General features: G+C 31.3%; 1 protein-coding gene and 1 long non-coding RNA gene across 2 annotated transcripts in view; one reads left to right on the top strand and one right to left on the bottom strand.

Moving 5' to 3' along the window:
* Positions 1 to 16,700: 16,700 nt before the first annotated feature.
* Positions 16,701 to 47,819, bottom strand: LOC134681346 (uncharacterized). Its single transcript, XM_063540929.1, has 9 exons — positions 47,180 to 47,819; positions 43,196 to 43,582; positions 39,212 to 39,598; positions 38,734 to 38,778; positions 30,994 to 31,085; positions 20,552 to 20,632; positions 19,097 to 19,177; positions 18,318 to 18,798; positions 16,701 to 17,783 (listed from the first exon to the last, which is right to left on the bottom strand). The coding sequence occupies exons 1-9, from the start codon at positions 47,550 to 47,552 to the stop codon at positions 17,731 to 17,733; spliced, it is 1,980 nt and encodes a 659-aa protein (XP_063396999.1). The 5' UTR covers positions 47,553 to 47,819; the 3' UTR covers positions 16,701 to 17,730.
* A 13,491-nt stretch (positions 47,820 to 61,310) lies between these two features.
* LOC134682096 (uncharacterized) overlaps positions 61,311 to 72,089 on the top strand; it is an 11,263-nt gene continuing 484 nt past the window's right edge. The window contains exons 1-2 of the long non-coding RNA XR_010100779.1: positions 61,311 to 61,377; positions 61,906 to 61,971. This is a non-coding gene — a long non-coding RNA (uncharacterized LOC134682096). The remainder of the gene's footprint in view (positions 61,378 to 61,905; positions 61,972 to 72,089) is intronic.

The raw sequence follows: 72,089 nt of genomic DNA, 5'->3' as shown, positions 1-72,089 counted from the left end.
CGGCATACCTGCAGGCTAAAAATGTTTTTTTTTGCAAAGCCAATACATTAAGCTAACTTTTTTGACCGGTCGTAGACATTGCATGCGGTGCAGTTTTTTATAAAATGGAAAGAAAAAGACATTTGGATTTTTTTTCAGACTTCAAGATGGAAATTTTTTTTTTGAATTTTGTTACTTTGTTTTTGTCTTTTGACATATGATTTTGCGTTTTTTAGTTGAATTGTTTATTCATAGTGTAAAACTAGAATTCCTTATTCTTATTCCTTCAAATTAAGTTGAAAATGAAGTGTCACAGTTATTATATTATGAATTTCTTGATTAGTAACAATTCAGATATTTTTTGGAGACTTTTTATAACCTCTTGTGAAATAAATTGACAATAGTGAAAAACTCAATCACTAACCTTTGACCTTATTTAAAAACAAAATGCCCATATTTCAATTCTACGACCAGACAAAAATTAAAGAATAAATATTTCTCTTTCCAAAAAGTCATAATTCAGCTTGCAGGTAGGGTGGTCCATTAAAGTTGAAAAATGTTTGGCTTGGTCATCCCACAATCAGTATTTGTCCGTGAAAAATATTTCAAATACTACGTACCAATAAAACAGTTGAAGAATGTTGTATTTAACATTCTTTAACTGTTTTATTGGTAGGTACTCTTTAGAATAGCCGATGTTGACAGGACGTTGATATTAAAATATGCTTCCCATCAACATTTTGATATAAAAATTATACGCCAAAAAAGTTAAACTTAAAAACGCTAATATTAAAAAAAGGAAACGCTAAATATAAGTATCTTTAGATATTTCGGCGAAGAAATTAATTGTATTACAACATAGACTGCGGTGCGATAAACTCCAATTTTCTCTTTATATATTCCTTTAACATAACAGGTTAGGTCAAGCTTATTAATTATTGTCCTAAAAATCCTTACGATTTAAATTGTCGTTTAATAAAACGTTCAACATGTTTTACTAACACCAGAATTACTTTAAGTGAAATTAAATTCTTCCCCAATTATAAATTCATGAATACGGTCAAACAATTTTGTCGTCCCGTTTGTCAGATCGCAGTGTTTAGGTTTGCTTCAAAAAATTGTTAAACTGGTGTTTGGATTTTTTTTCAATTATCAATGTAATGGCTTGATGATTCTGAAAAATGAAAAAAAAACTTTTAAATTTTCCATTTGATGGCAATATTTAGGTTATCATACACGTTGTTGGCTTTCTGTCTTAAATCTGTTTAAGTCATATTACAAAGTGTAAACCACTTGTTGGTACAAAATTTAATACGGAATTCAGTATCATTCAACATCTTTCACAAAAGCATGTTCGTCCTTTTATGCTATGTAATGATGACAATATTGTCAAGATTGATTATTGAAATCCAAAATATATTTATCAATTTTATTTAGATATAAAGAGACAATCAGCTAAATATACTTAAGCATTATAAGCATTAAAAAAAGGACTGTAATATGAATAAGATGGCATTTAATACATCATTTATTCTGGTATCATCTAAGTTGAACAAAGGTGTACAGAAAAACATATTAATTAACATTACATTGCATTGTACTGCATTGTACATTTGTTGAGGAAGCATTAAATGTTTTATTACAACGGTATGATCAGTATAGCCGACAGGTTAACATCAGAGAGAATCCAGTTTAACGAAGTTTATTTTCATACAACATCATACTCGAACGCGTTATCATTAATATTGACAACTAAAAGTTTTTTGTTCGATTGGTCGTATTCAACAACTGTTGGATACGAAAGTCCATCGTTCTGTGATAATAGTTGTCTATTTCTTCGACCATCTGTAGAGATTATGACCACATTGTGAGACAACGCTCCAGCAACTTACACATTCCCATCATTGTCGACGGATATACCGAATGGACATAATAGCGTATTTCTTTCGCTGAATGTCCACAGAATGTTACCTTGGAAATCACAACATGTGACATTGTGATTTTTTTTGTTTGTAAAGAAAAACTTGTCACCATGGTTGCTACGTAAGCCTCACTTGACATTTTACTGGTGGTGATGCTGGTGATAGATTCATCACTGAGGCTTATCATCTTCAGTCCATTCTCTCCCGCACTGTAAATCAACTTTCCATCTCTGAATGTTAGTTCCTAGTTGTCAGAACTGACATTCGATGTTTTCTTCACTTTTCTGTTTTGAACATCGATAATATTAATTTTTCCTCCAGAGGGTGTGACACCTGATGTTACAGCTACATAATTATCTCCTATATATACCACGTCACAAACAGATCCTTTCAGATCGGAATCTACTGATCCGTCTGGATTGAACACTTTCATCTGATTACCTCGCCACGAGATTACCATTTTACCATCAGGGAGGAAGGTACAGCGTTTGGCGGGTGACACCTTTGTTTTTATTGTTTGTTTTAATTTGAGACTAACATTATCAAACTTATTTGTTTGCGGAGGTACAATTATCTGAGCTTGAATGTTTCCTTTGTTCTAAATGGATATAGCACATGCACTAGAACTCACATTAACTTTTCAAAACACCTTCATGGTAGCGGTTAATTCCTGCAATGCCCTATCTATGGTAAACGATATATTGATTTGATGCAATTGTTCGCTTTTGCTGATCGATTGAATACAACTCTCTTCTTTAGTAATATCTTTTTCAAAGTGTTTAATTGCAAGAAATGATTGCATGTCAGAGGCATACTGCTTTGTATTTACAACGCTGTCTTTGCATTCCAAAATCTCCTTTTCTCTTTGTCTTAATGACGTCACAAGTTGTCAAATTTTGCTGCTTTCTTTTTCTACCACCATTTTTATTTCCTTTAATATCTTATCTTGAAGTTTATCCAGATGTTCATTTATTTTGTTTCGAAATTGCTGAACTTCCAATCTAACAATCTTTATATTCTCTGCAAGTGATGCTAGGTTTTCCTTACGATTTATACGGACTCTTTTCATGGTCTCGGCGGTTTCTGACAAGGTGCGTTCGATTTCCTGGAAGGCAGTTGAAGATTTAACATTGCTGATCATGTTCCTTATATCAGTTAAATCTTTAAATACGTTGTGATCTACTAGTACACATTTTCTAAAGCATGGACAGTCGTGTTTTCTGCAGAAGAGTTGATATTTCTCGTTATGTTTGTTGCAAAACTGAGCTATTTGCAAAATCTTTGCAGGTAGCTTCAAATATTCCTTAATGGGAACAATTTCGTGATTTTACGTTGCCTTGGAAAAACTGTGATGTTCCTTACAATCTTTGCATAGTCCTTCTTCACATTCTGAACACCAGACTACTGATGGTTTGGTAAAATGACGATGTTCACAAACGCCACACGACCTTTCATTACTGGCCATGCTTCTGTAATGTAAAATGAAGCAAAAATAAAACTTTAATTATAATATTCTCATCATTTTGGTTTCGTCGGACTTCCTGGGTGTATTCCGAATCTTTATGTTTAATTGTGACATAGACGTGAACCCATGTGTATATGTGTACAATTGTTAGAAATCAATTCATCTTGATACTTAAACCAACAATTTTTAATGAAACAGGAATGTGTCCCCAGTTCACAGATGCCCAACTCGCACTTTCATTTTCTATGTTCAGTGGACGGTGAAATTGTGGTAAAAACTCGAATTTGGCATCAAAATGAGAAAGATCATATCATAAGAAACATGTGTACTAAGTTTCAAGTTGATTGGGCTTCAACTTCATAAAAAACTACCTTGACCAAAAACTGTAACCTGAAGCGGCACGGACGGACGGACGAACGGACGCACAGACTATCGTAGGTGTGGCATAAAAAAAAACATTTTCAGCAATGTCATTATATACACCATTGCAAAGATAGATCAACGGTATAGTTTTAAAATTCTAAATAACGTTTAAGACATAGAGCTATTCCCAAAGCTTTTTTTTTTTTTTAGGTTTTTGTTGATACAAACAGAAGTTATTACGGAACTAGAGTTAAAATTCCAATGGAAAATTTTACCTTGATGAATTTGGTTATTTACTAACTCTACACCTAATGCAGATTCATTTATATGCCGTTTTGAATCGTCATATACAGCAAAGCTGATCAATGAAGAAACAACCCAACACATGCAATTTGCTAGTACAATGTATTATTTGGATATTTTGTGGTTAGATAGGAACAAGAATACTTATTTTTTTATCACGAAAACATACAGACTGATTTTTATAAACCTTGAAATTTCATAAACACATTTGTCTTTGTTCTTAACGAAAACATATTTTGCAATCTTTATGACAACTGGGTGTTTTGCATTACAATTGAGAGTTGAAACCGGAAACAACCCGTCATGGAATAGAATACAGTCTAAGACTGGTTCTTCAACATAGTGAGATAATCCTTTACCGGGAATTAAATGTTAGCTTGCCCTTAAAAGCCTGTATACTAGTTCAGCGAAAATAGACGTTATTCTAAACTCCGGAACATGTTGAATAAAATATACGAGTAAATGCAAACATATTATACGTTCAAGTATTTCACTTCCAATCTTTTATAGCAATATTCTAGACAAAGTACAAAAATGTCGGCATTAACATCAAAAGCTAACCAAACCTTTAAACAGAATTATCCAGCAGGGATATAGTTACGATACTGTCGTCTTGTTATTAATGATGGCATATATTGGTATTCATATTGACTCACGGGGTATTTGCTTCGGGAATAAACATATTTGTTCTAAAACCAGCTGCTGACGTGCTATGTTCACGATGGTAAATGTATGATACTAACCTCTAAAAGGAGGGATTGTGCTTGAATTTCATATAATGAAAACATTATCTTTAACGGTTTTACTGAGGCCTGGATCTAGCATGTCAGTCACTGCTAGTAGTCCTTTGTTAAGTTATGAAATCAATTTATCATTGTCATTTTGCTACGTTCTGTTGTTATCTTTTCTGACATCGGACTCAAGACTTCTTTCAACTAAGTTTTACTGTATGTATTGCTGTTATTTATTCTACATTGGCTCGGGGTATATTAAGAGGGTTGTTAATCTTGAATGTTGTTTTGTAAATTTTAGTTCATAATATGTTTTGGATTTTAGTGTGACGTCTATTTTCACTGAGCTAGTATACATTTTTGATGAAAGGCCAGCTGAAGGCCGCCTCTGGTGCAGGATTTGCTCGCCGTGTTGAAGACCCATTTGTGGCCGTCGGCTGTTTTCTGCTTTGATCGGGTCTTGTATGCACATAATTCCTAAACTGTTAAGACCATAACACCCAAAATCAATCCCAACCTTCCTTATGTGGTTATTACCCTTCTTTTTAAGTATCATAGATTTCTATTTACAAATGTACTTATACTAAATTTATTGTCCGGTAACCTAAATGTCTTCGGACGACGCTGACGACGACAACGACGACGTGTTAACTTATCGCAAATTTTTTGGCCGTCGTATAAAAAATAAAATATCTTGCTTCACTACTGTTGATATTTCGAATATGTACGTGACGTCAAAGTCAATTCGACTGCAAAAGACAATAACAAAAGGATATTCAGTCTAATAAATTAAATGACACATAGCTTAAAGGATGAGAGAGCAGATAGGTACCCCTCGAAAAAGCATTCCAAACCTTGACTTCGCCTCGGTTGACAATGTTTTCTCGGGGAAACAGTCTGCTCTATCACTCTCTCAGTTACTGTGAAAGTATTTTTATTCGTGGGGTACCAATTTTCGTGGTTTTCGTGGATTACTTTATCCACGAAGTTAAGTGTCCAACGAAATAAAACAACCATTGTCCAAATTAAGACATGGAAAGTATGTTTGACTACTGATATGATCTAGAGAATATATTGAATAGGTCATTTCTGGAATCATGTCTTTCACCAGAAAAGATCGTCAATTTCGCACGCCTTAATGACGTCATTTACCAGATTGCAGGCTCGCCTGTATCCCTGCTCTATTAAAAGATTCCAGCACTTTCATAATCGTCATTCTGTAGGGTAGTATATAAATAATTAATGTTCCGTAAGTACATAACCGTGATTGCCATATGACTGAGGGTGGTAACCATCCCTTTGGATTTTAATTTCCCTAATATTTTGTGCAGTATAAGTAAAAACATTTCACCCGTTTGCTCAACATGTGTTGGACATTTCTATGCATACATTTACACGTGCTGATAAAAGTCACATGACTGATTCGTCTGAAAACCGTATCCCGGAACTGGCCTATAACGCCAAATCTGAGAATACTTTAATAGCAGTCACAGAACTACAACCGCATGCAGGATTAACTTTTGATCTTTTAATTCTCATAAAACAATATTTTTGATCGATGAAAGTCAGATTTCCGGTATTGATATGATAGTATGATAAAGTGTTAATTTTATATCCTCATAGTTCTCGTACTTATGGGCTTGATTTTGATAAGAATTATTTGACAATTCAAGATAAGTTGATAGTATTTGTTTATGTAACTGTTTTCTTTAGGTGACATGTTTATGGCCTTATTAGAGATTTCCAATAAAATGACATACGTACCTAACTCGACGTACGCACGTAACGGGACCAGTTATTGCTAACCTATTAATTTTGTTAAATGCGTAACTCAAGTTTTAACTAAGTATTCCTAAACTATGAAACCCATTCATAAACATTTTATCGATATGAAATATTTCTAAGATGATAAAAAACGATATTAATCATGATTTTTATATATTACGTGATTATTGAGATTCCCGCCTAAACTTCACTGTCATAAGACCACGTATATATACGTATCTTTACCTATCATACGATTCATCTGTGTTGTCTTTCATAGTTTTGACCATGTCTTTCTTTTTCCGATATACTTTGCAAAATTTAATGAACCTTTTATTATTTGATATTTTATTGCTTTTGTTTTTCGTTATCAGATATATGTCCCTTCTTCTTTTCGTTTTTAATGTTTTATAATATTTAATTTCCGTGGGTATTTTTTATTAGATAGATTTTTTTTTTCTTCATGTCTTTCTTTTTCCGATATACTTTGCAAAATTTAATGAACCTTTTATTATTTGATATTTTATTGCTTTTGTTTGTCGTTATCAGATATATGTCCCTTCTTCTTTTCGTTTTTAATGTTTTATAATATTTAATTTCCGTGGGTATTTTTTATTAGATAGATTTTTTTTTCTTCATGTCTTTCTTTTTCCGATATACTTTGCAAAATTTAATGAACCTTTTATTATTTGATATTTTATTGCTTTTGTTTGTCGTTATCAGATATATGTCCCTTCTTCTTTTCGTTTTTAATGTTTTATAATATTTAATTTCCGTGGGTATTTTTTATTAGATAGATTTTTTTTTCTTCATGTCTTTCTTTTTCCGATATACTTTGCAAAATTTAATGAACCTTTTATTATTTGATATTTTATTGCTTTTGTTTGTCGTTATCAGATAAATGTCCCTTCTTCTTTTCGTTTTTAATGTTTTATAATATTCAATTTCCTTGGATATTTATTATTAGATAGATTTTTTTTCCATGTCTTTCTTTTTCCGATATACTTTGCAAAATTTAATGAACCTTTTATTATTTGATATTTTATTGCTTTTGTTTGTCGTTATCAGATATATGTCCCTTCTTCTTTTCGTTTTTAATGTTTTATAATTTTTAATTTCCGTGGGTATGTATTAGATAGATTTGTTTAGCCATTTTAGAAAAAAATGAGCTCAAAGTGTTAATCAGAATGTGTCTCTGTTAAAGTTGGTTACTGGGATTGCATCATACTTTATTAAGCATAATTTAAAACGTTCTCTTCTTCTGCAGTTAATCTCCTTAATTACTATCTCCGATTTTTTCCAACAGGGAAAACGTACGTCAACGGGAAGTGTATATTTAAAAAAAAATAATACAGGTCTTGTACTTCTTTTAATTTTGATAGTTGACATACTCTTTTCTTTCCAATGAAAGTCAACGAACATTAAAAAAAAGAATATAATTGTAATTGATGACCAGGTGCTCAGCAGGGCGCAGCTTTATTCGACCCCAGTGGTTGAACCCTGAACAGTTGGGGCAAATTTGGTCACAATATTCAAGCTTGATTCTGTCTGAATTTGGATTATGATCAAATTTCAAAAAATCTAAATCCCCGCCCCCCTCCCCAACTCTTTGAAACCCCCTTGGAGCAATAACCCTTAAACTCAATCCCATGCTTTTCATTGCAGGATTGAACCTTGTAGTACAATTTCAGAGAGATCCATACACTTAAACACAAGTTATTGTCAAGATTGTTTGGGAACTAGAAACATGCTTCTTATTGGCCCTTTGTTGGCCCCTAATTCCAACATATTTTGGGCAATTAATCCAAAACTTAATCCCATCCTCCCCTTTGTTATATGGTACATTGTGGTACAATTTCAGAGAGATCCATACACTTACACATAAGTTATTGTCTTGAAACTAGAAAAATGCTTGTTTTGACCTTTTTTTGGCCCTTAATTCCTAAACTTTGGCCCCCTAACCCGTGAAATGAATCCAAACCTTCTACTTGTGGTTTTATGATTTCAGAGCAAATGAAATACTTCTACACAAGTTATTATCCTGAAACTAGAAAAAATGCTTGTTTTGGGCCCCTTTTGGGCCCCTAATTCCTAATCGGTTGGAACCATCATCCCCAAAATCAATCCCAACCTTCCTTTTGTGGTATTGAACCTTCTGAAAAAATTTCATGAAGATCTATTCACTTAAACTAAAGTTATTATCCGGAAACCAATGTGTCTTCGGACGACGACGGCGCAGACGACGACATCATACCATTATAAGATCCCAAAAATTTTTTGGGGTCGTATAATAATGTATGCAAAAAAATGTTTACACCAATTCGTTATTTAGATTGTAATTTCGAAGGTGTACTTGATTAACAACTGATGAGTAATAATCTGCATAAAAAACATTGACCATTGTGGATAGTAAACTATCAACTTATAGTACATAGTAATTGGCTAAAAATATCCTGTCACCAAGATTTCTGATTAAAAGTGGATGAGAATGCCAATTTACAAAGTTGTTACATTTTTGAGACAACTATAATGTCACTTCAGTCTTTAAGGGAATTTTCTTTTACTCTTACGTATCCAATTAGAAGTAGATTCTAAAGCTATCACATAATTATATTGATTTAGTTGGCGAACATTTTAGTTTCAATTTTTGTCTCGCTTTGGAGTATTTATATACACATGGAAAAAAGTATTGCAACACCTTGATTTTTTAAAACTTGAAAAATCATCCTTTTATTTTGGATGGAATATGATAAAATATTTGTAAAATAATATTGAAACATAGTTTATGATTACATTGGCATTTTAACGAACAAAAAATGTTTGAAAAAAAAAGATTTATCTAACCACAATTTTAAAAACAAAATGAAATTTTTTAGCAAATTAATTTGGCTGTTAGTTTTCTCGTTTTAGTTGTTTTACATTTGTCATTTTGTGGCCTCTTATAGCTGACTATGCTGTATTGGCTTTGATCAATGTTGAAAGCCGTACGGTGGCATATAGTTAAAATTTCTGTCATTTGGTCTCTTGTGAAGAGTTGTCTCATTGGCAAACATATACTACACCTTGTTTTTTGTACAAATTAAGTGTAACAAATTCATAGACAGTCTAGAAAAGCAAGACCTTTTGTCATGTCGAAAGCAGAGAGAGAGAGAGAGAGAGAGAGTATATGTAGGACAATAAGTGGTCACAACTCTATTGCAGATAATAGGTAGTTTCCATGTGTCCATTAGATTACACGTCAGTATCACATTTCTGTGTTCAGCGAGCTACTAAATAACGGGAGAAAAAACTCAGTATGTAGTCTTAAACTTTTAAATTTCATTGGAAATGCCTTATGTTTAGACATTGTTGTTTTTAAAAAGTATTTATCAAAGTCAAACGACAATCATTTAAGGTTTTTTTCGTACAAAACAATTTGTGATTATGGCCGTATCCAAGATATTTCAAAGAGGGTGTTGTTCCCGAAAATTGAATTTATACTGACGATCGGAGCGATGCAAAAAAAATATTTGGACTATTATAGTTTTAAACACTACAAATTTGTATAGGCATTGTGGAAAACATGAGATTTTCAAATCATTAAGCGATCGAAAGGGGGGAGTACGCCCTCTACCCCTGTATCATCGAATGCACGTTAATGTATACAAGGACAAAAACACCGTCCCATACATTAGTATAGGTAAAGACGACAAAATACTATTTGATGTATATATCAATGATATGAATTTCTGCCCACATCAAATAATCTTCAATTAAATTATAGAATTCTTTTTTTAAATAGTCGAGTACACCCTTTACATTCGGGTGTGTAGGAAATTACTTTAAGGTTCATCATAACAAATGGACAAATATGGCCGTATTTTTACCTCAAAAACTACACTGTGTACAGACTTACCTGTGCTGTTTGAAAAGTTTTAATGCCTAGCATCCACTAGATATATAAAAGTTTAATGCATTTTGTGTTTAAGAAAGATAAAATCTTTCTTGGTTTTTGCTGGGCATTTTTTTTCCTTCATGCAAAAGGTGTGAAAACTGACTAAGTTATGGAACAGCTATGAGATGCTCCCTCAGGTAAAAAACCGGTTTGTATTGTTTTCATTGTCCTTAATTGACATGGACAACAGGTATCTTCACAACTATAGGTGAGTTAAAGAGTTTATCTGAGTCAGTGAGTGGACAGTATCAAAGTAATGCAGGTGTTTGTTTATTTTTGAACCTTATGAAGAAAGGAAAAAAAATGCCCAGCAAAAACCAAGAAAGATTTTATCTTTCTTAAACACAAAATGCATTTAACTTTTATATATCTAGTGGATGCTAGGCATTAAAACTTTTCCAACTTTACAGGTAAGTCTGTACTCAGAGTAATTTTTGGCATGTAAATACAGCCATATTTGTTCGTTTGTTATGATGAACCTTAAACGTTAAAACTTGTAAAAACAATATAAAAAAAAGCAACGTTCTCGCTTCGGAATTCATTATTTTAATATTTTCATGCAAATTTTGTCTTGGTAGTTTTTAAAATGCATAATTTTAGAAAAACAAAAATATGGGTCAAGTAAAATGACCAGAAATGATGGGTGTATTTGATTACAAGTTGCTAACTTACTTATTCCATTATAATATTGTGTCAATAAACTCATTCAAAGTTTAATGACAAAATATTTGAAGATTAAAAAATAAGATGGGGTTGATTTTTACTTAAAGTATATTACAGAAAACAATGCGTGTTCAAAGAGCAAAACATGCATGCAGTGTATTCTTCCCTCCATCATGCTTCAATGCAATAAGACGAAAAACGTTGAGTTGGGTCGGTTATGTCGAGTAAAGTCATTTTATTGGAAATCTCTATTAACACCTTTGGTTGTCTTTAATCTGTTGATCACTTTATCATGGTTTATTTAGTGTTATCACTACGATTTACACGGGTCAATGTTTATTTTGCAATTTCCATCAATCCTGACTATTTGTAACCTTCGTTTCTAAAGGCTTTAATTTTTCAATTTTTTTTTTTAGAAAACTTAAATCAACGAATTTAAAAACCCACGAACATGTAAATATTGCTCAAACCACGAAAATTGATACCCACGAATTAAAGTATTTTCACAGTATGTGTTATTTAAATAATATTCTCCAACTCTTTGTTTTCAAACTCAAAACATTTAGATCATATCAAAGTATTTATACGTGACCTAGAATTTGACAAAATCAATAACACTGCAAGATAAAATAACAATCCAAACAAAATTGCCTTTTAATTTACATATTAACTGATTTACTGATGTAGACAAAACACGCATTTTGTGCCGAATGATACAGTTGGTATTTTTTTTTATGACAATTGCTGTTCTTATAATTAACAAACTCGGCCAATTACTTTAATAGGCTCATTAGGATACCTAGTGTCCTATTTCAGGTCCCATGTACAAAACACAAGACAAACTACATAGAAAAGATATCAAAATGACAATTCAGACCAGATTTTGCAAAAAAGGAAAATTGAAACATTATCAAACTCAAACACAAACTTTAACACGAACGTTACATCGATTTTTTTTTTCGACATTCAGAATGAAGAATATACAGAAACGACATAGATTTTACCTGTGTAAGCGATGTCAAAGTAAAGCAGACCAGCAGATACATTCAACTCATAAACAAAAAAGTGAATTAGGCAAGGTATAACCAAAATTGAAGGGAAAATAAAGGTAAATGAATACTTATTACGTATGTAAAAAAGCAATACACATTGTGCTGCAGAGTTAAAGTGAAATTGACAATTAAAAGCAATATAACTTCAGGATTACCTCGTGTTATCATCAAAACCAAAAAGATCAAAAAGGAATTTGATTAGTCATGTGATCATAATCATATATTTATAGTATCTATAATGGCTACAAACAAAACAAGTCATAATTCAAATATTGGTTGCAAAGATGTATTTACACAAAGAGTTCGTCTTAGAAATTTATAATTTCTTCTTTGATTTCTTGATATCAATCAATTATTCAAACATATCAAACATGCATTTGTTAACACATAACACAAACATTTAGATTTAATAAAGCTTCAATACATTTACCTTCTACCTAGGTAAACACACACAATTTATAATTGATTTAAATAGTTTGGCCTAATTATGGTTTCAGATTTCACGGTTATGGTGTTCTGTGGTTGAATTTTCTGTTAAATGTATTATTGAGACAGAATAATAGAAAAAAGGGTATATCTTTTACAATTTATATATAGATTTTATTATAAAGAATGAAAGCTTGACTGCAAATAATTTTTTTTAATGGAAGTATAATATATAGCATTGTACGTTTACTTATAAAAAAATGTTGCAATCTCATAGGAATAAAATGACATATACCTGTACCCAACCACTATTACATAATTTGTATACCATAAACAAAGTATTAAATCTTGACAAAGACCTGTATCATGGCTATGGTTTTAATCGCATCTTAAAAACAGACTGATATCTGATAAATTCAGTAGTATATTGAATAGAACTTTCTTTTCCTTATGATTTGTTCAGATGCTTTGAAAAGCTGCTAATTATTTAAGTGGCGCATTTTTATCATTCAGTAAACTTCGAAATTTATTTGGCCTTTTTAACATTTGTTGATTTGAGAGCCACTGTTGAGTGTTTCGTAGGCGAAACGTGCATCTGACGCAAAAACAAAATTTAAATCTTGGTATCTATGACGACTTTATTGAATGCAGGCGAAATTAAAAAAACAACGTTTTAAACTCCCCGATGTTTAAAGCCGATCTAATTATTAGTAACAACTGATAAATAACAACGAAAGTAAGATTCCAACATCGCCTTTAATTTTAATAGACTCGACTGAAAACAAGTAAGCAAATTTACAAGCTTCCGGATAATGTGAATAAATCAATTCTTACCAGAGAGAAAAGTCAATTTTACTTTAATTCTACTAATTATCTGACTAGTATGTCCATCCATCAGGATTTTAAAAACGTCAGCAATGAATAAATTCTATTTGGCTGAAAGAAATTAAATAGAAAGCTGTGTTATATCTTGGCGAGCAAAGTACAATCGTAAAAAGTGTACGAGGAAAGTTGATCACACAACATCATCTTATTTGTATATGGAAAGAAAACCCGTGATTCACTTTAACTCAGAACATTTCATTTTCTAGCAGAGAAGTAGAAGAGAAAACACAGATATAAACCACCAATTTGTATAGACAATACATAGCATTACATGTAAATACTAGTGTTGTCAATTCGTACACTTTTGCCTAACCGGTTACTCGGATAATCGTTCGACCGATTAACCGGTTCACCGGTAGTTTTAAGTTGTCGTTCGAAAGCCTTTTCAATAGTACCATACATGTACACATAGTTATAAAATATGGTATAAGTGTCAATATGACAACCTTTCATCCAAGTCATAATACTACGATTAAAGAATTGAAGTTTGTCCTTTGGCATTATAAGGCTTTATCTTACATTGATCTTTTGATGTAGTCCCTTAGTTTGCATTTCACAATTTTTAAGGTAGCATTTCGTTTAAAGAAAGACTAAACCTTGCACTACTGAGGTCACACATTTAGATGTTTACACAATATTAGATCAAAAACGAAATAATGAACTAATTAGTAAAATTTGCTCGCATCTCTGATTTAAAGTTATTGTTTAAAAAAACATGTTTACCAATTATGTTTCTTTAAGCTCCTGCCCCGATCTCTAATTAATTTCATGTATTTAGGATCAACAATAGCAATCAATATACTGGGCAATTGATCTGTCAAATAAATAACCACGACGACAATTTAAAAAAAAACCACAACTATTTAATGATTTCCATGCAAATTTATATCAAAACTATCAAAATGAAAAAAAGTCCGGTTAACCGGTTAGCGATTTTGGTATTCGGTATTCGGTCGTTCGACCGGTTAACCGGTTAACCGGTTAACCGTTGACAACACTAGTAAATACATAATCATTGAACACAATATAATTGTACAAGGGTTATCAGACCACAGACCCACACGTGAACTCTTAAATATCATTCTCATTACGGAGGATCAAATGCCTACGATCAGGACAAAATTCGAAAATCACGGCCCAGGTCATGTATAAATTTCCAACCAATCAACGACTCCCATGAATTATTTATTGATCAAGGGTACAAGGCTTATAATCTAATACGTCAGACGCGTGTTACGTCTACATTAGACTCATCAGTGACGCTCAGATCAAAGTAGTTATGAAGCCAAACAATTTTGCCGAATTAAATCACAACAAAACATTTAATATAATTTAATATAAGGCGCTACTGATACATAAAATTCAGAAATCTGTTCAATATTCCCAAATTTTATATTGATCAGGATATTCGCCTGTCTTGTATTTCTGACAACTGACTACATCTCGTACTAGAGTTCATCTGTATAGTGTGCGGGTTTGATAATTGTGATTTCTGATTGGTCCATAGAACATGACAATCATATATTGTCAGATAAAGTTGAATTCTGATTGATCCCCAAAATATGATTACCATGTATTATCTGATAATGGTGATTTCTGATAGGTCCTTACAATATGATTACCATAAATTGTCTGATAATGATGATTTCTGATTCGTCTCTAAATATGCTTACCATATAGTCTGAAAATGGTGATTTTCGATTCGTCCTTAGAATATGGCAACCATATATTGTCTGATAATGGTGATTTATGATAGGTCCCTTAAACATGATTACCATATGGAGTCTGAAAATGTTGACTGATTTTTTCCTGCTACATGTAACAACATGGACCAATATTCGAAAAATTAACACAATTCATCATATCTTGATATGTTAAAGAGGTTCAATTGATTACCAATATATCAAAGTTCTTCTGAAATATAGGTTATCATGAATATTCACCCTTTAAAAACGTTTAAAATGAATATATTTCCCAAATACGACTGTTATACCAAGTTTGAATTTGTATTACTATATGACGTGTCTCAGTATTTTGTACATGCTACATTCATGTATTCATTTTTGTTGTTTCTGTTATGGTATCAGTTTAATAATCTGTTATGTCTTATCGTTTATAGTCCTAATAATTATAAAATTGCCTTCCATACCACCATCGTCATGAAAATTATTTGGAAGAGTATTGTGAAAATAATTGTATAAAGATCGAGTTTGCAAATTAGCTATTCATGTTATGTAAGTGCATCACTGTTTTTTTAATGTCCTATGGTGTTTGTTGTTCATCGAATGTGTTTGTTGTTGATCGAATATCTTCGTTGCTGTGCTGCAGTTTATATGTTGTGTTGACTATAATATCACTTGTTTGTGCATTTCTCTGTGATTAATGTTCTTGCGTGTGCTGAGATCTCATAAACATGTTTAACCTCGCCGCATTTATGTGCCTGTCCCAAGTCAGGAGCCTCTGGCCTTTGTTAGCCTTGTATTATTTAAATTTTAGTTTCTTGTGTACAATTTGGAAATTAGTATGGCGTTCATTATCACTGAACTAGTATATATTTGTTTAGGGGTCAGCCGAGGGATGCCTTCGGGTGCGGGAATTTCTCGCTACATTGAAGACCTGTTGGTGACTGTCTGCTGTTGTTTTTTCTATGATCGGATTGTTGTCTCTTTGACACATTCCCCATTTCCATTTTCAATTTTATTGTTATAATATATGCTGTACAGTCAGAAATACGGCAGTTGTTATCTAAAATTTCGTTTCTATGAATGTTGGCGTTTGTTTTTCATTGCACTTCAGTGTTCCTATTGTTCCTCTCTTATATTTGATGTATTTCCCTCGGTTTAAATTTGTAACATGGATTTATTTCTCTCAGTTGATTTATGACATTTGAACACCAGTATACTACTGTTGCCTTTATTTAAATAGATTTGTCTCTTTCTGGTTTATTGTTTTTTTTTTAAAAAGCAAAATAATACAACCAGTCAAATATTTCAAACACAACCTGGAAATTTAAGATTATATATTATTCCCTATTAATTTTGTTAAGGTAGATTCATGGTATACCACAACTTGGATTGTACAATCCCAGTACAAAATCGGTCTAGTTATTTGCCCAAATTTGTAATTTATTGGTAAGACAGCTTTTAGTAAAATATTTATGCTGGACAGATATGGATTTTTTTTTTTTTACATGTTGCAAGAAAACAAGTTCAGTGACACCATTTTATCATTTTATTTTCTTAAAACATATTATAAAACCTATTTTCTCACAATTTATTTCAAAATAATATCTCCTGGAACAAATGTGTTTTTTCATAAACAATCTAACAAAATATAAGCAATTTTCAACGATTCCTACATGTAGCTTGGAAAATAGCACAGTGACCTATACTTTTTTTTATATTTTTGAAAAAAGCATAGTATAATCTTCATTTAGGCAAAGTATAAGAACATTCTATTTGAAGAAATATATACCTATGATCTAACTTAATTGACTTTTATGAATTAAACAAGATAGTTGATATACAGCAATTAAACAGCATCCCACCGAAATTTGAAGGTCAAAATACAGATTTTTCCACAACTGACTGTACTGAAAACAATTTTCTACCTATCATTATTACACATAAATATATATATGCTTAAACAAGTATTCGCTGTATGTACATAATTAATTAGCATTATAAATATTACAGTATTTGCTGCATGCATGTGATAACATTTAAAAAATAATACTGAAACAGTTTAATAATAGTCCATTCTTTAACTTTAGTTTAATCATTCCACTTTTATTTACTTTTTTTTTATCCTGCCAATTATTTTCTGCAACTCTATTTCAGCTATATATATTTATTCAAGGTAAAAGGCATGATTTTAACAGAATACAGATACATTAAATTACAATGACACAGATATATCACTAGACAAAGACACTAAAATGATTTACATGTCGATTACTATAAATTATAATTTAAAAAAAAATAAAGTTATGAAAATTGTCATGATATTTTGATAATATGAGTAGACTAGATTAAAAAATGAGTGAAATTTAAATAAACTAGATTTTCACTGTAGCCTAATACCTTAGGATGACCCACAAAAGTTGTTAAAACTTATTTCCAGTGGGGTCCTTGTGCTATTAAAGATGATTGATTCTATACATGTAGGATTGGTCTACTGCAAATCTGTTGCTGTGGTAGTATGTATACATATATATGTTAGTTGTGAAGATGAACTTATTTCTCTATTGTGTTGGAACATTGATTTGGTGTTCTATTTCAACTTCAATAGCCATTCCTGAAACAAATTAAAATATTTCACTGCACAGATAAAATGAGTTACTGTGTTCAGTTTTGCTAACATAATACAAAGTTTTACAAATATAACCATTTAGACAACTATAAAAAGAAACTACATTGATTATCAGACAGATAATTATAATTATGGTCATAGTCAACCAGAATAATCAAGCGGTTTAATTACCTCTCTGTATAGAAATAAGAAGAATAGGAATGAGCGGCAATGAGATTGAGACAACACTCCATCCAAGTCACAATGCATATGTGTAAAAAGTAAACCATTATAGGTCAAAGTATGATAATTCACCACCGAGCCTTGTCTTACATTGAACTGCAAGATAGACCAACGGTGTAATTTATATAAATATTCTTTATGCCTAACCATGGAAAGTATATATATATATATATATATAATCTAGACTACAGTCATATTTTAGTACAAACCAGTCTCAATAAATCATAATGAACTTCGTAAACAAAACGTAAGGAATTAAAAATTGTTCAGAAATCCAACTGTTTAAAGCATATTTACCTGATATTTCATTTTCAATTGATTTCACTTCCTCTGCCGAAACAGTTTTTGCCAAAATTTCATTTAGTTGATCTGTATAGAGCCTTGTTGGTTTGTTATAGTGATCAAAGCGTTTCAAAAGTTCGCTTAATATGTGACATAATTCATTGAAACGTGTATCATTAATTTGAAATATATCAGAGTGTTGTAATTCGTTTCTTGTCAGTCTTATGCGCTCAATATCATCTCCAATGGCTATGTCAGTATTCTGAATATCTGGCCATTTCCCTCCCCATGGTCCATGAGGATATTGTCGGTGGTTTGAATTACTTGGAACATGTTTATTAAGTTTCCTGTGCTCACTGTATAAGTATGATATATCACAACCACACCTTGGACGTAGATATGGTTTATCTGGTTTTAATAGATCATATAAAACATCAGCAAGAATATTTAGAGCAATCATTCCCATCTTTGTAAAGTTGATTTCCTCTTTTGTGAACTAAAATACAGATAAAAGAAGACAATTATGACGTTACAGGCAAAAAACAAGGCTCAAAAGATTTGTTGGATAAATCTATTGTCAGTTAAAACAGTCAGGTGGTGTGAGAGTTAAAATAAAAAATGGAAAAAAAAGTGAAAAAAATAATAATCAGCATAAACATGATAAAACCAATCAGCTATCAATAAATAACTCCCAATATTTTTGTTCCCAACCGAAATCTGTAAATTTTGTCTAAGATAGTCACTTTTAGAAAATGAGAAAACACTAGATGTGTGATATAACATGTATAACATACCCCTGTCAAACTGGCTGCTGCTGTTGACTCATCATGGATATTTGAAATGTCTCTCTTTCTAGCTTTAACACGGACATACACCTGCAATTAACATATAAAACAGCCTTAAGAGAGCAAGCTTACTTACAACACCCTTCCCTCCCCCATGCAATAAGCTAAAGCTTTTAATGTCCTTAAGGCATAGTTTTTCTGTTTACTTTGAGAAATGATCCTTTTTAGTGAAAATTTTTGGCAGCACTATTTTTTCAAAATATCTATTCGTTAGTAGCTTTGCTAATGATGATGCTAGATGGCAGACCACTTAATGTCAATCATGAAACTTATATGCATCTTCCACTACCTCAGGTGAGAGTAAAGGTTGGCGCCTGTTAAAACGTCTAAAACTGCTGCATTTGTTTGCACCTTAAGTGTTTCTCCCTTTTTTTTATATATACTAATAGATTAGAACATTGGTTTTCCTGTTTCAATGGTTTCTCACTAGTTATGGGGCACTGTATATCTTGCTGTTCGGTGTGAGCCAGGGCTTCATGTTGAAGGCTGTATTTTGATCATTATAATGGCTTACTTTTTTCTAATTGTGACTTTGAAAGAGAGTTGTCTCATTGGCACTTTCTTTGCTCTTTTTCTTAAAGCCACATACTAAGCAAAGCAGCAAATTCTAATTTTAAAGTCTTTGGTTTAATATATTAAACTGGTCAGGATTTGAGGTGAAGATGCTATCATGAGATCACTCTAGGAATTTTGACGTTGACCTTACACCTAGTGACTTAAACATACAATTTGGATTTTCCTCTTTTTATATATGATCATCTATCCAAGTAAAGTTGCAATCCAAAATGTAGTATTTTTTCACCATCTGGAAGCCCCCTTTTTTGCAGGAAGTTTGGATTATATTGAGTAACAAAAATCTTGACCTTTGATTTGGTGACGTCAAAATCAATATTGATCTTCCTCTTATATGTATTAAATGAGGCCATAAATTCACGACGAGTGCCACATGTGGAGCAGGATCTGCTTACCCTTCCTGAGCATCTGAGATCACCCCTAGTTTTTGGTGGGGTTCATGTTGCTTATTCTTTAGTTTACTATGTTGTGTTATGTGTACTATTGTTTGTATGTCTGTCTTTTTCATTTTTAGCCATGGCGTTGTCAGTTTATTTTCGATTTGTGAGTTTGACTGTCCCTCTGGTATCTTTTGTCCCTCTTTCAGGATATATTTTGTATTGGCATCTGGAAACGAAAATGACTGAAATATATAACCGTTTGTAAATATAAAATACCTAGTACATGGTTATGAACAGTTGCTCTCAATAGAACTATTATTTCTCTCAATATTGATTGATTGATTAATACAACTTTCAGTACTATTGGCTTTATAATAATCTATTTTTAATGTTTTATCATGTTTATCGTTGGACGATGCAGGAGTAATAATTTGCAACATTTGCTTGTTACCTTAGACGATGTTGTTTGGACTTCACTGCTGCTTTTTATGTTAGGATTCAATCCTGATTTAATCTCACAACTCTGGGAAGGCTGAAATAATTAACAAAATGATATTTAAGGAATAACAGTACTGAAGTTGAAGAGTTGCCACTGCCAATTGCCTATTTGACGGCAGCAAATGCAGTTTTACTGGCAATGCATAGCGAAGACAGTCAAACAGAAATTTGCGATAGTCAAATCAAAGTTGACAACGACAACTCTTCAACTGCAGTACAGGTATGTTTTACAAATTCAAATGTGACGTCATTTTTTTGTCATTTTTTACAATTTAAGATATGACGTCACTTGGCGTTGAGAGTTTAACTTATTCGGATGTGTCTATTTTTTGTGATGCATTTTGTCGGATTATGTAATGTATTTCGATTGTTTCCTGTAATTTGTTTATACTGCAGTTTTATCATATATCTTTTGCATAGTCATTTTATAAAATTTACTGTTTGCAAAAGTATAAAATATTCTAAATAATAGGGATGTTCTGGTACCTAACAGAAAACCCTGGCCGTTTTTGGCACAACTTTTTTGAACTTTTGGTCCTCAATGCTATTCAACTTTGTACTTGTTCAGCTTTAAAACTTTTGTATCTGGGCGTCACTTGTAAGTCTTGTGTGGACAAAATGCACTTCTGGCGTATTGAAATTTTAAACTTGTTGCCTTTTGTTAGCTATGATTCGTGTGTTTCTTTGTTAATTGTGTTCTCCTATTTATTTATATTGTAGTCCTGTAATGTTGTGTTGTCATTTTAATGTTATATTTCACATGGCCATAAAAGAGGGAGGTTTGGCATGCCACAAAACCAGGTTCAACCCACCATTTTTTCCTTTAAAAATGTCCTGTACCAAGTAGATAACTTATAATAAAGGGAATTAACTCAAGAACTGTAAAAGTAATGCTTCCAAAATTTCAACTTAACTGAGTTAAGTGGTACATGTAATTAGCATTACATATAAGTTACAGTAAATAGGTGAAATTAGGAATTACATGTAATTACTAAACATTTCATTAAATTTATTTGAGACAAATTTAAGTTAGAGAACCAAAACAAAATATCATATAAGGTTATAAAGGGACAAAACTAAAGAACATTAATCAAAGTGCTTGTAAGCACCAATGGGTGAAGATTGTTTACATTTTTTCAGTGAACATTGTATTGTAGAAAGCATTGGTTGTGGTTGATGTAATTGTTCAAATATTTTTTTAAAATTGGAATTATCTTCCTTTGTCCATAATTGTGGTTGATTCAACTACAATTATAGACAAAGGAAGATAACTCCAATTTTAACCAGATGCTCTGCAGATCACAGCTTTATACGACCGCAGAGGTCGAAACCCTGAACGGTTGGGGCTAGTATGGACCACATGTGGTATGGACACAACATTCAAACTGGATACAGCTCTGAATTTGGATTGTGATTAAATAGTTGACACAGCATAGGTTTCTGACACAGAATGAATGTGGTCTAATGAACTTAAAATATTTTTTTGGCTTTTGAGCAATTCACTATGCTTTTGAATATTAATCCTTTGATATTTGAAGAATTTTTTTTTTTCATTTCTGAAATCTGAAATATTGAACCCCACCAATTTTTTTCACCTCCCCTTTCCCTTTTCCAAAAATGATCTCAATTCAAATTTCTAATGGAGTTTTCAACAATAACTACTCATTTAAATACATCATATTATATAAACTGTCATACAGTCAAGATTTAAGTTGATTTAACTACTATTCTGGACAAAGAAAGATAACTCCAATGCAACATTTTATATTGGCAAATTTCCAATGAAGTTCATTAAACTAAAGTTTTTGGCAAATTCCCAATGGAATTTTTTAATAATAAAGTTTTTGGCAAATTTCCAATATACATAATTTAAGAGCTGTTTAGGTGAGATTTTAAAATGAGTTTCAATTACCAATCTTTCACTGCTTTTAAATTATGTTTTGTTTTTAAGTAATTGTCCATTAACCTGGAAACCCTTCCCCACCCCCCTTTTTTTGCACCTAATCCCTTAACGGTTTGAGCCATAACTCCCAAAGACAATTCTTACCATCCCTTTGTGGTATTCCAATATCCGAAATCTAAATACATGGTTAGATTCATCATATCAAAGAAACCCAAGAATTCAATTTTTGATGATATCAAACAAAGTTTAAATTTGGACCCTTTAGACCTCAATGTGGACCAAATTGATAACAGGTCCTAAATATTAAATCAAAGCTCTGTAAGCGCTGAAGGCAGTTAACCAAAAACCAAGGCAACCATAATTATGAAAACTGTGGCAATGTTGCCTCAACATTAAACATTCATATATAGTACATTCATGTTTATCTAATGATATATTTATTAAGGCAAATAATTTATATGTTATCAAGGTTTCAAAAGCAATGCATATATCAATGCATTTTCATCCCAGAAAATCAAATGGTTGCTGCCTAAGGATCTTGACCATTTCCAAGTTCTCAAACAGGAGGGTGAACAGTGACCTCAGGGACTCTCCCTATCTTTCATCTGATTTGTTATATTGTCCCATACATGAATATATGGTTTAGGGATGGGGATCTCGACCATTTTTAAATTCTAAAACAGGAGGGGTGGGGTGACCCCTAGCGACTCTTCCTATATTTCATTTGATTCTTCATATTGTCACAAACATGAATATATATATATGGTTAAGGGGTGTGGATCTCGACCGTTTCCAAGTTCTCAAACAGGAGGAGGTGGGGTAACTCCAGGGACTCCCCCTATATTTCATTTTTTATTTATTATATTGTCCTATACTTGAATATATGCAGGGGCGGATTCAGACGGGGGAGGGTTGTGGGCTTGCAAAGCATGGGTTGTTCTCAGCTTAATAAAGAAAATTCCGATAATTTTACCTCAATTTTTTTTTAGCCTCGCTCTGCTCGGCGAAAATTTAAGTTTGCGCCCCTCCTAACCTAAAATCCTGGATCTGCACCTCATATGGTTTAGGGGTGGGGAGCTCGACCGTTTCTAAGTTATCAAACAGGAGGGGGTAGAGTGGCCCAAAGAATGCCACCTATATATCATATGATTTACTTACATTAAGGTATATATAATAAAGTTGCATTATTTGTGAAAATAAAGAATGAAACTTTCAGCCACTTTAATTGACCCTTCAAAATTGAGAAAAAACAAATAATCCCTCGAAATTGCAGTAATATGTTTACACTTTAAAAGCATCTCACATGCATTATCATCATTTATCATTTATAAAGAAAATTTAGACTGTGACCATGAACATGTATATTGTTAGATATACTGTTCCCAGCTGTCATGTTGTATTGGATTTTTAAATTAAAATCTATCAAAAAGTAATTTTTAGTTTCTGAATAAAATATTTTTCTGCTTTTTCTTTCTTTTACATATATCTTTTGGTTTACAATATTAGTGTTTATATTCATTTACCATGCATAGATGTATTTTTTCACCTGCTTGGATTTTTTTGAAAATGATCGTCAAACCCGGAATTACCCTTATCCGCTTCCGGAATCGGATCCGATTTTGTAAAATTTTGTCTTCACGGCCGCCATTTTTATGTGTTTACAATGTTGTTTTTGTCAATCAGATACGATTTTACTCGAATTTATACAATATTTGTCGGCGATTTTCTGTATAAAGCTAGCGGTTGAACAAAATGAACATCGCCGTCATGAATAATAATGATAAAAATAAGTTTTAGCTCGTTTAATTGGAGACTGGTGAACATGGTGAAAAGGTTTGCAAAGTAATTTCTTATTTTCTTTCAAATGTAAGGCGACTACGTCAGGCGTAGCTAGAAACCAACTATCCTAGTAGGAATTCCGCTTGCAAAAGTGGAAGGTCTCGGACCTCGGACCACCGCTAATTTGCACACCTGCCTCCAAATTGAAAAGCTACGAAAATTTCTTTTTCTAATTTGAAATTGCCGCCAACAGCATGAACAGTTGAATTATATAATAGACTACTGACGTAGTTGTACTACGTATTGATGACAAACAATATTCCTACGACTTTTGTCATTTGGGAAATCTAAACTGCTTGTCTTAAGAGATTTTCGGCGATTAAATATTTCATACAATTGTTCTTTGACATCTTGGCTAAAAGCACAAGTCATAATGAACTACACAAGGATTTTTAATAAGCACTACTTCCTATGTGTAACTTTAAAACTTTTGGATAAATCGACGATCATTTAAGGTTTTTCTGGTAATTTTTTTTGTAATCCAGAATAAAAAGTATTAAAAAAGTGTTCAATTAGTTATATATAACATAGTAACAATCTAGATAATAACAATGGCAAGTATTTCAGGATTTATTGGGTAGAACACAAATCGAGGGTGCTCGCATAATGCAGCTTAACTGCATAAAAATTAAATACATGGTTAGATTCAGCATATTGAAGATCCCCATATATTGAATTTTTGTTGAAAACAAACAAAGTTTAAATTGGACCCGATTTAGACCAACTTGAAAACTGGGCCCATAATATAACCAGATGCTCCGCAGGGCGTAGCTTTATACGACCGCAGAGGTTGAACCCTGAACGGTTGGGGCAAGTATGGACACAACATTCAAGCTGGATTCAGCTCTAAATTTGGATTGTGATTAAATAGTTGACACAGCATAGGTTTCTGACACAGAATGAATGTGTTCTAATGAACTTAAAATTTTTGTTTTCTCTTAGAGCAATTCACTATGCTGTTGAATATTAATCCTCTCAAAACAAGAATGTGTCCTCAGTACACGAATGCCCCACTCGCACTATCATTTTCCATGTTCAGTGGACCGTGAAATTGGGGTAAAAACTCTAATTTGGCATTAAAATTAGAAAGATCATATCATAGGGGACATGTGTACTAAGTTTGAAGTCGATTGGACTTAAACTTCATCAAAAACTACCTTGACCAAAAACTTTAACCTGAAGCGGGACAGACGGACGAACGGACGGACAAACGAACGGACAGACGGACGGACAGACGGACGCACAGACCAGAAAACATAATGCCCCTCTACTATCGTAGGTGGGGCATAAAAATGTTTGAAGAAATTTTCTTTTTTATTTATGAAATTTCAAATGAGAGAAATTGAACCCAATTTTTTTAATTACATCCCCCTTTCCCTTATTCCAAAACTAATCTCAATTAAAATTTCTAATGGAGTTTGCAACAATAACTACTCATTTAAATACATCATAAAATATTAAGATGTAAAAAAAACTGCTTGTTATCACTGAATGTTATTTATTATAATTTATCAGTTGGTAGTAAAAAGTGAATATACATTGTATATTGTATATAACAAAGATTTAAGTTGATTCTGGACAAAGAAAGATAACTCCAATTAAAAAAAAATCTTTTTGCTATTGCACAATATTTTGCAATTAGATATTTCTTGCTTACTATTCTGGACAAAGAAAGATAACTCTAATTAAAAAAAAATTTGCTATTTCACAATATTGTGCAATTAGATATTTCTTGCCATTGCGCAATACTGTGCAATTGAAAAGACTTGCTATTGCACAACACTTAATATAATAATTTTAGATCCTGATTTGGACCAACTTGAAAACTGGGCCCATAATAAAAAATCTAAGTACATTTTTGGATTCAGCATATCAAAGAACCCCAAGATTTCAATTTTTGTTGAAATCAGACTAAGTTTAATTTTGGACCCTTTGGACTTTAGTGTAGACCAATTTGAAAACAGGACCAAAAATGAAGAATCTACATACACAGTTAGATTTGGTATATCAAAGAACCCCATTTATTCAATTTTTGATGAAATCAAACAAAGTTTAATTTTGGACCCCGATTTGGACCAACTTGAAAACTGGGCCAATAATCAAGAATCTAAGTACATTTTTAGATTCAGCATATCAAAGAACCTAACTGATTCATTTTTTGTCAAAATCAAACTAAGTTTAATTTTGGACCCTTTGGACCTTAATGTAGACCAATTTGAAAACGGGACCAAAAGTTAAGAATCTACATACACAGTCATGACAGTTAGATTCGGCATATCAAAGAACCCCAATTATTCAATTTTGATGAAATCAAACAAAGTTTAATTTTGGACCCTTTGGGCCCCTTATTCTGTTGGGACCAAAACTCCAAAAATCAATACCAACCTTCCTTTTATGGTCATAAACCTTGTGTTTAAATTTCATAGATTTCTATTTACTTATACTAACGTTATGGTGCGAAAACCAAGAAAAATGCTTATTTGGGTCCCTTTTTGGCCCCTCATTCCTTAACTGTTGGGACCTAAACTCCCAAAATCAATACCAACCTTCCTTTTGTAGTCATTAACATTGTGTTTAAATTTCATTGATTTCTATTTACTTAAACTAAAGTTATTGTGCGAAAACCAAGAATAATGCTTATTTGGGCCCTTTTTTGGCCCCTAATTCCTAAACTGTTGAAACCTAAACTCCCAAAATCAATCCCAACCGTTCTTTTGTGGTCATAAACCTTGTGTCAAAATTTCATAGATTTCTATTAACTTAAACTAAAGTTATAGTGCGAAAACCAAGAAAATGCTTATTTGGGCCCTTTTTGGCCCCTAATTCCTAAAATGTTGGGACCAAAACTCCCAAAATCAATACCAACCTTCCTTTTGTGGTCATAAACCTTGTGTTAAAATTTCATAGATTTCCATTCACTTTTACTAAAGTTAGAGTGCGAAAACTAAAAGTATTCGGACGCCGGACGACGACGCCAACGTGATAGCAATATACGACGAAAATTTTTTCAAATTTTGCGGTCGTATAAAAAACTAAGTACATGTTTAGATTCAGAATATCAAAGAACCCCAAGAATTCAATTTTTGTTAAAATCAAACTAAGTTTAATTTTGGACCCTTTGGACCTTAATGTAGACCAATTTGAAAACAGGACCAAAAATTAAGAATCTAAATACACGGTTCGATTCGGTATAACAAAGAACCCCAATAGTTCAATTTTTTTATGAAATCAAACAAAGTTTAATTTTGAACCCTTTTGGCCCCTACTTCCTTGGGACCAAAACTCCAAAAAATCAATCCTAACCTTCCTCTTGTGGTCATAAACCTTGTGTTAAAATTTCATAGATTTCTATTAACTTATACTAAAGTTATTGTGCAAAAACCAAGAAAAATGCTTATTTTGGGACCTGTTTTTGGCCCCTTTTTCCTAAACCATTAGGACTTAAACTCCCAAAATCAATCCCAACCTTTCTTTTGTGGTCATAGACCTTATGTTAAAATTTCATAGATTTCTGTTTACTTATACTAAAGTTATTGTGCGAAAAACCAAGAAACATGCTTATTTGGGCCTTTTTTGGCCCCTTATTCATTCCTAAACTGTTGGGACCAAAACACCCAAAAACAATCCCAACCTTCCTTTTATGGTCTTAAACCTTGTGTTTAAAGTTCATAGATTTCTTTTTACTTTTACTAAAGTTAGAGTGCGAAAAACCAAATGTCTTCGGACGACGACGCCAACGTCATACCAATATACGACCAAAGTTTTTTCAATTTTTGCAGTCGTATAAAAAAAACACACAGATATTTGTGGTAACTTCTATATTTTCAGTATAACATATTTGTTGCCATTTAAATTTCCACTCTTTACAAATATGAAAATTGAAAACCCAGTGCATAAAATACTCTTGCCTTCAGTAATATAAAATTTTTGATATATTTGCATTTTGCATTATTTAGCCCTAAATTCAATGATTTATCTCTTTCAGATATTAACAAACTTTATGACATGTTCAAATAAACAAGAAGCTCTCAAGAGCCTGAATCGCTCACCTGAATTTTTTTGGTTTAATCTCTCATCCATGATTATTTTGGCTTTTCAATTTATTTAAATGTTCCATTAAATCGTCCTATTCTCTTCAAAAGCCAAAAAAAAAATCCTTTTCTCCTATAGATGTTCTATTTTAGCCATAGGAGCTATGTTTCTTGACATACAAGGAAATGAAATATAAAATTTATACTAGATACGCTGAAACTCTGAAACTCATTTAGCCTAAGTTTGGCTGAAATTGATACAGCAGTTTCAAAGGAGAAGATTTTTTAAAGTAAGTCAACATGATGAACAAATTGTGAAAAAAGTCTTTAAAGGGCAATAATTCCTTAAGAGGTCAATTGACAATTTTGGTCAAATTGACTTATTTGTAGATCTTACTTTGCTGATCATTTTTGCTGTTTACAGTTTATCTTTATCTATAATAATATTCAAGATAATGACCAAAAACTGCAAAATTTCCTTAAAATTACCAATTAAGGGGCAGCAACCCAACAATGGTTTGTTTGATTCATCTGAAAATTTCAGGGCTGATAGATCTTGAACTAATGAAAATTTTTACACCATGTCAGATTTGCTTTAAATGCTTTCGTTTTTGAGATATAAGCCAAAAACTGCATTTGACCCCTATGTTCTATTTTAAGTAACGGCAGCCATGTTTTTTGACGGATCAAAAATCTAAGCACACATTTTGTGCAGGATAACCTAAGGAACAATCATGCTAAGTTTTATCCAAATCCATTCAGTAGTTTCAGAGAAGAAGATTTTTTAAAGTTAGCAAATATGATGAACAAATTGTGAAAAATTGCCATTAAAGGACAATAACCCCTTAAGGGGTCAATTGACAATTTTGGTCATATTAACTTATTTGTAGATCTTACTTTGCTGATCATTTTTGCTGTTTACAGTTTATCTTTATCTATAATAATATTCAAGATAATGACCAAAAACTGCAAAATTGCCTTAAAATTACCAATTAAGTGGCAGCAACCCAACAATGGTTTGTTTGATTCATCTGAAAATTTCAGGGCTGGTAGATCTTGACCTAATGAACATTTTAACCCCATGTCAGATTTGCTCTAAATGCTTTTGTTTTTGAGATATAAGCCAAAAACTGCATTTGACCCCTATGTTCTATTTTAAGTAACGGCGGCCATGCTTTTTGACGGATCAAAAATCGAAGCGCACACTTAGTGCAGGATACTCTAAGGAACAATCATGCTAAGTTTCATTCAAATCCATTCAGTAGTTTCAGAGGAGAAGATGTTTGAAAAATTGTTAACGACGACAGACGACGTCGACGACGTCGACGACGACGGACGCCAAGTGATAAGAAAAGCTCACATGGCCTTTTAGGCCAGGTGAGCTAAAAATGAAATTTTAATGAACAATCATGGCAAGTTGTTATGTTGCAAAAGGACTGACGTTTAACATGTCCTAAGAGAATTTGTAACTTTGTTTTCATCTGAAAAGATTTTTTTTCAGACCAACACTCTCCAAGATTGAGAACAAGTCACCTAATTTTTTTCTGAGCTCTTATACAACTATTTGTATGATGCATTTTAATGTCACCTGATGACAGGCTGGGTAACGTATTACATATAGATTCTTACACTGCAACAAGTGTATTACGATATTTCTCCACTAGAGACAGTTAAAGGAGTAGGTCCGGTAAGGATCGATTTTGGCCTCAAATTTCAGGTTCATCTGACGAAAGATGTTGACCACTTTTTAAACACTAAAATGTCTATTTTATTTGATTCAATTAATATATGTGAAAGATTTTAACTAATTTAGTCATTAAAAACGCTCCGATTCAAGCTCAAATATGAAAAATCTACCAAATATGCCGAAAAATGTCACTTTTCAGATGGTTTTTGTCAAAAATGAAAGTGGCCGCATCCGTGTTCATCCTCAACCTTTATATATGTTATGTATTATCATTAAATACAACTTACATTTAAATATTTTGGATGAACACGAATGCGGCCACTTTCGTTTTACACGGAAACTGTCCAAAATTTAACCAAAATGCTAGAATTGTGAAGATTTCAGTAATTTAGCATGACTTAATGGTGCTAGTACAAATGTACTCGAAATATGTTCATCGTATTGTCAAAAACAGCCCATACTTATGTAGCAGAAGCATTCTACTGTCCAATAAATAACTAAAAGTATACATTTTAACAATTTTGTAAATCTGCCATATTTTGGGGCCAAAAAGGGGTCTTACCGGACCTACTCCTTTTATTATTTAAACGTGAAGCTAGCCGAAATAATTAAAATTTAACTGTCGAAAGTGAAGAAATATCGAAATACACAAGTTATGGTGTCGTAATCTGTTTCCCTAACGATTTTTATCCTTTGTTTTCAAAGATTTTCAGAAACTTGTGTTCTTCATTTGCGATGTCATCAAGCATGGTCGCCTTTTTTCCCCGACTTCACAATAGGAAAATTCTGAAGAGAACAAAACATTTTGACGTCATAATCAAATTTGGACTTATCATTTGCCTAGAACAGATATTTCACCAATCGAGAAATGTAAAATAGCAAACAAATATGAGAAAGTAATTCCCCTGACTGGTAATAGAGGCGGTAAAACATACCTGTACATAATTATACTCCGATGAATTGTTTTGTGATACATGTTCTGCTGGTGGACTAGAATCTCTCGGTTCTGTACTCACCAGTTCTTCGTCTGAAAAAATAAGCACATAAAGCAATTCAAGCTAGCTGAAGTGATGGTTGTGGGATTTATTTCAAGTAAAATAAACATATAATAATGGTTACATATTACAACACCAGATGCTCTGCAGGGCGCAGCTTTATACCACTGCAGAGGTCGAACCCTGAACAGTTGGGGCAAGTATGGACACAACATTTAAGCTTGATACAGCTCTGAATTTGGATTGTGATTAAATAGTTGACACAACATAGGTTTCTGACACAGAATGAATGTGGTCTAAGAACTTAAACTTGGACATTTACCTATTATGGTCCAATATTCAAAATCTAAATACATGGTTAGATTCAGCATATCATAGAACCCCAAAAATTCAATTTTTGATGAAATCAAATAATGTTCAATTTTTGACCCTTTAGACCTCATTGTGGACCAATTTTGTAACCTGGCCCAAATATTAAAAATCTAAATACATGTTTAGATTCAACATGTCAAAGAACCACAAGAATTCAATTTTTGTTAAAATCAAACTAAGTTTTAATTTTGGACCCTTTAGACCTTAATGTAGACCAATTTGAAAACAGGACAAACCAGATACTCCGTAGGGTGCAGCTTTTTACAACCGCAGAGGTCGAACCCTGAACGGTTGGATCTAGTATGGACACAACATTCAAACTGGATACAGCTCTGAATTTGGATTGTGATTAAATAGTTGACACAGCATAGGTTTCTGACACAGAATGAATGTGGTCTAATGAACTTAAAATGGTTTTTTTTTGCTTTTTAGCAATTCAGTATGCTGTTGAATATTAATCCTTTGATATTTGAAGAAATTTTCTTTTTCATTTCTGAAATTTGAAATAAGAAAAACTGAATCCCACCAATTTTTTTCACCTCCCCCTTTCCCTTCTTCCAAAAATGATCTCAATTCAAATTTCTTATGGAGTTTTCAACAATAACTACTCATTTAAATACATAATAAAATATAAAATGTCATACAGTCATGATTTAAGTTAATTTAACTACTATTCTGGACAAAGAAAGATAACTCCAATGCAACATTTTATATTGGCAAATTTCCAATGAAGTTCATTAACCTAAAGTTTTTGGCAAATTTCCAATGGAATTTTTTAATAATAAAGTTTTTGGCAAATTTCCAATATACATAATTTAAGAGCAGTTTAAGTGAGATATTAAAATGAGTTTCAATTACCAACCTTACCATGCTTACACTGCTTTTAAATTATGTTTTGTACTAAGTAATTGTCCATTAACCTGGAAACCCTTTTCCCCTCTTTTTTGCACCTTATTCCTTAACAGTTTGAGCCATAACTCCCAAAGACAATTCTTACCCTTTGTGGTATTCCAATATCCGAAATCTAAATACATGGCTAGATTCATCATATCAAAGAACCCCAAGAATTCAATTTTTGATGAAAGCAAATAAAGTTCAATTTTGGACTCTTTAGACCTCAATGTGAACCAATTTTATAACCGGTCCTAAATATTAATTTAAAAATCTAAATGCATGGTTACATTCAGCATATCGAAGAACCCCATATATTGAATTTTTGTTGAAATCAAACAAAGTTTAATTTTGGACCCCGATTTGGACCAACTTGAAAACTGGGCCAATAATAAAAAATCGAAGTACATGTTTAGATTCAGCATATCAAAGAACCCCAAGAATTCAATTTTTGTTAAAATCAAACTAAGTTTAATTTTGGACCCTTTTGACCTTAATGTAGACCAATTTGAAAATGGGACCCAAAATTAAGAATCTACATACACAGTTAGATTTGGCATATATCAAAGAACACCAATTATTCAATTTTTGATGAAATCAAACAAAGTTTAATTTTGGACCCTTCCTAAACAGATGGGACCACAATCCCAACCTTCCTTTTATCATGGAAGTAATATTTAGAAGGAATAACAACGTCGTCACTTCAAAGGTTTCATCTGCGTTACCGCCCATCTTTCAATAACTCGTTAATTGGTTCAATATCTGGCATGGAAGTTTATTCTCCGCATGTGATCGATCAAATCACTGACACTTATCGGTCATTTTCGTGTTCACGGAGAACTACGAACAGACAAGTTTTTGTCGAATATACATACGAAGTAACCCGAATAGTCCATTCGTTACATTCCGTTGATGTACACTGCCGAAAAGAGTCATTCGTTCAATTTTTATTTTAGTCCAATTTTTCCCTATTTTTGGTTAGTTTGAACTTAATAGTTAACACCGACAGCTATCACATACGAAATTGGAGAACACAGTTTTGTCATTTCAATTTTAAAATTTACAGACAATTAAAAAACCATTTCCGTATAAAGTTAAGAAGATGACTGTACAAAAAATACGTTTGGACACCCTTTATTAAATACGAAAAATCTATATCTCTCGTTTATTTATAGTCAATTAAATTATTAACAATTCTAAACGGTTCTATCCTTCAATTTAAGTTCTTGATACATAAACTAATTTGTGTAAAAATGAATTTACCGTAAGACAGATAGATGCAAGCCCATTTCGTCGGTTTGTTATATTTTTTGCTGTATAGCTTATTATATTAATACAAGCATTCCACAATAAACACTTTTTAAATATATATTTACGAAAATATTATCCCCGTTTTAGTTGTCCAGTTTCAATAATGCAATCAATGACATTTATGACATATACATAAATTTAGAATACTTGAAAGTAAATATTATTTCATTCAATCTCGATAAACTTTGCACATTTCAACAGTAAAAAAATCTATGCCTACATTTGCCTACATTATTTTGTTAAACATCATGTGAAACCTGATCGATTCATCGGTATTTAACTGTTTAACTCATTATCCGCTTTTAACCGGAAAATACTTTTAGAACAGTTTAAAACAAACGGTAAAAAGCAAAAATATGCTAAATTAAATACAATTTTCCATGTTAAACTGCTGTAGTTTGAACAATTCTCGTCCGTTTTTCAAGTTTTTTTCACCATTCGATTTCTTTCTAAAGGTAGATATTCTATGTGATACAGCGCTACCTTGTTATTAATAAACTAGGGATTTCCTACAGGTGCGCTATAATTACGGGACTCGATAAAACCACGTGACTGATAAGAAATTCCAGATGCCTTTTACAACCGCGGTAACGCAGATAGTAACCAAAGGCGTCTTACCGCTGAGACTATAATTGGATGAAATCGTATGACTTTAGTACAGAGCTCAGCATGCTATAAATACATGCTAATTAGTCGTTGTTATTCCTTCTAAATATTACTTCCATGCTTTTATGGTCATTAACCTTGTGTTTAAATTTCATAGATTTCTCAGGCCTCTACAATAACTTTTTTTTCAACTTGCCCAGTAGGACAAGTACATACCAAAATTTACTTGTCCGAATGAAATTGTTACTTGTCCAAAAATTTCCATTAAAAATAACCTTTTTACATGTTTAGTTGATTAAAGGAGCAAAACGAATTTAAACAAAATTTGATGTTTTTTTTTAAAATACTTTTCAAAAATATGAGTCAAGTACAACTGCGAAACTAGTCATATCACAGGAATTAGGTTCTAGTTTCCATCAATGCTAGTCTCACCAGACTCTAATCATGAGGCACCATCTGATAGGCCTGTACACTCATTGGATTTGTATTCTGTTTGGGTTTTTTTTAAGTTAAAAAAAGTTTATTCAAATGCAATCAATAAAAAGAAGAAGATAAGCCATCATAAGGTCTGATTGCCAATGAGACAACTCTCTGCAAAAGACCAAATGACACAGAAATTAACAGTTATAGGTAACCATATTGCAAGTATTGTTTTTTTTTCTACTTATGATCAAATATGATTTAGTGAATTTTATGGTAAATAAAAAAAAATATTTTTGTGAAAAAATTACTGGTATGGTATTTATTATAAGGAACAGAATAAGGTAGCAAAATGAGGTACTGATTTGTCTTGGTCCGGAAATGTCTCCTGCCTTGTCAAACTGTATCAATCATGTCTACTAAATATGTCTCCTACGGTGCCAAACTGTCTCTTAAACAATTGGAGCTGAATCTTTCGAGGTGACAAACTGTCCTGTAATGTTACCTTATCTACAAAGCGCATCCTTGATTCGGATCAGTAAGACTGGTTTCGAGAATAGTATACCTTTTACCTGTTAAAAAGTACCTGACAAAGAACCAGTTAAAATTATCGATTGCGAGTAAACATGTTGAAGAAAAAGGTTTTGCATTTGAATAAACATAATACAGAAACATGTCAAATTAATATTTGTTTTCTTGTTTTTTGTTTATAATAAATTACTTTGTTCATCAAAGTTGGATTAAATTTTATTTTCTGTGAATAATTGTACTTGTCCTGACGGACAAGCTTGATACAGCTTTTACTTGTCCGACCTTTTTTCCCTCTGGTACCGGACAATCGGACAAGCGTTATTGTCGAGGCCTGTTTCTATTTACTTATACTAAAGTTATGGGGCAAAAACCAAGAAAAATGCTTATTTGGGCCCCATTTTGGCCCCTAATTCCTAACCTGTTGGGACCTCAACTCCCAAAATCAATCCCAACCTTCCTTTTGTGGTCATAAACCTTGTGTTTAAATTTAATTGATTTCTATTTACTTATATGAAAACCAAGAATAATGCTTATTTTGGCCCTTTTTTGGCCCCTAATTCCTAAACTGTTGGAACCAAAACTCCCAAAATCAATCCCAACCTTCCTTTTGTGGTCATAAACCTTTTGTCAAAATTTCATAGATTTCTATTTACTTAAACTAAAGTTATAGTGCGAAAACCAAGAAAATGCTTATTTGGGCCCTTTTTGGCCCCTAATTCCTAAACTGTTTGGACCAAAACTCCCAAAATCAATCCCCATCTTCCCTTTGTGGTCATAAACCTTGTGTTTAAATTTCATAGATTTCTTTTGACTTAAAACTTAAGTTAGAGTGTGAAAACTAAAAGTGTTCGGATGACGACGACAACGACGACGATGAAGCCAACGTGATACCAATATACTACCAAAAAATTTTCAATTTTTGAGGTCGTATAATAATAGCCTGGCAAGAAATTCTTATTATTTGGACGAGACAATTACAAGGTTTGTTATGGGGATAATTTTATGACGAATAACAGTATAAATAAAACTGTTGAACGACGTATAATGGTAATTTTTGGTGCATGACGATAAAATGTACACTTTCTTCACAACAATAAAATAATCAACTGATTTTGACGAATCATAGATTCTTTTCAAAATTATAATTACGGTGCAGTCCAGTGTATCTGCACACCTAAGACTTATTACTTCACTTCATTCAACAGATAAAACCAATAATTGAATAATATTCTGTGAACACATTCATACGGTCCTACTAAAAAGCGCATGGGAGCGACCGGGTGGAGAAAAAGCACCCGGTGAAAAGAAAAAGCCCCCAGGGAAGAAAAAACAGAGCCCGGGGAAAAGAAAAGGCGCCCAGGAGAATATATAATAATATGTTATAACAATAAATGTTTTCCTGAATAAAAAAAAATAATCATTGCTTGTTTTGTCCTTAATATAAATGGGGATATGTACAATGCTAAGATCTGAAATTGGCAGACTTTGAGATGTTCCTCACAGACAAAAATGTGAATTATTCATGCAAAGGGTGTTTTTCACATAACCAGTCAGATGAATACACATACAAATGTACACATCAGCTTTATTACGATTGACAGAGATGAGATTTGTGATATATTATATGAATAATAGAGAAAATAATTAAAACTTTTTGTTCAGACAATGCAAAAGGTACGCTTATGGAATTTTAGTATTTCATTATTCTACATCCGTTTTCATTTTAAACAATCGTTAACTGTACACACTGTTGTTTTTTCATTTTTCATTTTTATATCGTTTTTGAAAAAAATGTCTTTTGATGTCTTACATTTTATATGTATATATCTTTAGCATAAACTGTGATCGATCCATTGTTATCTGTATTTTTAAATAGATTTCATTTATTAGTGTTAAAATTGAAACATTCATACTTGTTTTTGTGCTTTATTACAAATGTCTATTATCTGAATTTGCAAAATACTTGTCTGAAATTAAAAAAATTTTATCTATGTGCATAACTTATTTCATCAACACAAAGTTGTCTCATGCCAATACAATATCTATGAAATTTCCCTGGGTGCCTTTTCTTTCCCCGGGCGCTGTTTATTCTTCCCCGGGGGTTTTTCTTTCCCCGGGCGCTTTTTTTTTCTTACCCGGGCGCTTTTTCTTTTCCCTGGGCGCTCCCTGGGTGCTTTTTAGTAGGACCCCATTCATAACATACTTTTATTTCATAATATCTTCTGTTAATATGGTTTCACCCTCAAGATTTTGTGTAATGTGTGTCCAAAATTAGGTAAATTGTACAACCCCTGTTCTGAGAGTTCCTCCATTGTCCTGTGATTTTGCGCATGCCTTCCAAAAAAAGCTTATTTTGAACATGTTGAATAAAAGATTACATGATTAAAATTAATACTCAGAGTGACAATCTTGTTGCATTTGTAAAATGGATTGGAAACCTTGGTGGTATATTGGTAATTACGCCTATTTTTTCTATAGGAGAATGGGGTTCGATTCCCTGCTAGGGTCAATCCATTTTATCATAAATATGAAACAATTTTGTCATTTCAGTACAACAGTTATAATTAACCTATACTTTATTTTATATTTGATCGTCAGATCATATGTTTCAATGAAATTTTATGTACATGCCTTTTAACAGGATAGATGAAACGTGTTTTTCAGAGGGAGGGGTTTTGAAGTTAGAACAGTCAACATGAACGTTGTCTTGGTCAAATATGTCAATTTCGAATTGTAACACATTGTTGTCATTGTAAAAGTATTCGTAACAAACTGTGTATCATTTTAATGTTTGAGAGTGTCCTAAGTTAATGAAATACATTAAATGCGTATACCGATTTGATAAAATTCATTTTTCTGCCGTAGTCAATATATGCATTTGTAAACTAATTTTATTGGATAATAAAGTATGGTTTCTTTACAAAGCTAAAGAAGCATGTCATATTAGAATACACCTTATCACTATTTGTCCGCCATTACTGGATATCACACAGGTTCCCGTAAAAATTTGACGTCACAAAACAAAATATCTGACGCCACAATGGAAAAGTGATTGTTGTATGCGTGAAAAGTTCAAGCGGCCGGGTCAGCCGGGATTAGCGATAAGGTGTATTATAGTTATACTGCTTAAAATGTACTACTTAAATAGGTGATTATTAGAGAAAGACAACTCTTACTTCCAACCTTTATGGAAATAATGTTACTTGAATCAGTGATTTAGAAAATCACTCATTTAAGTAAGTCCCCTGACTGTTTATAATTGTATGCTGTAACACTTATTTAAGCAGTATAACACTATAAACAATCTTGTTATCGGGATATATATCAGTTTGTTTTGGGGATATTGCATTGTTCTTGTATTTCTCGGGAAATCGTAGTACCCGGGACTATATTCTATATAATCAACCAATTTTTTTTGGGGGGGGGGATGTCCGGGCCCCCTGAAAAACCCTCTAAATCCGCCTCTGAATTAAACATTAAACATGTTAAACGTTGTGTCTAGCCTCCCCTTATAGCAACAAATGGCATGATTTCTTTTGTTTAATATACCTTCATTTTTTCTTTTGCCGACATTCAAACTTGTCAATGTTGACGCTGAAAAAGAACCAAATGAAGCAGTATGTACAAAACATATCTTTAAAATTCGTTACTTACAGATACGAACAAAGCAAATGTTGATATATTGATGATATATATATAAGTCATTAAATTACATCGGAACTAAAGATAACCAAATGTAGAGAGAATTCAGAAAATTTTAGGTTTTTATCCCAAAAAATGTCAATAGTTTTTAACCAGACATAGGATGATGCATGTAAACAAACGAAAATTATTCTTAATTATAAGAAAATTATATCATATGTTCACTCTATCAAATGATAAATATATATTTGTCTAAAAAAAAAGGAAAAAAAAGAAGAATATTATGGTGGCCTTCGGCTGTTATCTGCTCTTTGGTTGGGTTTTTGTCTCTTTGACATGTTCCCCATTTCCATTCTCAATTTTATATGAACACACAATGACATACCTTGATTATTATAATATGTACTTCCTGACGCTGTTCTTCTGCCGGAAGCAGAACCCGTTCCTTGTCCTCTTGACAATATTCTCTGAATTTTCCGTTCAGTTGGTTCAATCAAATCAGCCACAACACGACCGTCATACTCGTTGATAACATTTTTCAAGTATTGGTAGTTTCCCGGACCAAAGGTACCATTTCTTTCCAAGGCCTCTAAAATGTCCATTATATGCTTGGCTTCCTTTCTTACCTTCGGACTCAATTTTGCTTTTAGTCTATTGACAAGCTGTTCATATCTATCGGCTTCAAACAGACCAAACTGCTCGTTTAGATCTGATGTTAATTTAGCATGTAATTCTTTCGCCTCCTCTTTTGCGTCCATTTCTACTCGAGTAGCTAGTTACAGGTTACAAGGAAGTAAATATGTAAATTTTTGATTAAAAATGATTAATTAATGAGGAATCAGAAAAATTATTTAGTGAATTGGTAAATGGACAATTGGTCCCACTTCATTTAACAGTGAGCACATCTCTGGTCAAGGTTTAGTCGCTCTGCTTTCTAAATTAATTTAAACACGTTTTTTATTGGTCAAGCAGTACAGTAATTTATATTGGATAAAAATTTCAATTTAAAAGTAGAACTCACTATTGATTTTCACTTTTCAGAAACACCAGAAAACAGGTAGTCAACATTTTAATAATTTAGAATTTTTATGTTTAAATATGTCTTAGTTTGTCGTTGAAACTTCTATCAGTGTAGCTAATTTGTTAAAGAACATTGTGTTTCGTCGTTTGTTCTTTTTTCAAAACCCTCCCTCCCATTCCCTTATGGTGGAATATGTTTGTATGAGGCGGGTATGAAATTTATATTTCATTTGTATTTCATAGAATTTTTAATTTGTTATGCTTCATTCTTTAAATTTATTAAGATACTACTTAGTAGTTCTTTAATTCAGAGTTTATTTGTCAGTTATGGTGACATCCCATTAGTCCGACAACCATTATTCCGACAGCCCATTACTCCGACAGCCCATTATTCCGACAGCCCAATACTCCGACAGCCCGCTATTCCGACAGCCCAATACTCCGACAGCCCACTATTCCGACAACCCATTACTCCGAAAGTCCAATACTCCGACAATGCATCTGTATTGCGTGTATGGGTAAATTTTCTTTAAACAGACCAACTCTGTTCTCTTTGATCATGTTGATATTTGGGGTTGTCTGTTTTGATTCCTATTTTTTTTCCATGCGGGAATATATATTGGACTTGATTCACATACTTATTGCAACTGCTCCTTACTTTGAAGCTTCGATCCTCTTTCGTTTTACGTGTCTGGGTATTTTATTTGTTTATATTTCGTCGTTTGTGTGTCAACTGTCAATCTGTGCTGTTAAAGTTCGCTTGTTTTTTTTATGAATACGGTACAGTATCATGTTCGGGAATATGAATCCACGAAATACGGAGATAACTACAAGGCACTTCCAAAAGTGATAGATCAGACATATTCTGAGAGATGACACTCAATATATTTGTAGACTAGGGATACTAATTTTATATCCCGAGCTTATTTTAAAATCAAGAAAAATATGCCGCTTTTATAATGGTTGGGGGAGGTGCAGGACTTATGATATATAACAAAACAGTAAACTTAGTACGAAAAACAAATATGACGGACATGAACATTTCGGCAACTTCTATTTAAATATGCAATAGGAAAAGTGATATCGGGGCTCAGTGACTGTATATGACAAAGAAAAAAACAGTCAATGCAATTTGACTGCTTACATATAACGAGTGCAGTATAAAAGCCAATAACAACAAGTAAAATATCTTAGACAATGTGTGAAATTCTTGTCTTTGTCAAATTATCTAATTGTAAAAAAACTTAGTACAATAAGTGTTTTGTGGCATACTTGACACTTATTTTTTCATTTAAGGTGGTATCTAACACTACAGGGGGATAACTTTATAAAATCAGCTAAACGTTTTAATTACGTTGTGTTGTTATGCGAATATTAAGCTTCTCAATGATCCAAATAAGTGTTTGTCAAACTGCAATATAACCAGTGTATTTTTTTCTGAAAAACGGTTGGTTAAATTTATTTATTCTTTTTAAATTTTTCTCAAAGGGTCAAAGTAAATATACTTTGTCAAAATTTGATGAAAATTAAACGAGCCAAATTAATTTTTGTGAAGGTGTTGGGTACCACCTTAATGATTGTTTCAAGGAAAAACATATTTAGATATCATTGATTTTAAGAAAGGTAGTTCATATGTTGATTAAGAATCAGTGCTCACCCATTACATTAGGAATTGAAAATGCCAGATACTCAAAAAATCGTATTGTACAGCTGATAAAGTTGAGGATGAGCGTCATTTTGAAATTGAACATTCCCTTCATAATAATTTGAGGGATGAACTCTTTCAGCACTTGTCCGAACTTTTAAAAGTTAGATGAGCATGATCAATCTTCGATGTTAACACAAGAAAACTTAACTACTATGGGAAAATGATGATTGTATTGTTAGTTCATTTGAATTATGTAGTACAGGTCTTGATACTGACTGTTGTTTGATATCAATGTGTTACTTCTTTTTTTGCCTATTTTGTTTTGGCTCCGATTGTAACTGAGGCTTATGGTGAAATAAAGATAACTTACTAGTATATATTAGTATTGTAATGTCTTAATGTTGACCCAATCATTATACCGCCGCTTCGAAAAAGTAGGGAGTATACTGTTTTACCTCTGTCTCTGTCTATAAATTCGTCCATCCGCCCCGTGAATATTTTCGTTGCATCTTTTTCATCAACAACATTACAACTATTTCTGAAATTTGGTTTCATTCACGGTTTATTGAAGTCGGGTTTATCGTGTGATGCATTTCAGATTCTTTACTCAAAAACTTCTGTTTACAGAACACGTTTTACATGAAATCTAAGTTGAACATTTTCGTCATATTTTTCTCAGAAACTACAATGCAATCATTTCTGAAATTTGGTTTCAAGGTTTGTATAGTCAGTTATACTGTGTGATGCTTTTTTAGATAAACATCGCAACAATTTTCTGTTCACCGAAATATTTGGGCAGGGTATCATCAGAAGCTAGCACCATCACTGGCTGGTCTTGATTTAAATGCTCTTTATAGACCCTGTTTTTTTTTAAAAATGAAATATTCTTTTCTGTTCTATTCTATATACAGAATTCGAACTGAGTATATAGAAAGTATTTGAACTACCTTAGTCTTATGTAATATAAACGGAGTTATTTCTTAAAAACGTAATAATATATCATAATACAGACAGACACAAAATTATTTTACCCTGATACCCTGATATTTGACTTGAGAATTGTCGGACTTACAGGTTGTCGGAGTATCGGGTTGTCGGAGCAATGGGTTGTCGGACTATTGGGTTGTCGGAATAATGGGTTGTCGGACCAATGGGCTGTCGGACTAATGGGCTGTCGGAATAATGGCGTGTAACGGTCAGTTATAATCTATGATCACTTTGTATTTCATTTGTATTATATTCTTGACATATGTATATATAATTATGACTACCTGCAAAGCCAAATGAAGCAGTATGTACAAAACATATCTTTAAAATTCGTTACTTACAGATACGAACAAAGCAAATGTTGATATATTGATGATATATATATAAGTCATTAAATTACATCGGAACTAAAGATAACCAAATGTAGAGAGAATTCAGAAAATTTTAGGTTTTTATCCCAAAAAATGTCAATAGCTTTTAACCAGACATAGGATGATGCATGTAAACAAACGAAAATTATTCTTAATTATAAGAAAATTATATCATATGTTCACTCTATCAAATGATAAATATATATTTGTCTAAAAAAAAAGGAAAAAAAAGAAGAATATTATGGTGGCCTTCGGCTGTTATCTGCTCTTTGGTTGGGTTTTTGTCTCTTTGACATGTTCCCCATTTCCATTCTCAATTTTATATGAACACACAATGACATACCTTGATTATTATAATATGTACTTCCTGACGCTGTTCTTCTGCCGGAAGCAGAACCCGTTCCTTGTCCTCTTGACAATATTCTCTGAATTTCCCGTTCAGTTGGTTCAATCAAATCAGCCACAACACGACCGTCATACTCGTTGATAACATTTTTCAAGTATTGGTAGTTTCCCGGACCAAAGGTACCATTTCTTTCCAAGGCCTCTAAAATGTCCATTATATGCTTGGCTTCCTTTCTTACCTTCGGACTCAATTTTGCTTTTAGTCTGTTGACAAGCTGTTCATATCTATCGGCTTCAAACAGACCAAACTGCTCGTTTAGATCTGATGTTAATTTAGCATGTAATTCTTTCGCCTCCTCTTTTGCGTCCATTTCTACTCGAGTAGCTAGTTACAGGTTACAAGGAAGTAAATATGTAAATTTTTGATTAAAAATGATTAATTAATGAGGAATCAGAAAAATTATTTAGTGAATTGGTAAATGGACAATTGGTCCCACTTCATTTAACAGTGAGCACATCTCTGGTCAAGGTTTAGTCGCTCTGCTTTCTAAATTAATTTAAACACGTTTTTTATTGGTCAAGCAGTACAGTAATTTATATTGGATAAAAATTTCAATTTAAAAGTAGAACTCACTATTGATTTTCACTTTTCAGAAACACCAGAAAACAGGTAGTCAACATTTTAATAATTTAGAATTTTTATGTTTAAATATGTCTTAGTTTGTCGTTGAAACTTCTATCAGTGTAGCTAATTTGTTAAAGAACATTGTGTTTCGTCGTTTGTTCTTTTTTCAAAACCCTCCCTCCCATTCCCTTATGGTGGAATATGTTTGTATGAGGCGGGTATGAAATTTATATTTCATTTGTATTTCATAGAATTTTTAATTTGTTATGCTTCATTCTTTAAATTTATTAAGATACTACTTAGTAGTTCTTTAATTCAGAGTTTATTTGTCAGTTATGGTGACATCCCATTAGTCCGACAACCATTATTCCGACAGCCCATTACTCCGACAGCCCATTATTCCGACAGCCCAATACTCCGACAGCCCGCTATTCCGACAGCCCAATACTCCGACAGCCCACTATTCCGACAACCCATTACTCCGAAAGTCCAATACTCCGACAATGCATCTGTATTGCGTGTATGGGTAAATTTTCTTTAAACAGACCAACTCTGTTCTCTTTGATCATGTTGATATTTGGGGTTGTCTGTTTTGATTCCTATTTTTTTTCCATGCGGGAATATATATTGGACTTGATTCACATACTTATTGCAACTGCTCCTTACTTTGAAGCTTCGATCCTCTTTCGTTTTACGTGTCTGGGTATTTTATTTGTTTATATTTCGTCGTTTGTGTGTCAACTGTCAATCTGTGCTGTTAAAGTTCGCTTGTTTTTTTTATGAATACGGTACAGTATCATGTTCGGGAATATGAATCCACGAAATACGGAGATAACTACAAGGCACTTCCAAAAGTGATAGATCAGACATATTCTGAGAGATGACACTCAATATATTTGTAGACTAGGGATACTAATTTTATATCCCGAGCTTATTTTAAAATCAAGAAAAATATGCCGCTTTTATAATGGTTGGGGGAGGTGCAGGACTTATGATATATAACAAAACAGTAAACTTAGTACGAAAAACAAATATGACGGACATGAACATTTCGGCAACTTCTATTTAAATATGCAATAGGAAAAGTGATATCGGGGCTCAGTGACTGTATATGACAAAGAAAAAAACAGTCAATGCAATTTGACTGCTTACATATAACGAGTGCAGTATAAAAGCCAATAACAACAAGTAAAATATCTTAGACAATGTGTGAAATTCTTGTCTTTGTCAAATTATCTAATTGTAAAAAAACTTAGTACAATAAGTGTTTTGTGGCATACTTGACACTTATTTTTTCATTTAAGGTGGTATCTAACACTACAGGGGGATAACTTTATAAAATCAGCTAAACGTTTTAATTACGTTGTGTTGTTATGCGAATATTAAGCTTCTCAATGATCCAAATAAGTGTTTGTCAAACTGCAATATAACCAGTGTATTTTTTTCTGAAAAACGGTTGGTTAAATTTATTTATTCTTTTTAAATTTTTCTCAAAGGGTCAAAGTAAATATACTTTGTCAAAATTTGATGAAAATTAAACGAGCCAAATTAATTTTTGTGAAGGTGTTGGGTACCACCTTAATGATTGTTTCAAGGAAAAACATATTTAGATATCATTGATTTTAAGAAAGGTAGTTCATATGTTGATTAAGAATCAGTGCTCACCCATTACATTAGGAATTGAAAATGCCAGATACTCAAAAAATCGTATTGTACAGCTGATAAAGTTGAGGATGAGCGTCATTTTGAAATTGAACATTCCCTTCATAATAATTTGAGGGATGAACTCTTTCAGCACTTGTCCGAACTTTTAAAAGTTAGATGAGCATGATCAATCTTCGATGTTAACACAAGAAAACTTAACTACTATGGGAAAATGATGATTGTATTGTTAGTTCATTTGAATTATGTAGTACAGGTCTTGATACTGACTGTTGTTTGATATCAATGTGTTACTTCTTTTTTTGCCTATTTTGTTTTGGCTCCGATTGTAACTGAGGCTTATGGTGAAATAAAGATAACTTACTAGTATATATTAGTATTGTAATGTCTTAATGTTGACCCAATCATTATACCGCCGCTTCGAAAAAGTAGGGAGTATACTGTTTTACCTCTGTCTCTGTCTATAAATTCGTCCATCCGCCCCGTGAATATTTTCGTTGCATCTTTTTCATCAACAACATTACAACTATTTCTGAAATTTGGTTTCATTCACGGTTTATTGAAGTCGGGTTTATCGTGTGATGCATTTCAGATTCTTTACTCAAAAACTTCTGTTTACAGAACACGTTTTACATGAAATCTAAGTTGAACATTTTCGTCATATTTTTCTCAGAAACTACAATGCAATCATTTCTGAAATTTGGTTTCAAGGTTTGTATAGTCAGTTATACTGTGTGATGCTTTTTTAGATAAACATCGCAACAATTTTCTGTTCACCGAAATATTTGGGCAGGGTATCATCAGAAGCTAGCACCATCACTGGCTGGTCTTGATTTAAATGCTCTTTATAGACCCTGTTTTTTTTTAAAAATGAAATATTCTTTTCTGTTCTATTCTATATACAGAATTCGAACTGAGTATATAGAAAGTATTTGAACTACCTTAGTCTTATGTAATATAAACGGAGTTATTTCTTAAAAACGTAATAATATATCATAATACAGACAGACACAAAATTATTTTACCCTGATACCCTGATATTTGACTTGAGAATTGTCGGACTTACAGGTTGTCGGAGTATCGGGTTGTCGGAGCAATGGGTTGTCGGACTATTGGGTTGTCGGAATAATGGGTTGTCGGACCAATGGGCTGTCGGACTAATGGGCTGTCGGAATAATGGCGTGTAACGGTCAGTTATAATCTATGATCACTTTGTATTTCATTTGTATTATATTCTTGACATATGTATATATAATTATGACTACCTGCAAAGCCAAATGAAGCAGTATGTACAAAACATATCTTTAAAATTCGTTACTTACAGATACGAACAAAGCAAATGTTGATATATTGATGATATATATATAAGTCATTAAATTACATCGGAACTAAAGATAACCAAATGTAGAGAGAATTCAGAAAATTTTAGGTTTTTATCCCAAAAAATGTCAATAGCTTTTAACCAGACATAGGATGATGCATGTAAACAAACGAAAATTATTCTTAATTATAAGAAAATTATATCATATGTTCACTCTATCAAATGATAAATATATATTTGTCTAAAAAAAAAGGAAAAAAAAGAAGAATATTATGGTGGCCTTCGGCTGTTATCTGCTCTTTGGTTGGGTTTTTGTCTCTTTGACATGTTCCCCATTTCCATTCTCAATTTTATATGAACACACAATGACATACCTTGATTATTATAATATGTACTTCCTGACGCTGTTCTTCTGCCGGAAGCAGAACCCGTTCCTTGTCCTCTTGACAATATTCTCTGAATTTCCCGTTCAGTTGGTTCAATCAAATCAGCCACAACACGACCGTCATACTCGTTGATAACATTTTTCAAGTATTGGTAGTTTCCCGGACCAAAGGTACCATTTCTTTCCAAGGCCTCTAAAATGTCCATTATATGCTTGGCTTCCTTTCTTACCTTCGGACTCAATTTTGCTTTTAGTCTGTTGACAAGCTGTTCATATCTATCGGCTTCAAACAGACCAAACTGCTCGTTTAGATCTGATGTTAATTTAGCATGTAATTCTTTCGCCTCCTCTTTTGCGTCCATTTCTACTCGAGTAGCTAGTTACAGGTTACAAGGAAGTAAATACAGTTCTGTGCGCCACCTGGTTTTTACATATAAGGCACAAAATGTGCACCATAATTCAGTTATCTTGTTTTGTAACCCCCATTGACATAATGGTTACATTGGTTACATTGGTTACACTCATACAAACTATCATAAATCATCATATTCAGAAATTCTCAAATCCTGGTACATTTGTAACCTCCATTGACCTAATGGTTACATTGGTTCACAGGAGGTTGAAATCCTATCAATGAGGGTCTATAAATATGTCAACTCGACTATCACAGTAGAGCTTCGTCTCAGGTAAAATATGTGTTTGTCAAATTTAATTACTGTGATTATGACCAGAAAATTCTAAAAATAAAATGAAATAATACAACTAGTTGAACCAGAGACATATAAAACACATATAGCCTTATAACATTTTTTTTTTTAATGTCTTGTGACTTTGTTTTAATGTTAAATTTTTTTTTTAACTTCTATCAATTTATGTTTTTTTTTACAAGTACTTTTTTATGGCAAGCCAAAGTGGACAAAAAGAGCTATTTTCTAATATTAGAAAATCATTTTCTAATATTAGAATATCATTTTCTAATATTAGAAAATCATTTTCTGATATTAAAAAATCATTTTCTAATATTAAAAAAGAAAAAGTCTATTTATTAATATTAGAAAATGATTTTCTAATATTAGAAAATGATTTCTTAATATTAGAAAATGCTTTTTTAATATTAAAAAATCATTTCTTAATATTAGAAAATCCTTTTTTAATATTAGAAAATCCTTTTCTAATATTAGAAAATCCTTTTTTAATATTAGAAATTCATTTTCTAATATTAGAAAATCAAAAGTAATTTCTTATATTATAAATTCATTTTCTAATATTAATAAATGATTTTTTAATATTAGAAATTCATTTTTTAATATTAGAAATTCATTTTCTAATATTAGAAAATCATTTTTTAATATTAGAAATTCATTTTCTAATATTAGAAAATCAAAAGTAATTTCTTATATTAGAAATTCATTTTCTAATATTAATAAATCATTTTCTAATATTAAAAAATCATTTTCTAATATTAGAAAATCGTTTTCTAATATTAGAAAATCATTTTCTAATATTAGAAAATCATTTTTTAATATTAGAAAATCATTTTCTAATATTAAAAAATAAGGTACTTTTTAATATTAGAAAATGATTTTCTAATATTAAAAAATGGTTTTCTAATATTAAAAAAGGATTTTCTAATATTAAAAAAGGATTTTCTAATATTAAAAAATGATTTTCTAATATTAAGAAATGATTTTTTAATATTAAAAAATCATTTTCTTATATTAAAAAGTATCTTATTTTTTAATATTAGAAAATGATTTTCTAATATTAAAAAATGATTTTCTTATATTAAAAAATGATTTTCTAATATTAGAAAATGATTTTCTAATATTAGAAAATGATTTCTTAATATTAGAAAATGATTTCTTAATATTAGAAAATGATTTTTTAATATTAGAAAATAGCTCTTTTTGTCCACTTTGGCTTGCCATACTTTTTGACAATTGAAGATTAAATAAATGTCATCTTCATATATAATGCAAACTTTCACAACCTGTCTTTTTCTATTGAAAAGGTGTTTCTAAAATCTATTTTCTAAATTCAAAATTGTTTATACTAAGAGAGACGGATCTGCATTTAACATTGTTTAACAAATGTTTAAGATAATATCTTTAGGACTTATTTTAAATATAATTTAGGCAATTCATTATTTCTCTATTGAATAAATATATTCAACATATATTTATTACAGCAAAATTTGATAATATTTTGTATTGTCATATATATCTGAGACTACTAGACAAGTATCTTTAAATAGTCTAATTCATTCAAGTCCCTGCAGTTATTACAATGTATTAACTTTATCTAAAAGGTTTGGTTTTAAGTGAAATATTCTTGGCAAATATATACAAGATTATATGAATGTAGGACAGAGAGTCACAGCTCAAAATTTCACGGACAAAAAAATCACAGGACAAAAAGTCACAATTCAGTTTTGAGATTATTTTTCTTTGAATAAGAAAACACTTCAAAAAAAAATTTGTATTTGCCTTGAAGTTTAATATATGAAGCAACTTTGTAATTAAAATGTATTTAATAAATGTCATTAATGATTATCAAATAATTGTTTATATGAGAAAAAAAAATGCCAAAGTGACTTGGTACTTAAATTGGTTCATTTTGCCAATAAATATATCCTTTGCATGTTTAAAATTTAATACATTTTCATTATCAATGTGTATATATATATGTATCATGCCAGTCCAGCAGTTTCGACAATATAATACAGAGAAAAAAAAATATGATTTTATTAATAGACCATAAAAATGTCACAATCTATAGACATGGTAGAAGTGTATTTATTTTTTCTGAAGACAAATTTTGGTAATTAACTGACAGATATTAGCCAAACTGACGATAACAAAAATTAATGAGTATTTATACAAATTTGATATTCCACCGCAATATCTATGTACTGTTTAAACTGTTTATTCAAAATACACTCAGACACAGATATCCTGGCACCGATTTCCTGCATAACAGGAGCGACAAAGAATGTAGGACAGAAAGTCACAGGACAAAAAGTAATAGATAAAAAGTCACAGACAATAAGTGACAGGACAAAAAGTCACAATTATTTTTTTCTGGCTATTTTCTTTGAATAAAAAACGCTTATATCTACAAAGATATTTTGGTTTTTTTTTTTTTAACTATTGTATATAAACCAACTTTTAAACAAAATTTATCCAAAAAATATCAAAGATGATTAAATAATTGTTAAAAAAACAAAATGTGAAAGTGGCTTGACACTTTAATGGCTTCATTGTGCCAATAAATATATCCTTTGCATGATTTTTATTAAATAAATAATAATTTTTCAAGTATAATGACACATTTCCTAAACTTTAATATGAATATATGAATTAAAAAGTGAATACATCACTTACATATTCAAACAATTGGCAACAAATTATTTGTGACCTTTTGTCATGTGACTTGTTGTCCTATCTTTGTGACTTTATGTCCTGTGACATTTTGTTCTGTGACTTTCTATCCGTTTACTGAGACAAATACACATAAATTTACAAATAACATAGATAGCGAAATGAGTAGAATACATAAAATGAATCAGTAAAAATATTTTTTTAACAAAACAAAATATATACTAAATCTTTTGACCAGATTGCAAAAAGTCTGTGCAATCTGTAAAGTTTAAATAACCATGTGATCAATATATTAAGATATGTGCATTAGGTTGGTTCTAGAACACCCAGACAAAGTCCTAGTAATATTCCTTATTATTCCCAAAACTCAAACTAATTACTTATATACAATCTTTGTTGATAGCTAGAAGTATCTTATTCATCAAATTTGTCTGAAATTTACTGAAATAATTTAACACAATTAAATCTTTAACAAAAATTGAGGAATACTTTGTTTATTTAATTCATTTGTTATAATAGTTTAATATTGTTTTAGTTTTTTTATTATTTAGTTTATGCCTCATTTGTTGTTTTTATTTTGACTTGGGACATCGTAACTGTTACAACTATCCTAAGACCCCAAAATTCAAACATCTTATCTTAGAAGACTTTCTTAAGACTAATTAAGATGTGTCCTAAGACCAATACATGTATACCATGTATACAGGTTGAAAACATATATATGAAACCACAGCACAGGGAATCTGATGTTTTAGCGCCAAAGAAGAAGCCTTTTAAGCACCAAATGTTTAACCCATTTAAGGAAAATTAAAAATGTCAATGACCATTTTAGAGAAATATTTTAACCCATTCTAATAAATAATGTATGATCAATAAAAAACTTGAATAGACTCAAGACAGCACTATAAAACATATCTTGTCCATTAAAATACAGCACTAATAGTCTAAAAGATTAATTCAAATGTTATAAGTCTGTTCTAGTCTGTAATTTATATTCCAGATGAAATACAGCACTAAAAGTCTAAAAGGTTAAATCAAATGTTAAAATTCTGTTCTACCCTGATATTTATATATCATATGAGAAAGTACATAATGGGCTCTGCATGAATATTCTCCCTGTACAATACTATTCATAGAATTGCATACGGAACTGTTCTTTCTCTTTATCATTTCTAGAATGTGACTCACATTCCTGTATACTTTGTAATTTTAAATATGTTGTTGTTTGAAATTTAATAATAGTATCAAGGAAAATGTAAATAGCTGGGTGACAACTATAAAATTGCTCATTATAATGGGCATGGAAAGACTCTGGACCATTAATTGGTTGCTTTGAATTACACTGCCCAAAGCTTAAGTGGGAATATAGAATCTTCAGTTCTTCCCAGTTTCTTCTAAGAGAAAATCTGCGAATTCGATACATCTCTTATTGTATTTCCATGATGAACATATAAACAACTTAAACATTAAACCAGTATAAATTATTGTTCATGGTTATAGTGAGGCTAGTATTATTCAACCAGGGTCAGCTTTCGCCAAAATACAGGAGAACAGAGTAATCACATGCTAAAATGGGCTCTAATGTAGGCGCTAAAATATTCCCTAGTAGTCTTTTTTTTCTCTCGCTAAAATGTCCTGTGCCCAAGCCTGTATTATGTGGTAATAGGCATTGTGTATAAGTTTCATAACATTTGGTTGAGGCAAACTAATGTTAGAGAACAGAAAAAACTTGCAATTAAATGCTAACAAATTTGGATTTCATGTTACTTTAGGGGGATGCCTTATTTGTAACCCCAAGCCATTCAGTGAAGTCGATAACTACCATCATGACCATTAAATTTTCAATTGTGAATGAATGAATTTTATTTCTCATTAACTACAAGTTACATAGTTACAGAGAATATATAAGCAATTACATAAAATATTGAAGCACATGTGAACAATACAAACATAAACATTAAATTACAAACTAACCAGGAGGAGTGACCCTCACATTTATAATTTTTATAAATCTACAAAGTTTTTCAAGAACAATATGATTATTAGAGCTCATTAATTGTTGATATTTATAAATATTTGGACGAAGAGTACAATAGTTTGGTAACAACCTCTTTCTTTCTTGAGTAAGAGCATTACATGACATAACATAATGATATTCATCACCTACGTCACTTGATTCGCAAAGATGGCACAACCTATCATTTCTTGATATGTTATTCCACCTTCCCGTCTCGATAGGTAATCGGTGACTTCCACATCTAAATTTACACAATAAATATTGATTATATATTGACAATTTGGAAAAATAGCTTTCTAATTTAATATCAGTTTTAAAAATTCTATAACATAAGCATTTAGGAGTAGTGTTAATTTCGCTTAGGCAATTCTGCAAAAACTGGTCTTTAAGTTTCAACTCAATACTTTTGATTACCCATTCATCTAACATTTGATTCGACCAGATATTTGACATTCCACAGGTATCAAAAACAGTTTTAACAAATGATATCCATTTGCAGTTAAGACCATAGTTATGAAAATTAATATACAATAGTTTATATAAAAGACATGAAATTTTACTTTCTTTACCACTTAGTAATCTATATAAGAAACTAACCATACGAACTTTGGCATTAATAATTACAGGATATCTACCCAATTCCGCATAGACAATACAGCTAGGCGTACTCTGTTTTAAATGTAGAACAAGCTTACAAAATTTTAAATGTATACGTTCTATCAAATCAAAATTTTCAAATCCCCAAATTTCCGAACCATAAAGAAGAATAGGTAAAACTATCTTATCAAACATGTCTAACTGACATTCTATAGTCAAACTGTTTTGTCTACACTTTTTTAAAATACCATACATTGCTTTTGTAGCTTGTTCACAAATATATTTTCGGGTCTTTAAAAAAGAACCACTTCTAGCAAAAAATATACCGAGGTATTTATACTCAGTTACAATTTCTAATTCTCTATTCTGTATAACAAATCTAATATTTTTGGGTTGTCTCCCTTTGGAGAATATAAGAACTTTTGTCTTGTTAACATTTATTTTGAGTTGCCATTTTTCACAATAATCATCAAATTCATTTAACATGTTTTGTAAATCTTCACTACTCTCGGAAAACATCACAGTGTCATCCGCATATAATAACATAAATATTTTTAAAAATACTGTTAACTCATGTTCGAGGTCATCACTAATAGAATTTACACCAAGTACATCTTTGCCTTCAAAAAAATGTTGTAAATCATTTAAAAATATTGCAAACAGAGCAGGGGAAAGATTTTCTCCCTGTCTTACACCCATTTCACAAGTAAATAACTCTGATTTCTCACCATTAAATATAATGCGTGATTTTACATTTTCGTACATATTTTTTATAATACGGAAAAATTTGCCATTTATATTATTCTCTAAAAGTTTAAATAATAAAAAATTTCTTTGAATAAAATCAAAGGCCTTTTCAAAATCGACAAAGGCACAGTAAAGTTTCTTCTTTCTTAATCTAAGTAACTCGAATAGTGCATATACTGAAAATAAATGATCAGTAGTTGAGTATCCATGTCTGAAACCTGCTTGATTTTCTAGTAAAATAGAGTACTCATCAAGATAATCACACAATCTAGTGTTTAAAATAGAAGTAAAAATCTTACCAAGACATGACAAAAGAGTGATAGGACGGTAATTCTGTGGTTCGGCAGAGCTACCTTTGTTCTTAAAGACTGGTATGACATTACCTATAATCCATGCCTCGGGTAAAATACCCGAATCAAAAATAATATTAAATATATACACATAAATATCAATCATTGTTTATTTGATATGGTCAGTGTGTATTTATGTCTCTGATATGGTTGATTGAACATGATAATTTGCAATTTGCACAGTCATCAGTCATGTGTAATGTGCTGATTATAAAGTAATTTAATTACAAAGTCATAATATCTGTAAATACCAAACTTTTTATTTATGGTTTTATATGCTTATCTTTTCTTACATCATAGAATAGAATATAATAGAATAGAATAGTGTAGAATATTTTTATTTCCCAAATTACAGGGCCCATAAAGGGCATAAAATCAGATACAATTGATTTACATAATTGGTAACAACAACAATAATAGTCAAATGTAAATATATATTTAGTATACAAGCATTGGGCAGAAGCAGAACCAAAACCACATATATATTGTGAATAATTAAAAGAATGAAATTACATTATATGCATTCATTCTCAAATCGTTTACTATAGTACTTGACTTATATTCAATATGTATACCTGATCCCCTTAATTCAAAACAGTCACAAATATAATTTTACCATAAGAGTTAAATTTTCTTGGGTAAGAGCCATAACAATTTATAAGATTTATTTAAATTTTTAAAATTATAACAATTGTGAGAAATGTATTTAAAAAAAATCTTCCCTCTGAATATCAAAAAGAGGGCATTCTAACAAAAAATAAAGCTCATCTTCAACTTCACCAATTGAGCAATTTGAACAAAGACTGTCAGATCTTTCTCAAATGTTTTCATATATGCACTCTGTGCTTCTAAAACACTAATTTATGGTAATTAGTTTTAAAACTTTGTTTCTAGTGCAACAAGACTAGTTCTTTGCTGTATTTGTAAGCACCAATTACTACCAAAACATTCTCAAGTCCCATCATGTTTAACCAGCTATGTTTAAAAGTGTCGGATCCAGACATTTTCATAAGTGGGGCCCACTGACTGCCTAAGATGGGCCCACTCCAGTCATGCTTCAGTGATTCCCTATATCATGAACCATTTTTATCCCAGAAAAGTGGGGCCCTGGCCCCTGAAAACCCCTCTAAATCCGCCTCTGAAGTCCCAGTTTCTTCTAAAATTTCAAAAATAGAATCCTGTGACTTTCTTTCCTGCATTTTTAAAGAAGATTGCATTCATAATGCTATAAATTAAAATTATTTAATGCGGTCTTCTTAACTTTCAGCTTACAGCTAACAATTCTACCATATAGCAAATATAGTTGACCTATTGCTTATATTTAAAGAAAAACAGACCAAAACACAAAAGCTTAACACTGAGCAATGAACTGTGAAAATAAGGTCAAGGTCAAATAAAACCTGCGCTACTGACATATAAATCATAAAATATTTCATACTTTAAATATCTTCCTCTTTCAATGGCAAGGTTATGAGCACTAACTCTTAATTTACATAATGATGATCGATCTGATCTATTTTTTAAAGCATCTGAACATAACCTGCCCTTTCATTAATTTTGTAGACACTCTGGAAAAATATTAATTTAGGAGATGCTGAAATATTTGCATGTTGTTCCTGAAAACCCTGATCAGTTAGTCTTTGTTTTATGAAACCAAACAGGGGTTTAATAGTAAGGTTATCATTTGACAAATAAGATAAACCTAAGTTTTGAATAATAATATTTAACATTTTAACCCATCGGTTGCTTTTTTTTGTAGCATTATATATTTGGTGAACTAAACTTCCTTCTGAAGTGATTAAATGATCCCAGAATTTAATGCTAGATAACATTATCCTATTTTTCAAAGGCAGTCTTGTAAGTTCGGAACGACATGCATCATTCGAGGCCTTACAGTGTACTCCCAAGATTTCTTTAATAAATTTTATATGCAACTTTTCGTAGGCATCACTGTCTTTAAATGTCGAAATAATCCCCCAGATTTCACTACAATAAAGGAGAATAGGGGCTACTAAGGAATCAAAAAGTTTTTCCAGAAGTTTACAAGGGTTATCTAATCCTATTGTTTTCTTTATTTTAAAATACGCTTTCCTAGCTTTTTCCATAAGCGAAGTGATGGCGACATTAAAACTGCCATTATATCTAATATTTATACCCAAGTAACAATAAGTATTAACTGTCTCTAAGGATTTGCCATTATAATAAAATTCGTTCAGAAAAGACTTTCCGTTTGAATTAAAAACCATTACTTTTGATTTCTCTGTATTGACTTGCAATTTCCAAGAAGAACAATAATTACTTAATGTATTGAGACAATTTTGCAAACCCTCTTTGCTATCAGATAATAATACAATATCATCTGCATACAAAAGTGCATTTAATGAAACATCACCAACTACAACTGGATCTGCATTGATATTTTCCAAGTCTTTAAGTATGTCGTTTATAAAAAAAATTAAAGAGGAGAGGACTTAATACATCTCCTTGTTTAACACCACAGTTTGATTCAAACGATGGGCTAAGACCATTAGAAAATTTAATTCTACTTGTTGTATTGGAGTACATTGAAAATATTATATTAAAAATATGTTTTGGTACATTACTTTGTAGTAGTTTATGAAATAATCCTATTCTCCAAATTGTATCAAACGCTTTTCTGAGATCAATGAAAGCAGCAAATACTTTTTTGTTTTTGGCTTTATAATTGCTGACAATAGATTTTAAGGAAAAAATGTGGTCTGCAGTTCGACTATCTTCTTTAAAGCCAATCTGGTTATTACTTATTAATTTGTTTACATTTATATGAGCAAGTAATCGAGAGAGGATTATTTTATTAATTAAACAATTTTCCCAGGTTTGAAGTAATGGATATCCCTCTGTAATTACCAGGGTCACTTTTACTTCCCTTTTTATGTAGGAGTACTAAAAATGATTCATTCCAAACTTTTGGAAAACTTCCATTATTCAAAATTAAGTTAAATAGCTTTTGTAATGGTTTTGTTAAGACTGATATTTCATTTTTCAACATTTCATTTGAAATAAGATCAGCTGTGCTTTTCCTATTTTTAAGGGACTTAATTGCCTTTACAATCTCACTTGTTGTAATTTGTTCCTGAAAGTCATTAGCCCTGTTGTTTTTTTGAAAATCATCAAATAATGTTTCAAAATTTTTGAGAATTTTTTCTTGGAATGGGTTAAAACTCTCGTCCGTTTTGTTTAGTTTTTTAAAATAGCTGATAAATTCATCTTGTGCAAACTGTACAGAATCTTCATTATTACAAGATTTACTTAGTTTTTGTAAAAGATTCCAAAATGTTTTAGGATCTTTATTAACATAATATTTGCACTTATCTCAGAACATATTTTATTTTTGTATGATCTTTCTGCCTTTTTACAAGCTCTTCTATATACTTAGAGCGGGAGGAGTAAAAAGATTTTCTGTAAGTGTTATTATATGGAAATTTGTTAACCAGTTTTTCATAACTTTTAACTGTTTTGCGCAAATCATTACAAGAGTCTGAAAACCATGGCTTTCTTTTAGATTTTATTTTTTTTCTATTAGGCATTTTGTTTACTAATTTTGCTGATATTTTTGCGCTTTCGTATAAAATTGATGTTAATGATTGTACAGCTGAATCACTGCTTTTAAAGGAATTATTTGTAAATAATGCTAATTTAGTTTTATTTTCTTTACTGGAGATATCCTTCACATATGCCTCTATGGCTTCAGGTGACCAAATAAATTTTCCTGGAAGGGGATCCAGTTGTGTTTGGTTAACAAAATTTGTGGAACGGAAAAAAGTAAACAATGTACAACTGATTGGACAATGGTTTGATAGTGACGTTAAGTCATGTATTTCAAAATAACCAACTAAGCTAAGTAAATCAAAAGACACAAGTGTATAATCAACAAGACTGCATCCATTATATGTTATGCATGATTGTTTACCATGTAAATCACCAATCGTTCTACCATTCAATATTGTAAGGCTTGTTTCTTTACAAAGATCAAGCAAACATCTACCACTATTATTAATACGTTTGGGGTCAAGATTATTTCTTGGCATTATGCTGTCTTCTACATAATAATTATCAACTACATATGGTTGTTTAGATTCATCAAATAACACATAGTCTGGTGAGGTATTTGTGTGGGCATTAAAATCACCTTGCACCATTATATCTCCTAGTTTACAATATTTTTCAATATCAGACAGTAAATGTGCATATACAGAGTTAAGATCCGGTACATTACAACTGGAGTTTTCAGGCGATACATAAACAGCAGCCAAGTATATATCTCTTTTTAAATTAAAAAATGTATGATCAAGTATAACCCAAGCTATATCAGAGTGATCATTATGGATTGATTTTACTCCATCATTTATAGATTTTTTTACAAATATGTTGATACCACCAGAATGACGTCTGGCTTTTTTGTGTTTTTTCCTACTACTTGAAGATATCAAATTAAATTCTGGTAAACTTAATTTTGGATCAGAATTACTCCAAAAAAATATTGTTTATAAATAAATAAACAAATACAAAAAATATTGAGAATCCATTTGCTGCAACGAAATCATCTATCTAAAACTGTAGCTGAAATTATTTCTACATGTATACATAACGCCATATAATAAGGTGTGTATTTCCTAAACTCCCTAGGTACCCTCTCTTCTTTTTATGCTCAAAAATAGCCTACCCTAAAGCTGAATTTAGCTGCATTATTTAATTTGTGCTTTCTTGAACAAAAAAAATCACCATGAACATGATGAAGCAGGTTGCCAAAAATTCGGTTATATATTTTTTATTATTTCTTTTGATAACATTATTTATATAAACAAAATGGAGGAAATTAAAAACAGAAAGCTTAAATGATCCGATCTTCTTAATTTTCACATCTTTCTTCTTGACTAAGTCAACATGATGTCAATAATTTATAAATCAATAAGCCTTAATACATGTTATTTCACCAACCTCCTCTAGTCCTATAATATATGCCTTTGCATTATATAATTCACTTTTAATGTTTTCATGTTGATATTTTCATTTTTTATTTTTTGTCTAATGGGTGGCACTTTGATAGTGAAAAAAAAATCAGAAAAATAAATAGAAATAGTAAATAATGCCCCTGAGGTCATATGTTATAAGACTACACCCTCCTCCATATTTTCTATTATGGTTGTGGATGAATTTAGAGGAAAAAATGGTAGGAGTATGAAAAAAGGGAATACTTGAACAACAATAAATAATGTTCACCAAAGATTTAAACTTAATTTAATAAAAAAAAAAAAGCTGTATTTAGCTGCATTATTTCATTTGCATTTTAGAAACAGAAACAAAAGATCTCAGTGGTTCACTTATAGGTGTCAGAAAGCAAATTTATATATAGGATCAGGTAAATGTATAGTAATTAATGACTGGTGTTACACAGTTTACAAAAAAATATCTTAACTTGGAAAAACTTGAAAGATTGAATTTTATATTTAGCCTAAATATTAGAATAATAGTAAATTTACAAATCGTTTTTTTATGCTTGCTTATTTTTTGTATAATAATTCCTGAAGTATTGGTTCAGGACAGGGACTAAATTCTTAGTATTTTGTATATTTTAAATTAATAATCTTTTTCAGTTTTATTTTAACAAGCCTAAACATTTTAACATTTTAATGAAAACAAATATAATTTTGATCGATCATGTTGATTATTTCCAATTGTTAGGAGACCATTTTCATCACTCAATATTGATATTAAGATGATCAGATAATTCTAATTATCAAAACTATACAATTTGTCATCTCTTTTAGAAATGGAAAATAAAGATCATGTGCCAGATACCACACCAACAAAAGAAAACCCATTTGATTGCTGTTTTTGCCTTAGTTCTGGAATTTCTGTTAAATTTAATTTCAATGGAAAGAAATGTTCCGATTATGACTTTAGTTCTAAATTAAAATTAGTTTTTGGTTCAGATAGTTTTGATTTGATTGATGAATTATTTCAAAATGAAGCCTCAGTTTGTAGAAATTGTTTTTCCTCATTTTCTCGTTTATTTGATTTTATTTCATCTAGCAAACATTGTTTTTCCTCTTTTTTGTCTCAAAAAACACAGAAGAAGAGAATGGCCAATTTTTCTCCAGAAATATGCCAGGATTTGGGGTAAAAAAATAGATATAGATTTAGAATATGAATTAATATGTTCTATTTTGAATAAGCTATATAATTGGTGTAGATTTGATGCCCCACCTAGGAGCATTACATTTGTGTCTGTGGATTATTTCCTTCATCTGTTATTCTGTCTGTCCCTCTTTGAGTTTCAATAACAAGTTGCGGTAGTTTTAAATGAAGTTGAAGTCCAATCAAGTTGAAACTTAGTACACATGTTCCCTATAATATGATCTTTCTATTGTTAAAGCCAAATTACAGTTTTGACCACAATTTCATGTTCCAGCAGTGGTGGATCCAGCAATTTTCATAAGTGGGGGCCCACTGACTGACCTAAGAGGGGGCCCACTCCATCCACGCTTCAGTGATTCCCTATATAAGCAACCAAACCCCCCCCCCCCCTAAATCCGCCTCTGTCCAGTGAACATCGAAAATGATACTGTGAGTGCTGAATGGGTGTTCTATGACCACATTCTTGTTAACGTATGAAATATAATTGAATACATATAAAAGAAGAGGTCTGTGTCATGTTGGTCTCTTAAGGATAGTTACCTCATTGGCAATCATACCACATCTTATTTTTTATATATATATTATGTTTTCAAGATTACCCATGAGAAAAATAAACACCAGAAAACAGACTAGTTACCTCTATTTATGTATGTAAAAAAAAAAGGAATAAAGTCCTAAATTCTTCAAGATGAAACATTTATTCTGTACTTTTATTAAGAATGAATATTGGATTGAGGATACAATAAATTGGAATTAATTATTTAAGAAACACTTTTACTTGTATTTATACTGAGTATGACAGAAGAACAAGTTTTTTTTTAAAATTTGTAGTTTAGAAAGACTTATTTTTTTTCAGATTCACATCAACATCAGTAACAGATGAAGTACCAGTCCCTGATGATACTTTGATATTTAGTCAGTAAGTTTTTTGTAGACTTTTTGTCTTACGTATTCCTAAAAAGAAAGGAATCCAAAAAGTACATGTACAAAATATTTCGTCAATTTACACAAAAATATTACAGAAACGACTAGGCTAATCAAACTGTTATATAGTGTTTCTCTTAAAATTTAATATTGCATTAGGAAATGTAAATAGCCACAGACAATTATTCAATATAAATACAGCTGGAATTTACAACAACCTTGCAATAGCATGTAAATACATTTATTTATTGAGAAGAGACTGCCAGATATTTTAGCTTGCAGAGGAACTGTTTTTTCTTTTTCAAAAAATTATGTTTAACAATTAAAAAAGAAAAATCTGGCTAGGATTCAAACTCATGCGTCTGAGATATCATGACATATATAATATATATATATAAGTCTATAAAAAAAGGAGCAACCAGCAATTTTACTAAGGTACCGGATTGTCTAGGAGAGACGATACTGTGCAGATGAGGAAATAGGGAAATTTATAGGGAAATTTGCAAAAATATGTATATTTCAGTTTAGATGCAAGTATTGTACTACATCATGGAAATGCCAAGGTTAAAAAGACTGTAGGGTTAAGCAAGTAAGTTTCATAAATTTACAAGCAAATTTTCTTGGAAGTTTTGAATAATCGAGAGAGAAAAAGAGATGCGTTTAACCGATTATGATCTCGTATGCTTATATAAAATTAGATATATTTATAAAATTATATTTTGATACTGCTTGAATTTTTTAAACAAAATTAATGCTTTTCATACATGAACAACCATGTTTACTGCAAATTATTTATATCATTTATGAAATCTAATTTACTTCTTCACGCTTCTTCAGTCTTCACGCTTAATCACAAATCCTATGACCATGGCTTGTAAAATTGTTTTCGACCTTGTGAATTTCTTCTCTACAAGCCAACATATTCCAACTATAATGTTCCAAAAAATTAATTTCTGGCTTGTGGACTCGAAAGTTAAGCGTGAAGACTGTCTACTTAATGTGTCTTAAAAATGCTGTAAATATAACTATAAATGTGTTGATATGCTATACTTACTGATTGAAAGTTAAACATATGCTTAAAATTCTTCTGCTTTTTTTGTTGTTGATTGTTATTTCCAAGTGTGACAGCAACATAAATAAAATCTACTTATAAATCAACAGAGAACATGGTTATAGCAAGACACCAAATATCAGAAGATCAACTGCTAGTGTTAGTGCAAATGAGTAAGTTGCCTCTTCCATTTGATACTGCCAATCTTATGAGTTTATAATCAATAGTTACAAAATATGAAATTAAATTATCTCATCTAGCATGATTTGTTTAAAAAGGGGATGTTAATAATTTAAATGTTCAATAAAGACAAACAGCACCATAACCAATACATCTTGTATTACAGCTATTTTCCTAAAGTATGTAGTTTAAAGGTTTGGTTTGGTTTGCTTGTGTGTTTGCTAATTTGTTTGTATAAATTTTGCTCAAGCATCCTATGACATTATATAGCTTTAGCCCCAACTATCTTTTGATTGAAATTTTAAATTTATTGATTATTCTCAAAGAAACAGTTATCAAAAAAGAAAGCCAAACCTTTGAACTACATGCATTAGGAAAATAGCTTTAAAGGGTATTAAATAAAAAATCAACTCTTGATAACATTTTATATGAACTTTATTTTGATTGTATTTAACTAGTGAAATAGAAGAACATGCCTACAGCAGGCCCAAACCCCCCTCTTGTAGGGAACTATTTCAAGAAAGTGTATTGGACTCTTTTGTTGAAAACATCAGAACAAATGACAAAAAACAGACAGAACCAGGTATTTTGACTCTTAACCTAGTGGATAGCATATGAATTTAGAACATCTTACATTTACAGGATTTGTTTTTAATATTTTTTTTGTCAACATAAGAAATGTTATTATTATACTTCATGTTAAAATGCCATATTTTGATTGGCTTACACGAGGGTGTTAATTTACTGTATCACATGGCTGAGCGGGTAACATTTTTTTTTAATGTCACCCTCTCGTCTGGACCAATCAAAATCAATAATTTAAGGACAATGAACTGAATTACATCAAGTAATTAAATACAATGCTTAAGTTCTGTGTTTTAGCTAAGATTTTAGTATTTAACTGGCAAAATAAAAAAAAATAAAAAAAATCTTGCCTCACTTTTGTTATTTTTCTAATACCTTGGCTTCACCGCGATTGACAATGTTTTCTCAAGGTAACAATCTGCTCTATCACCCTCTCCGCTATGTGTTATTTATATAATGTTGTACCTCAAATATTATGTCAAGATTACATTTACAAAATACAACTGCCTGCATAATATTTATTCCCTGTTGACTTTCTCATAATAAATGAAATAAAACTGGTAACACAAAAAGAAGTACATTAAGTGAAACAATTTGTAAATTGGACAAAAATTTGAATGCTTTTATTTGCAATGATTGAATTTTAGATGACATAAGAGTAAGTGATGTATTTATAATGCAAAGAGCAAGATCATTGATAAATCAGGAAGTTAAAAATGTAAGCACTAAAAGAATGGGAGAACAAAGTCTGCTATTAACCAGGAAAAAAATGGAGCATTTATCAGAAGATTCAAGTAAATTGTGTGATTCCATTATAGAAGAAATGAAAAACAGGTAACAATATAAATTACATTATCCTGATTTAGAGTAACTTCTCACAATTTGATTGGCTGATATTGCCCTAATAAATTTCTGTAGAATTTTTTTTTACTTCAATTGGAATTATCTCCCTTATACCATTGACCTAATAAAAACAATTGAGTTGCTTTATAGGCCTAAAATTTTGAATTTTATACAGATTTAGGTTAAATATGTAACATATATTTTGTTGATAGGTTTGGCTTCCCTTCACCTGATATGAATTTTATTGACCCGATAAATAATCGTACTGGGACAATTGAACACTGTGTAACTAATAATATAGCAGGTATCCTGCTCTGAGCATTCCTGTTAAAAAAAAAATTTTGTTTAAAACATTTTTCCAAGTATCATTCAGCATACATTTTAAAAATTCCAATCTTCTTTACAGTGCTGTATTAAATAATTGATTTTTTTTTCAGAAAAAAACTTCCATCACCAAGGGGAGATAACTTTATTGATTTCAATAAGACACAATTTGTGTTTCTTAAATTTTTTAGAATATATAAATCATACGTTTAAATTAACAATGCTCAATATTGTATTCAATTATCAATATAATCATGTTCATGTTTTAACTACTGATTAATTTAGGACACCATTTCTATTGGAAATAATGCTGTCTGCATTTGATGAAAAACATCTACAAGGGCAAAAAAGCAGAATAACTGGATCATTGGCTATAGTATACAGCATTCTTATGTTTGCAAGAAATGCGGAAATGAGTGCATTCCAAAGAATGATGACAGCAATTTGTATAAGGGGACGAGCAGAAGTTATGGTATTCAAAAAAAAAAAATGTTCAGATACTCAGTTAATTTTTTATTTTGAAAAATTTATAGATAAATTTTATATTTACTGTAATACATGCAACTGAAAAAGTCTGAATTCTTAGTTTCAAATGTAATGATTGATAACAAGTAATAGTAAATTACAGAACTATTTATACATTGGTCTGAAATGTATTTCTAGGCACACGTTAATAATTATAGTTGTAGAAATATAAATTTAACAATTCATTAATCATGTTAATAGATAATAATTTTTTTATTCATAGAAGGTTTGATAATAGTGTCTTCTGTCCAAAATGTGTTTGATTTATTTATTACTTTTAGCACTTATATATCATTTCAATGAAAGATGCACATTTTGTTTTGTTTCATAGCTTATTACTAGATTGAATAGAGTAGGTGTTACATTGTCACCAACCAGTAAGCAGAGATTGATAAAAGAAGCAGGAGAAATCAGCCATAAAGCTCTGTGTGATTATTTGAAGGAAAAGCCACTGCTAAAAATTACTGGTGATAATCTGGACATCTACATTAAAAGTTGATGTGTATCAATAGATAAAGGAAATACAGATTTGCATTTATTTGCCTCGAATGCCTTAACTAGCAGGTTATCATCTGTAGACATGGACAACAGAACCCCTGTAGTTCCTGAAGTTAATAGAGATGTTTTAAAACTAACAGAAGCAGAAATTGACAACATGAAATATTCATATTCAATATTGGTAATAATTTAAGTAGATGAATATAAAGTAATTGATAAATAATGTTGAAATTGTTTTGTAAATTTTATCCTACTTTAATTTTAGAAAGAAAAAAAACCTTTTTGATTTTATTTATACACAACTTTGTTCGAATATTTCTTTTATCTCATTGTGGTGATAAGCAGTTTGAAATGGTAAGTATATAAACACATGCATGCTTTTCTGCTTATAAAAAATGCTTAGATGTATATCAGTTTTCAACTAACATCTAACATGCTTACATTAATGGTGGTGGCTTTTTGTCTTTATCCTTCTTTTCAGCTTAATTGCACTTACAAAATATATGTAAATTCAGAGTTTTAAGTTACTTACCTTAATAGAAAATTTATTTCTGTATTTCTTAAATGTGGATGCCAAAGGATATTATATTCAAAACTGGAATGATGTTTCAATTTTTAATTTAAGTTTAAATAACACCATGAATATCTGAATTTACAGTAGTTTGGTCAGTTTTATAGAAATAGTTAAACTCAACTAGCTTACAATTGCTGCTTAACATTTCCACTGCATTTATATTTTGCCTTTCCAAGCTTTAGCACTAACATGAAAATTGTACAAACAGAGTCTTTATCAGGTGAATACACATGTTAGTGTAAGTTGGATCGACCCCAACGGGAGACCAGAATAAGTACAATGCTACTTTATATAACATTTAACAGTTACTAATAGAAATTAACCTTTTGGAATATTATGACAAATCATTCATTTAAAATTTCCTATATATTTTATGTTTAATATAAAGAGCTAAATATTACCTATACAAATTTCCAAAAGGTTGAATTCTATGTAATTATAGCTTATGCTTGAATATTGCACGAAAACAGCTCAGCTTTGCTTATAGCTTCGCAACTTGTGAAACAGAAAACTGTTTAACAATCTAGGAAGCAGGTTCATTGTGACTTTGAGAATATAAACATTAAAAAAAACCTGTTCATTTGCATTTTGAGTGTGGTCTAAGGGAGTCTTTGTAATTATGTTTATCAACTCCGAGAAAATGACTTATTAAAATTTGGTAAAGCTTTGTTTTACTAAAACAGGATTTCTTACAAATTTTGAAAATATGAAATTTTGTTTGGAAATTTTGGTTCCATCATTGTATACCACAAAGTATTGACTGACTGACATTATCATTTGATATAAGTTATTAATTCTTCATTGACTAGTAAATAGATGGTATTAAAAGTATAATGAATTTCTTGTTTATCTTGTAAACTGTTCTTATCTAATATAATTTATTCAAGAATTAATGTTGAAGTTTTTAGTTGTGTGGAAAAGTTGAGGAGAAAGCTATTTACTTTCAGATTGCAAGAATTTTGAGTACATTGGATCAATTTAAATGGATGTCAACAGTAGTACCAGTACACATAAACCATGGCTATAGTGCTGGAATGTCCCAAAAAAGCCAAGTGTTCCAGTTACTGATCCAACACAAAAATGAGGCCAAATATGAAGATATTCCTGATATCATGGATTCTTATGAGAAACTACTGCAAAAAACATTTCAGGAATCCCATGGTTTGTTGTTGTCAGTTGTAACTCACTTAATTACTGTTAGTGTTTATTTGAATTAATGTAATAATATTTTGACTGAATGTAATGCTGTTATATACAGAATAATAGGATAGGTAGTTTCGTTTTTGATACTGACTGTATCCTGTGGAATATCAAGACGAGCCCCTTAGGGCGAGTTAAGATATTTCACATGATATAGTCAGTATCAAAAACGAAACTACCTATTATTCTGTTTAACGGTAATTATGACGTCACACAATGTATTGCCTGATATTTTCAGTGATACAGCCAGTACGTTGATACTCGAAAATATTAGGCAGTAAGATCAAAGGGAAAATATATGAATTACTGATAAATTGAAAGTAATGCTAATATATTGAATGTAATGTTATTATTTTGAATGTAATGCTATTTTGATTCCCTAAATTTTAAAGTTGTTCATTTTCAAAACTGAAATTGTTGCAATATTAACAAAATTATACACATTTTGATGTTTTTCAAACATGGACATCTTTTTTCTTGTCGTCACAATAGGAACTTCAATAGAAATTAAGAAAATTAAACGTCAGTTTTAAATTTCTATACCACTTATTTGCTGAAAATTGATATTTCACTGGTGAGGAGAAATATTTTCCTTACACCACTCAGGATATGTGAAAAAGCACGAACAGAAAGTTAACAATTTAATTCATCGTATTGCCTTCAACAATGAAAGCAATGAAAAAGCACACACCACATATCCAGTAGTAAAAGGCAGCAAAAAAACAAAATGATGTTATATATGGCCTGATTTATCTGCAAAAAAAATAATAAACAAAAACGAATATGTAAAGTTCTTCTACATTTTTATTCAGGAACAGTTGAAATGTTAGATGAATTTGGAGTTATTGCATCTGGTGACCAACTAACCAAAGTCAGATTTGAAGGCGCAAAAAAACTATGTCTCATGTCTCCAACAACATCGGGAAGACTTGACCATTTGAGACCAGTTGTTATTGAGCTGTGGCATCTTAAACAAGATTACTTAGAAGTTTGTATGAATAAAATATCTTTTTAATTATAGAATGCAGCCATAATTAGTGATGGTTTGGCCAAATATTACCTCAAATAATGGGGTCAGATTTTGTCTTGTCAATGTATATTATAATTCAGTGCTAAATTATTAAGTCGGATAATTTTGGTTGTTATTAAATTGCACTGATTAAATTGACATATGAATAAAAGGAGATTTGGATTAACCAGGGATCAGATAGCAACCCATTGGCAAAAAATATAATTATACTTAGGAGATAACTGTATTGTATCTTATGCTCCGTCGGCATCAATTGGGGATTTGATGGTCGCAAATAAAGTTTACTGGCGACGCGTTAGCGGAGACAGTAAAAGGGTATTTGCGACCATCAAATCCCCAATTGATGCCGTCGGAGCTTAAAATACAATATTGTTATCTCCATTCTAATGAAACTGAAACTGAAATCTGTCACATGCACATCAGTCCCATAGCATCAATTGCCAATTGATGCCATGTAAATAAGTGACGTTATCCAATCAAAATGAACGTTACAAACGTTGTTGCATTAGAATTGAAGTTTCATGTTTTCTGTCTAATATGTTCTGTGTACTATTTTTTGTGATTTTGTCTGTTGATCTTTTAAATTTTTATACGCCCGTCTTTTAGAAGCTTTATTCATAAAAAAGGGGGGATTTTTAACACTTCGGAAAATAACTCAAGAAGGCTTTCACCAATGTCCATGAAACTTTGTTGAATTGTTTATATCTATTGATGTAACAAATAATACTTAATAAAATCTGATGAAAACATAAAATTTGTAAAATCTTTAGTTCAATTTAAAACATTAAATTTCTTGTAAGAAATAGGTTCCATGAATGTCATACGTTTGTACTATTATTGAATGGTTGCAAGGATGAAAGCACATTAGCAGTCCCTGAGATACTAACTGTTCCCTGAGGCATATATCATTTTATGATAACATTTTTACTATCTAAGCTATGGATAAAAATCAAATACTGTTTTTGCATATAGGATGTTTTACTCTTGTTAAAATTGGTTGCAATTGAAATCACAAATGATACCTTAGCATTGCAGCTTTTTTATAGAGTTCTGTTTCGGTGGAAGGGTTGAGCGCAATAAAAAATGTTATAAAACATAACTAGTCTACAATAGCACATAATAAGTAAACAAATGACAACATGAAAATCCTAACATGTGACTAAATATTCCTAGCATTGCAGCTTTTTTTTTATAGAGTTCGGTTTCGGTGGAAGGGTTGAGCACAATAAAAAATGTTATAAAAGATAACTAGTCTACAATAGCACATAATAAGTGAACAACGTGACAACATGAAAATAATAATCCTCTCTCTATCAAGTAAGAATTGCAAAATATGAGAGTACCAAGTGGAAAAGTATGTTGATTTTCTATAAAATTTCCATATCTTTAGTATTGAATGAACACATGGGTACATAGTCCTCAAACATGATAACATCTTTATTATATATATCTATAGACAAAGACTTTGTTAAGGCATGTATATCAGTTGTGAACTTTTAACGAGGTCAATGCCTTATTTATATGCTTATATATTGATCTGCATTTGTTTCAACTGTATCATGCAAGAAATTAAAAATGAAATTGAAAATTCAATTAATTTTAATAACTGCATAGTTTGTTGCATTACCATTCTTGTATTATTATCATCTGTATTAAACATAACATTCTTGAAATCTCATGATAAACTTGCAAATTTTCTTATCTGATATTGCACTTCCTCTGTGTTTGTTAAGTGTCTCATGATGTCTCAAATCTAAATTTAGCAAGATTTTTTTTACATTGATCAATAATATACATATAATTCGTAACATGGGATCAATATATGAAGAAATAGAAACAATGCGTCAGATTTGTAAAATAACAGTTGAATCATGTGATTGTCATATCCAATGAAAACAGTATAATGTTACTCAATCATTGTCAATCTCAGAATAATTATATGTTTCCAATTTTATTTGACAGAAAACTTTTAAAGCACTTTACAAGATGGATTCCATGGACAAGTTAGGTACCTTGGCATTTTGGAGAAACAGACTGAAGAAGACTGATGTTAATGGCAAGGTGAAGGGTCACTTCAATTCCCACAGCGAATTTTTTAAACTTATAGTATGGGAGCTTATTCGAGAACAGGCATTTGAACTCTTTAACATTAATATCGAAAACACTACAGCTTATCCACAAAATATCAGCAAGGCAAGCAGACTCACCAAAGAAAACAAAATGATGGAATTATCAGGTGAAATACTTCATAAATTTGATGTTATGCATACAGGGGTACCTTCAGAAAGCAATGACGAATTATTTAATTACTGTACAAATTTAACAATTAGAGGATTACACTACCTACAAATGGAGGACACTGTAAAAGAAGGTGACATTTCTAGAATCATTCCAAACCTGAAAGTGTGCATTCCAATTTTTTATGCACATTCTTGCCTTTCAAAATACTTATTTGCATGAATGTGTCGATTACATTACTAAAGTAACCTGTTTTCTTTCTCCTTTGGAAAAACTTAGAGTGTTGGAAGGCAGTATATGGTGAATTTGAGAGGTGGACAAGGCAATAACATCGAGGCGGATTTGGTACAGGAGCATTCCGTAAGGAATCAAAAAGAGGTGATCAGGGGTCTGGGCGCCAATAAAACTGAAACGGCTATTTCTGCTGTTACTGCAGCAGCACCAGTTATTTCACAAATATGCAGGAATTTTGATGCTGAACACAACATTGCAAAAAAAGCTTCAAGACATAGTAGAATTATTTCTACAGAGGATATCAAAGTTGTCAGTGAAAGTTTGAGAAAAATGAGACCATTCTCAAATACTAATGATAGAAAATGTTCTTTCCCTAATTTACCATGTCAGCCTTTTGCAAATGTAGATATGATTAAAATGGACATTGACTTGAATGTGATGCTAGGTAGGGTTGGCAGAGGATACATATCTGTAGTTAACGAGGAAGATGGAAATCAAACAGCAGACATTGGTACTGATGATGAAGAGGATGATGATGAAATTCCAGATATTCCTCTTTGATCCAGGTAAATTCAACTTAAAGTATGGTATTGATGATATAAAATCACCGTACATTATTGGTGAGCTTCTGCTGTTCTTTGGTGGGGTTGTTGTCCTTTGACACATCCCTCATTTTAATTTTATTGTCTTGAAATGTTATAATACTAGTAACATGGCTTAGAAACAGGTAGAAGAGGAGGTTGGTCCAACATTTCTATCCTGTTTAAAAAAAAAAAAATCTACTGCAATAACCAAAACAGTTCCAACTAAAAAAAAATTTTTTTTTATTTGATGCAAAAAAGATCACATTTGAGCAAACTTATATTCTTTATTGAACTCAATCATCAAATTTCATGAAAACACCATGTCATCCACAAAAACAAGGTGCTATACAGTCAATGCAATGTAACTGCACAAAAATCATGCACAGATGCAATATCTAGATGTAATGAAGTTATTATAGAAGAGATAATGGAATTGCTAAGTCATGGTTTGTTAAATCTTGATTGCAAAAATGTTAATATTTTGTTTTCAGTGTACATTTTTACTAATGATTACTTAGATCTTCAACATAACTTTTCATTAAAAACAATTCAAGCTCTTACTTTTTTATTTAAGGAATGACTGTAATATTTTTTCGGTCTATGAAGAAATAACATAAAAAAATGTGGTGCACACTGAATAACTTGTGTAGCAGGTTATTTAACAGTATGCACCACATTTTTTATGTTATTTCGAATAGACAGAAAAAATATTACAGTCATTTCTTATAATTAAATTCTAAATTCCATTTTAAACCATTTTAAACGATGAAAAAACGTTGATGACGTCACGGTCACATGACTAAATTATGTGTATGGGCTCATAACAAACTAACATAAGCCA

The sequence above is a fragment of the Mytilus trossulus genome, chromosome 8, assembly GCF_036588685.1.
Source record: "Mytilus trossulus isolate FHL-02 chromosome 8, PNRI_Mtr1.1.1.hap1, whole genome shotgun sequence".
NCBI classification, from domain to species: domain Eukaryota; kingdom Metazoa; phylum Mollusca; class Bivalvia; order Mytilida; family Mytilidae; genus Mytilus; species Mytilus trossulus.
Note: the sequence above shows the minus strand (reverse complement) of the source record. Positions and strands in the feature narration are given on the sequence as shown.

What these genes read in the sequence shown, in the direction of transcription:
- LOC134681346 (XM_063540929.1), bottom strand. Translation starts at nt 47,552, where the DNA reads ATGGACGCAAAAGAGGAGGCGAAAGAATTACATGCTAAATTAACATCA. An exon ending in TACATATTATAATAATCAAG is followed by an intron (nt 38,779 to 39,211) that starts GTATGTCATTGT and finishes GTTCTTTTTCAG; the next exon opens with CGTCAACATTGACAAGTTTG. An exon ending in CGGAGTATAATTATGTACAG is followed by an intron (nt 20,633 to 30,993) that starts GTATGTTTTACC and finishes TAATTATTTCAG; the next exon opens with CCTTCCCAGAGTTGTGAGAT.